At 43.4% G+C, this 72,089-nt stretch overlaps 1 pseudogene; it reads right to left on the bottom strand.

Annotated features, from left to right (window-relative positions):
• Positions 1 to 20,590: 20,590 nt before the first annotated feature.
• LOC132481989 (nuclear RNA export factor 2-like) lies at positions 20,591 to 27,374 on the bottom strand (annotated as a pseudogene).
• Between the last annotated feature and the right edge of the window lie 44,715 nt (positions 27,375 to 72,089).

Raw genomic sequence — 72,089 nt, 5'->3', positions numbered from 1 at the left:
AAATGGAAAAAAAGGTTTAAAATGGCAGTAAGTTCATACTTATCAATAATTACTTTAAATATCAGTGGACTAAATGGTCCCATCAAAAGACAGAGTGGCTGAATGGATTTAAAAAAAAACCCAAGAACCTACAATATGCTGCCTATAAGAGACTCACTTCAGGGCACAAGACACAGACAGATTGAAAGTGAGGAGATGGAAAGCTATTTCATGCAAATGGAAACAACAAGAAAGCGGGGTGAGCAATACACATATCAGACAAAATAGACTTAAAGTCCATAAAGACAAAGAAGGACATTATATAACGATAAAGGGATCAATAAAGAAGAGGATATTACACTTGCTAGCGTATATACACCCAATATAGGAGCACCTAAATATATAAAGCAAATAGTTACAGACATAAAGGGAGAAATTAACAGGAATACTCTAATACTAGGAGACTTTAACACCTCACTGACATCAATGGACACATCTTCCAGACAGAAAATCAATATGGCAACAGAGGCCCTAAATGATACAATAGACCACTTGGACTTAATTTATATCTACAGGACACTACATCCCCCAAATAAACAGAATACACATTCTTTTCAAGCGTGCAAGGCACGTTCTGTAGGAGAGGCCACATACTAGGACAGAAAACAAACCTCAACACATTTAAGAGGATAAAATGACTTCAAGCATCATTTATTCCCACAGTATTATAAAACTAGAAATCAACCACAGAAAGAAAAATAGGAAAAGAACGAATACATGGAGACTGAACAACATGCTACCAGAAAACTAGTGGGTCTATGATGAAATCAAAGAAGAAATCAGGAAATACCTCAAGACAAATGACAATGAAAACACAACCTTCCAAAATCTATGTGATGCAGCAAAAGCAATTCTCAGAGGGAAGTACAAAGTGATTCAGGCCTTCCTCAAGGAACAAGAAAAATCTCAAATAAACAAAAAGAGAAAAAGAATTCGAAAAAGAAGAACGACAAAATTCCCAAAGTCAGTTCTTTGGGAGAGATCAGCGGGAAATAATTAAAATAGAGGTAAAAATAGAAAAGATCAATAAAACCAAGGGCTAGATTTTTGAAAAGACAAACAAAATCGACAAACTTCTAGCCAGGCTCACCAAGAAAAAAAGAGAAAGGGCCCAAATAAACAAAATAAGCATTGAAACAGAAGCAACAACTAATACCAGAAAAATACAAAAAAAAATAAACTCACAAAAACCAAAACACATAAGAGAATATTGTGAACAGTTATATGCCAGAAAATTAGACAACCAAGAAGAAATGGACAAGTTTCTAGAAATAAACAGCCTGCCAAATTTGAGTCAAGAAGAAACAGATAATTTGAACAGACCCATCACTAGAAGTGAAATAGAATCTGTAATTAAAACAAAACAAAAAAACCTCCCTGCAAACAAAAGTCCAGTACCAGACAGCTTCACCAGTGAATTCTACCAAACATACATATAACTTATATCTATACTTCTCAAATTCTCCCAAAAGATTGAAGAGGAGGAAACAGTCCCAAATTCATTCTATGAAGCCACCATCACCCTGATACCAAAAGCAGACAAAAACACTACCAAGAAAGATAATTACAGGCCAATGTCTGTGAAGAATATAGATGCAAAAATCCTCAACCACATATTAGCAAACCGAATCCAACGCTCCATTAAAAAGGATCATACACCGTGATCCAATTGGATTCATTCCAGTTGCTCTGATAGCCTTATGGGAGTTCCCCTGTATGTTATTTGTTGCTTTTCCCTTGCTGCTTTTAATATTCTCTCTTTATCTTTAATTTTTGCCATTCTAACTACAGTGTGTCTTGGTGTGGTCTCCTTTGGCTTGACCCTGTTTGGGACTCTCTGTGCTTACTAAACCTGGATATCTCTTTTCTTTCCCAGGTTAGGGATGTTTTCAGCTATCGTGTCTTCACATATGTTCTCTGCCCCATTCTCTTTCTCTTTCTCTTCTCCTTCTCAGACCCCTATAATGCAAATGTTAGTACACTTGCTGTTGTCCCAGAAGTCTCTTAAACTGCCCTATTTCTGTTTCTCTTTTTTCTTTTTTCTATTCTGCTTCAGTTATTTCTACTACTCCATCTTCCAGCTTGCTCGTCCATTCCTCTGCATCATTTCATTTACTGTTGATTCCATGTAGTGCATTTTTCATTTCCGATAGTGTTCTTCTCTGTGTGGTTCTTCCTCATATTTTCGAAATCTTTGTTAAAAACTTCTCACTCTCTTCATCCAATCTTCTCCTGAGTTTTTTGAACATCTTTATGATCATTACGCTGAACTCTTTATTTATTTATTTATTTATTTATTTGCGTTACACGGGCCTCTCACTTTTGTGGCCTCTCCCATTGCGGAACACGGGCTCCAGATGCACGGGCTCAGTGGCCAGGACTCACGGGCCCAGCTGCTCCGCGGCATGTTGGATTTTCCTAGAAAGGGGCACAAACCTGTGTCCCCTGCATTGGCAGGCGGACACTCAACTACTGCGCCACCAAGGAAGCCCTACCCTGAACTCTTTATCAGGTAGATCGCCTATCTGCACTTCACTTTGTTCTTCTTCTGGGGTTTTATCGTGTTCCTTTGTTTGCAATAGATTCCTCTGTTGCCTCATTTTGTCCAGTTTGCTATTTTATTTCTCTGTATCTCTAGGTTGGTTCCATTTCCCCACTGTACAGAAGTGGCTTTTTGTAGGAGACGTCCTGTGTGTCCCAGCCGAACTCTCACCTCTGGTCACCAGAGCTATATGCTCTAAGGGTTTCCCTGTTAGGGCTGTGTGTATACTTCTGCTGTGACCGGCACACTACTGTGGGTGGTGTGGTAGGTGTGGCTGGCCCCTGATCCAGTGGGATGCCAGGCCCTGCCTTGTGCAGGGGCTGGTGACCACTGGCGAGTGAGGCTGGTTCATGAGGCTACTGGCTGCAGTGCCTCAAGAAGTCCCGGGATTAGCGCTGGCCCACTGGTGGGTGGTTCTAGGCTCTGCAGAAGGTGGTGTTGGGGTTAGAAGTCCTGTATCTAGTGTCAGCCTGCTGGTGGGCAGGGCCAGTTCCACATGGCTGGCTGCCGGGTTTGGGGGTGTCCAAAAGCTAGTGTTGGCCCACTGTTGAGTGGGGCTGGATCCCAGGGCAGTTGGCTGTGGGGACCAAGGTGTCTTGGAACTGGGGTTGGCCTGCTGGTGGGTGGGGCTGTGGCCCAGAGAGTCCTGGAGGTAGTGTTGTCTCGCTGGTGGGCACAGCCAGGGTCCTGGGTCTCTGACTGCTGGGCCTCGGAGTCCTGAAGCTAGTGTCAGTTTGCTGGTGTGTGGGGCCAGTTCCTGACATAGCTGGGTATGGGGTCTGGGGTGTCCCAAGGCTGGCTTCATCCCACTGTTGAGTGGGGCCAGATCCAGGAGCAGCTGGTTGAGGGGCCCAATGTGTCCCAGAGCTGGTGCCAGGCTGTTGGTGTATGGGCTGGTTCCTGGTATGCCAGGAGGCAGGGCTGTGGTGGTTCTTGGGCTAGTGTTCCCAGAGGAATATTCCTTTCTACATATTTACAAATATGTACACTAACAGAAGATGTTCTTTAATGTTATTACATTTTTATAAGAGTGAATGTCTTCTAAAAGCTTGAAGCTCTTTTTTTTTTTTTTTGCGGTACGTGGGCCTCTCACTGTTGTGGCCTCTCCTGTTGTGGAGCACAGGCTTTGGACGTGCAGGCTCAGCGGCCATGACTGACGGACCCAGCCGCTCTGCGACATGTGGGATCTTCCTGGACCGGGGCACGATCCCGTGCCCCTGCACCGGCAGGCGGAATCTCAACCACTGTGCCACCAGGGAAGCCCAGCTTGAAGCGTTTAAAGATATTCCATATTGAAATTTAATGGTGCTCTTTAAAGAAAATTGTTGCTGATCATAAATGTTGACAATTTTCTTGCTTCTCATCTTTCATATCTTTATGAACTCTGTATTGTATGTTTACAGAATGGTAATACTTGATAAAAGTGTAACTATACAGAATCCATTCCCTTCTAGTCAAACTATCCTGACACAATAATATCAAGTTACGGTAGTAAAGAAAAAGCTTTGCCAAAAATTTGAGAAAGAAAATGAGATTTAAGTATGCTACCATGGATGCCTTTGTGGTTCTTCCTAAACTTACTGCAGGGATGAGACCTCTAGTGCTTTGTAACTACCCATTCACTAATTCAATGTAGGTATTTCCTGAGTAGAAGTATTTGTTACCTGGAAAGACATAGTAGTTGAAAACCATTTGAGCTTGAGTACTGTGGGTATTATGCTCATATTGATAATTGTGCTTTCAAATGGGGCCTGAAGGTGACATTTTTGTTTACCTATGCAATACACATTCCTCATCTTCCTAACTGGTCTCAGATTTTCATTAGTGCATTTCCTCCCTCATACAGTCTCATGTTTGGGGGGAATTTGACTGCTAGTTCCAAGGGTGAGACCAGAGTTACTCTAGATCTCACGCAATAATCCTATGTCCCTAGCCACAGTCATTGGTTCAAGATTGGGCCTGAGTCTTTATATCTTTGAGCCACTGGATCAACTAACCTAAAGTCTCCTCTACCTCTGGGCTATCAGTTATATAAGCAAGTATATTTCCTTATGGTATACACAAAAGTGGATTTTACTTTCTGTTACTTGTAACTTTGTTACTTACTGCTATATCTGTTTTGAAGATATGTTATTAGGTGAATGTAAGTTCAGAATTTGTAATCTTAATACATTTTCTTTTATGGTTTGATAGCAGCCTTCTTTGTTGCAATTGCTTGATGTCTATTTTGCCTGATAGTAATACAAATTAACCACATTCCTTTCAGTTTTACTGATCATTGGTATTTTTTACCATCACTTTATTTTCATCCTTTCTGACAGTCTACTCTACCTGCTTCGTAACCTACTGAAACACGTTCATAATGCCTGTATTAGACTGCTCAGACTGCCACACAAAAATACCACAGATAAGTGGCTTAACAACTGAAATTTGTTTCTCACAGTTCTGGAGGCTGGAAGTACAAGATCAAGGTGTGAGTCGGGTGATTTCTTCTAAGGCCTCTCTCCTTGGCTTGAAGAGGGCCATCTTCTTGCTTCTTTTTCACATGGTTGTCCCTCTGTGTATACACACTTCTGCTGTCTCTCTGTGTGTCCTAAACTCCTCTTCTTATAGGCACACCAGTCAGATGGGATTAAGGTATCCCCTAACAGCCTTAAATTAACTTAATCACCTTTTAAAGGCCCTATCTCCAAATCCAGACACATTCTGAGGCACTGGTGATTAGGGCTTCAGGATATGAATTTTGGAAGAACACACTTCAGTCAATAACAAAACCTAATGTTAAGATGACGTTATCATAGAAAACAAGAGAGCAGAGGCAGGAGCAATGATGCGGAGCAGGCAGGAGGATGGCATGTTAGGCTTTCATTTTCCTGTAGCTTCTCCAGTTCCTAAAATCCTCTAATGGCCAATGAATCCCAGGCCTTTGACTGGGAAACTTGCATTGCTACTACCTCAGCCTGGACCTGAGGACGGGAACGAGTCATCCACACTAGTTAAGAGCTCACAGCTTAAAATCTAACACTTTCCTATTATCAGTAGATCTGCTGTTTTCTTCCAAGATACTTGACCCTTCTTAACCTCAGCTTATTAATTAGCCACAGAGACAAAATAATTAGTCATACAACTCCAACTGTGAGAATTACATGAAATTGAGATCTACTTCTGCACATAATCAGGGCTGTTTGCTGGGTGGAAAGCTGTTTCCTCAGCCATTTATGCACAGCATGTTCAGGCTCATTCTATTCTAACAGCTCTATATTCTAGGTCATGCCACAGCATTATCTATGAGACATGCAGAAGAGGAAGAGTTGCATCTGTGCACTGGGCTTAGACCTTTTGGGGCCCCAATTATCTCACCAAATACCTCCCTTACTATTTAGCAACCAGAGCCACTTGCAGTTCTCTATTTCGCCTCCTAATCTTCAGGAAGACAGAGACGTTGTCTGAATTTTTTCATGGTCCTATCTTCCCTTCTTAGCACAGAGCTTGACATGCGCTAGGTGCATGAATGAATGAATAGGTGGGTGAATGATAGTTATATTCCAGACATACATGTTCCTTCTCTGACAGTTAGTAGCCCCTGGCAGGCCAGAGCCTTAGCCTTATAGCTAAGTCCAGTGGTTAGGACTCGGTGCTCTCACTGCAAGGGGCCCAGGTTCGATCCCCGGTTGGGGAATTAGGATCCTGCAAGCCGTGCAGAACAGCGGAAAAAAAAAAAAGATTGATGCATTCTGTTGAACGTAAATTATAACTCAGTGAAGTAGGTTTTTATTATGTCGTTGTATCCCTTCCAGATTCTAGACCTGCATCATGCTCATATGTGGAATCAACCTGTATTTTCAGATTGAACTGTATAGTTGGGGTTTTCGTTTGTTTTCTTGCATGCTTGTTCTTTTGTTTTATTTTGTTTGTTTTTTGTTTTTTTTTGTTTTTGCCACAGCCAAGAATATTCTCAGGATCTCCTGACTTATACATCCAACCACATGCTCCCCACCCAGATTTTTCATAGGCTCCACAAACGACATGGTCAAAACAGAACTGTCAGTTTCCTGGCATTGCACCGAAGCTGGTCCTCCATTCATTTCCCCATCGAAGAAAACCGCCCTAACCCAGCTGCCAAAATCCACATTCCAAGAGACACGCTTACTTCCTCTCTATCCCTTACCACAAACGTGGACTTCATCAACAAGTTCAGTACTTCCAAGATACATGTCATTTCAAACCCCATCTCACCCCTTCCATTGCTACGACTGTGGTCTACGAGACTGTAACCTCTCACTCTCATGCATGTTGTAGACTCCTAATCTTGTCTCTTGATCTTACAGTTGCTCTAGTTCAGTCTGTCCTCCAAGGAACATTTAGAATGAACTTTAATAAAGTAGATTATAATAATAATTTCCCTTCCTTTCAGAAAGCACCCATCATAATAAGATCAAAAGCCAGAGTCCTTACCATGGCTCACAGGACCTTCTGTTATTGGGCCCCTCCTACCATTCTCACCTCATTTTCTAACGTTGTCCTCCCAATACACACTGGCATACAAGCTGTTCCCTAAAACTGCCAAGCTTGCCCATATCTTAGGGCCTTTCATCTTGCTCTTCCCTCTGTCTCGAGGGCTCAGCTCCGATATCTTCCCACTGCTGACTGTGTACTTCTTGTTATTTGAATATTAAATCTAAGTTACACCTTCAGAAAATCCTTCCTTGCCTTCCCCACCCTAGTCATTCTCTGTCACATTTTCCCATATTATTTTCTTAATGGCTTTTAAATCTTGAGTGAATGAACCCCTGTAGAATGTGAGCTCCATGAGAGCCATGACCCTGTCTGTCAGGTTCTCTGATTTATCTTCAGTGCCTATTACAGTGCTTCACATATCATTGGTAACCAATAAATATTTGTTGAATGAATGAATGAGTGAGTGAATGACGTAGATTAAGCACGCTAAGTTGTGAGGACTGAGGCATAGTCTGGGACATGGGATTTGGGCGGATGGGAGAGTGAGCTCAGGTGTCTCTGAAGCAGCAGTTTTGTTTGAACCCATGAAAACTGTGGTTGGAAAACTGGGTAGAAAGGACATGATAATTGAGGTAGTGCTTCTAGCTGCCTTGGGTATGAAAGTGTAGCATATGTTCTATACCAATTCTCCTTCTTTCTTAATAAAAGAATCCCACATTTATTTGGTACAGTAATGTTTCCAGTAAAAGAACATATTTATAGCCTGCTTTGCAGGCAAGAATGGTCATATGACCAACTCCTACCTAATGAGGTGATGGCAGAAGTGTTGTATAGTAGTTCCAGGAAGGTAGCTAAAAAGGAGACGAATTTCTCAGACCAAGGTATTTCTCATACCATCTGTTGTGGACTGAACTGTGTCCTACTCAAATTCATATGTTGAAGCTTTAACCACCAGTACCTCAGAATGTGGCTGTGTTTGAAGATAGGGTCTTTAAAGAAGTGATTAAATTAAAATGAGGCCCTTAGGATAGACACTAATCCTATATGATTGGTTTCCTTATAAGAGGAGTTTAGGACACATAAAGAGATACCAGGGTGTGTATGCACAGAGGGACAACCATGTGAAGAAGGACTAAGAAGGAGGCCATTTGCAAGCCAAGGAGAGAGTCTCAGAAGAAACCAAACCTGTGGACACCTGGATCTTGAACTTCCAACCTTTAAAATGTGAGAAATAAATTTGTGTTGTTTAAGCTACTCAGCCTGTGGTATCTTGTTACGGCAGCCATAGCAAACTAATACACCATCAGATAAGGTTTTCAATTTTCACAGCTCATTAGAATCAACTGAGGTGAACCTTGAAGATACTGATGACTGGGCTTATCCCTAGACGCTCTGATTCAGTTGGTTGAATCTGAGCATTACAGGGGATCCTAATGGATATCCAGAGTTGAAAACCACATGTCTAGGAGAATAGTTTTTTGCACTCCATTGAGCAGGCTGAGAGTGATGAATCTAGCATCATTTAGAAGGCATCCCCCCATATCTCCCTCCTTCCACTGTTCTTCCTCTCCCCCATATCCCCCTTCTTTTTCTGACCTATCCAGATCTCCACAGATGGACCCAGAGATGCCCCCACCTCTTAATCCTGTTCCATATCCAAGTTCAGTCCTAATTTGAGGAACATTTAATAGCTTCAGCCCCACTTCTGCCCTCCCTGTCAAGAAAAGGGAGTCTCGAGGGGCCTCACATTCTCTTACTCTGCCTGTTAGCCAGAGCCAGGGCAGCTCTCTAGAGGTAACTTCTTGCCTCTTAATCCAATTATAAAATGGATGAAAGACATGAACAGAGGGCAAATAGGCTTAGGAAAAGCTATTCAACATCTTTAGCCGCCATGCAAATGCAAATTAAAGTACAATGAAATGTTAAACCCACCTATCTGAATGGCTGAAAAAAACAGTGGCAAAACCAAATGCAGGCAACACTGGATAAACTGAGTCACTCATACATTGCCAAAGGGAATGCAAAATGGTACAGGCCATCTGGAAAACAATTTGGCAGCTTTTTCCAAACGATACATGCAATTACCATACGATACAGCAGTTGCACTCTGGGCAATTTACCCAGAGCCATGAAAATTTATGTTTACACAAAAACCTTTACATGAAGTTCATCACAGTTTTACTCACAATACTTAAAAAGTGGAAATAGCCCAGATGTCTTTCAATGGGGGAATGGCTAAACAAAGTGTGGTACATTCACAACATGGAATCCTATTCAGCAATAAAAAGGAACAGACGATAGACACACTTTACAACTTGGATGGATCTCAGGAGAGTTATGCTGAGTGAAAGAAATCCATTCCTACAGGTAATGTACTATAGGATTCCATTTCTATGACATTTAGGAAATTATAATAGTGTTTGACAGAGTTTAGGGATGTGGGATCAGGAAGAAGGTGGGTGTGGCTATAAAGGCTAACATGAGGGAAACGTGTGGTGATGAAACAGTTTTTGATCTTGTTTGTGGTGATAGTTAGAACACCTGCATAGCTGGTAAAAGTGCATGGAATCATATGTATGAGTATTATGCACAGGCGTTCTAACACACAAATGAGTGCCTGTAGAACGGCAAAATCTGTCTTTAAAACTTTGAACTCAAGGCATACCAGAGAGAGATTTGCTTCCTTCATAAAGATATGTATATTCTCATTAGGAGAAAGAATGAAAAACGCATTTCCACAGTGCCTGCCTTAGCCCTAAGGCTGAGCCAGGCCCTGCTACTGAGTCTTGACTTTTAAAGAGCCCTTGAAGTCCCACAATATGCCATATACTTTGGGCAGGTTTTCTCAGTTTCTCCTTGGGATGGCTGTGTGACAAAAGGATCCTGAGGCCCATTTCACAGACAACAAAGCTGAGGCTCATAGAACTGACAGCACCTCTTCAGATAAGTGGCAGGATTCAAATGAAGTTACATCCCTTGCCCTAAGAAGAGGACACAGAGCAGCCTCCCTTTGAGAAAATGGGCTTCCAAGGCTTGAGAAGTGAGCATCTTACAGTCCCCTGACATTGTGGCCCCATGGGTACTCACCCAAAAATCCCTCTTGACGATGAAGATGATAGTGCACATATGTGTGCACATACATTCTTCACGTTATAAACATTCATTACATTCAATTTTATAGAAGAACAAAGTAGATTTTACAATTGAATTGACACTGTGTGTATGTGTGTGTGTGTGTTTCTATATGTCCTATGGCTTGTACACTCCACGTCACAATCTTTATCTTCATATCAGACCAGAGCTTGATTCCTATCTCAGATTTAGATATGGCAGAAAAATGGTAGATACAGAGAAATTGCCACCAGCAAGTGAACAATTCCGGAAAACACTGGCTAAAACCATTAACCCAGAGCCCAAACTTCGTCCTCACTCTCCTTTGCCAAGCTCCCTGGTCAGAGCCTCAGAGCAGCAATCCTGGATCTGGCCAGCAGGTGGCTTCCACCTCCATTTTTCTTTTACAAAGAAAATGAGCGCTTGACGCCAAGAATAAGAAGATCTTGGGATGTTTTGTTTACTAAGACACTAATTATGTTTGTGAAATTTATATGTATTACTAGAGCAGTCCCATCTGCTGTTGACCCGAAAAGAACATCGAGTTCATTGAGGTATCTCCTTCCCTCCTAAGTGTAGTTTGAAGTGTCCACACTGCAGATGGGGTGACCCTCCCAGAGAGTAGGGTGTTCACCCTCCAGCCCCACCCAGCCCGTAGAGTCTGTCCAGAACTTTTCCCACTCCGTGTCTGTCATACCCTGTCCATGACACTGGACACAGCCGCCAAGACCCCGCTCTGGAGCCCCATTCTCTCTTCCACCTCCCACCAGTCCTGCAAAGCCCTTCAACAGCCGACCATTGCCAACACGCTACTGCCACCTGCTATTTCGTCTTCGTATTCAAGACCCGGAGTATATGTTTTTACCCTCTGCTTTTACACCTAACAGGTTTTTCAGACAAAACTAGAAACATTCTATACATAGGTTCATGGGCTGGGTTTTGAGGAAGAGGATGGAATTTTTTTGCTCTTTGAATTAAAGTCTTTGTGGAGAAGTTTGACCATCGAGGTACGAAGGTGCCAACTCGTGACAGTGGACTGAACTGAAGCATGAACATCGCTGAGCCAGAAGGTGGGAAGGAAAGGCCTAAATCCAGAGAGCTTTCTGGAAGCCTGGGTGGAAAAGGGGCACACTCCGGGTACAGGAATACTGAGGTATCTAGACAGAAAGTGCAGCTTCTTTCTATGCTGAATGGAAAGCTCTATGTGATTTCAACAGAAAGACCATTTTTATTTTTTATGTTTTAACAGAAAGAGTTTTTTTAAGGACCTCTGGATAAAGGGTTATACACCTATATAAGCAAATCTGGATCCCTGTCATTTATTTTTTATTTTTTATTTTTTTTAACAATTTTTTTTATTTTTTACTTTATAACAAATTTGATCAGTTATACATATACATATGTTCCCATAGCCCCTCCCTTTTGCGTCTCCCTCCCACCCTCCCTATCCCACCCCTCCAGGCGGTCACAAAGCACCGAGCTGATCTCCCTGTGCTATGCGGCTGCTTCCCACTAGCTATCTACCTTACGTTTGGTAGTGTATATATGTCCATGCCGCTCTTTCACTTTGTCACAGCTTACCCTTCCCCCTCCCTTATGATCACTGTAACCCACCTTGGCACTTATTGTGACCATATTTCCATGTAAATGAATTTCTGTGATAACATTTTAAGTTACTTGACAATAAAATTTCACTTATTTTTTTATATTGACCTGTTGTTGCATCATATGGATGCTCCAGAAATCACTTTTCTAGTACTAGTGATGTAAATATAGTTCCTTTACCACGTTTTCTGCTACAAACTATAGTGTGCTTAACATTCTTGTTCATATACATGCAGATATCTTAGTAAGCATTTTTATAAGTTCCTGAAGTGTTCTTTCAAAACAATGAAAAAACTATTTTATTTGAACAAACTCTATTTTATATTTCTAACAATAGTATATGAAAATTCCTGTTTCTGCACACTTTAGAAATAATGTGAATTACTGCTAATCTGATAGGCCACAAATCCTTTCTCCTTGTCGTCACTATAACTCGTTTTTGCTGCCTGACTAGAATTCCATCCTATGGATGTGACATAATGGAGTCTCACAACCTCGTGTCATTTGGAATTCAGTGTTCCTTATATTCCCCATTGTCAAGGCTGTGTGGATGGCATTTAACTGTGCTGAAGGGCACAGCTCAGGATTCATGTGGCTATTTGCACATGAGCTGAATGTGTCCTCTTTGAGCACACACTGCACTCTCTGGGGAGAGTCCTAGGATTCAAAACGCAGCCTGGTCGATGCATGAATATATATGGTGTGAGTGTGTCAGTGTATGGGTGCATGTGTGTGTGTGTGTGCACACTGACAACCACATTTCCTTCTGTTTCGTTCAGCCCCTTTATGGCCTTGCTTCTCATTCGTTCTCCCTTCCTAAATCCAGGTTCACGAAGGAAGGTAGGGAATTATCAGGATGGCAATCCTTATAACCAACTCCTATCACCATCCTTTACTACGTCCATCCTGCATGTAATTTGCTTGGTATGGTGGTACAAAAGAAGACCAGGGCAACATCATATTTTACTTTTATTTTTAATTTCTTTTATTTTAAACAGCTTTCTTTGGGTAAAATTTACAGGCAATAACGTTCACACATTTTAAGGGTACAGGGTGATGATTTTTAGTAAATGCACGCAACCATCACCATAACTGAATTTTAGGCATTTCTGTAGTTCCCAAAACTTCCATAATGCTTGAAAACACTGAAGCCCCGTACCCATATTTAGTACCAGGCAAGCACTGATTTGTCCCCTGTCTCTATGGATTTGCCTATTTTGAACATTCCCTATAAATTGAATCATATAGTATTTGGTCTTTTATGTTTGACTCTGTTCACTTAGCATAATGGTATCAAGGATTATATATGTTGTACATGTATCAGTGCTTCATTCATTTCATGGCTGAATAATAGTTTGTTGTATAGCTAGACCAAATTTTACTTGTGCATTTATCAACTGATAGGCATTTGAGTTGTTTCCACTTTTTGGCTGTTATGAGTAATGGTACTATGAATATTTTTCCCCGAGTTTTTATGTAGACGTGTTTTTATTTCTCTTCAGTATGTAACTAGAAGTGGAACTGCTGGGCCATACGGCGCCTCAACACGTGAGACAACATTACAATTTCAGATGATTTCATTCTGTAATTGGAAATACCTTGAGAAAAAAAAAAGAGACAGGTGAGACAGAATCTAGTGAGGCGACCCTAATAAACATGGTTATCCTGCTGTAGACCTATTTGTAAAATCCCTTTCAATGATGCAAAAGTATGAGACATGTGGGGGACATTTTTAACTTCATTTGAAAGCCTACTGTCTACAGCACACACTTCCCCATTATCTGACTTGGTCTCCATGGAAGGTGTTTTACCATTCTAGATTTCAGGTAACTGACAGTATCAGTTTGCAATGTAATCCTTGTCTGTAGACAAGCAACTTAATTGTATCCTGGCTAGGGAAACCTCTGTCTCCATTTGACCATGCATTTCAACACTCATGATGTATAAATGTGACAAAAAGGTGGTTGTTGACTTGGGCAAGATCAATTTCAGTGGAGGAGTGGAGGGACGTCCCCATTAGATGAGAGATGAAGACTGGGTTGGAGGGGAGGTCGGGGGATGTGAATTGAGTATCAAGAGTTCATTGTAGATCTTTGGTTGAAGACTGCAGAATATATATGTAAAGAGGTCAGTAACCAGAGATGTGGACAGAGGTCCACAGCATTAAATGATGTTCTATAATCACCATTTATCAGAAACTTGAGCAGCTTGAAATCTTAATGAGAAGGATCTATCTCTTTCTAGATTTAACATCTGAATTTACCACACCAGCCTTCCCACACTTTATTTCCTTGTTTCCTTCCATTCAGGAGAAGCCTAAAACTTACTGAAGGGCTAGTGCAGAGTTTCTTCGTAATGTCTGTTAAACGTAAGAACAGATGAATAGGTGGATGCACGATGTGTCAAAGATGTGCTTAGAATTTAAGGATTTTTATCCCTGAGTGCGGAGCTCCTCGTGCAGATGACTGAACCCATGGTGGTGGATGGCTGAGAGGATGCAGCTTCTCAGGACTCTGCAACTGACAGCTGCAAGATGGGAGCCCTCAACTTCAGTGTTCAGAAGCACATTTAGGCAGACTGCCACACCTTATGTCCTGGAGGGATCCATCCCTGACCTGAGCAGGTGAGTTCACAGACAGGCTTGCCTTGCATCTGGGGGAACGAGACTATTGTCTGCTCAGAAGCTTGCTGTGGTCCAACTCTTGTGCCATTTCTAAAGACTCCAGAACGAGCAGATCCAGCTCCTCTCTAAACTTGAACTCAACATATATCACAAAGAGATATTCTCAGTCTCTTTCTAGGGTTACACATTGTCCTTAGGAGCCCCCAGAGGACACACACACACACACACACACACACACACACACACACACGCACACACAGCCTAGAGCCTTCATGCAGGCAGTAGCCCTAGGAGAACTTGCTGGCTTATAAGGCCGTCACACATGGTTTGTTAGGTTGCAGAGGTCACTGGAACTTTTTGCGTTAATAACTAATGCAAATGATGATTAGCAGAATAGTCTGCATACTAGGGATACTTTTAAATAACCTTACTATCCAATTAAATCTGATGACAATAAGAGAATTTCTATGTTCCTGTTTTTCAAGTGTAACAATAAACTACTGAGAATTTCCAGTGTGGGTGTGCCTGTGGGGTCTCCTACAAAGTCTGATATTGCTGGTGGGGATTTCACTTAGTACAACTTTTTCACAGGTTGATTTATAAATATGCATTAATGAATCCAGGAAGTTTTGACCTTCTTGCATTTGGAGCCTGTTCCTTCAATTATTCATCCTCAGCATAACACCTGTCCCTCTATTATACTGTGCATATTCCTTATGTTGTCTGGGAATTCACTTTCAAACACTAATGACCTAATCACATTCAGTTGTCTCCACAGAGTAGGAAAATGAAGTACAACTTGCATAAATACAAGCAGGACTATCAGCCTGGCATCGGAAGTGAAGATAGATTTCAGAAGTGACACAGGTCAGCAGGAAAGCAAGACTTATTTGAATACGGTGTCATGTGCGGCTGAGCATCATGCAGCCAGCACTTGGACATACAGGGTGTCAGTCTCTGCTTTTCCTCTTAAGAGAAGGATGACCCCCAGCCAAGTAGCGTAACCTCTGTACATTACTGTTTCTCTTGCTACAACATGATGTAAAGATATGTTATTCTCTGCCTTCCAGGAATGTTGTGGAAAATGCATGAGAGAGAAAAATGCATGCATTCACAATAGATAAGCCCCTATGATTTTCTGGGTCAGAGGTCCTGCCCTAATATATAACTTTTCAGTTCCAACCATCCAAAGACTATTCACAAATGGCCGTTCAAGTACAAAGTAATGCAAGGACTTAAGCCTATTGAATTCATTCAACACAGAGTATGATAATATCTGAAGTGTAGATTGGAAAGTAATTACGTAGAAATAATAGCTTCTTCCATCCCATCTAAGGTCTCAAAAGTGCTTTCCCAGATGGTATCTCATTAGCCTCTACATCTGAGAGGTTTTATCCAAAAAAATGGCCAGCATTGGGGAAACGATTTAGCCAAGAACCTATGATGTGCCTGAACCCCAGTGATTTACTGTAGTGTTCTTCTGCAAAGCCCATTCTTGCTGGGTTACAGTACATGTTATTCTTTTTTATTATTATTGAAGTATAGTTGATTTACAATGTTGTTTCAATTTCTGCTGTACAGCAAAGTGATTCAGTTACACATATATATTCCTTTGGACTTTCTTTTCCATTATGGTTTATTAGAGGATATTGAATATAGTTTCCTGTGCTATACAGTAGGTCCTTGTCGTTTATCCATTCTATGTATAATACTTTACATCGGATAATTCCAATCTCCCAATTCGTCCCTTCACCATCCCATCTCCCACTTGGCAACCACAAGTGTGTTCTCTGTCTGTGAGTCTGTTTCTGTTTCATAGATAAGTTCGTTTGAGTACACATGCTATTCTTAAGAAATTAACATAATTATTAAAAGTGGAATGGGAAAGGATATGAAATAATGTGAAATGGACCAATGGTTTTCTTTCACACACCCACTGGAAATGCTGGAGTCAGGTTTCCTTTCTCCTAAATTATCTGAGAAATGATTCCAGCACAGAGGAATGACACTGAAGCGAATACGTAATGATAACTTATACATTTCCCTTCCATTTAATATTTCCACATTACTGTCTTATAATCATGTGGTTTGGATTGTATCAAGGGAATCTCCTTTAAAGTACAGTCAGGTATGAAATAAGACTATTCATCCCTATTCAGTACTATATGTATCATCTGCCCGATTGACCTTTTGCTCCTCACAGTAATTGTCTAATATGGATAGAATTGTTTCCGTTTTACAAGTGAGGAAAGGCAAATTCAGAGATACTGTGATGCAGCTATTATAAAATTTCCCAACTGCTTTTCACATCCCTTTTTTTTTTGCAGCCTCTAATGATCGTTGCCTAGAGCTACATTTCATAAAAGGTTGCAAAAGCATGATGTACACATTCTTTAATTGCTTCTGCATGTATCGGCGGAAATTCTTTTATAAAAGAATTCTTCCCTCAACAACTATGTGTAGGTATAACATGCACAGGAAAGGCAAGGTGTATATACAGTTCATTGGCAATATTTCCACTTTCAAACATTAGGTGTTTCCCTAGGACTCTCAAAGGTGAGCACTGAGTTGGTTTTGTTGGCTTTTTTTTTAGAGTTGTCATAGATATCTCCATATTTGACGTGTTTTAGTGCATGATAGTCATTAATGTTTGTTCTATCTTTGGCCAATGGGAGGCCCTGAGGTTATGAGCCTTTTTTTTTTTTTTTTCCGGTACGCGGGCCTCTCACTGTTGTGGCCTCTCCCGTTGCGAAGCACAGGCTCCGGACGCGCAGGATCAGCGGCCATGGCTCAGGGGCCCAGCCGCTCCGCGGCATGTGGGATCTTCCCGGACCGGGGCAGGAACCCGTGTCCCCTGCATCGGCAGGCGGACTCTCAACCACTGTTCCACCAGGGTAGCCCCAGAAGCAATTTCTTATTGAGCCCAAGGAAGAAGAGTTAGCACAGAAGAGCAAAGAATAGGCACAGTTCAGCTAGACAGAAGTCATCAAACATATGTCCAGTTCCAGAGCCATCCACTGACCACAGGACCTGGGTTGAATCTCTTCCCCTGTGTCGGCCTGAGTCCTAACATAGAAGTACACTCGATATAGAAACAGGGGTTAGGGGTGGGGCGTTTTTGGTCAGAAGACCAGGATTTGATACTGGGAACCATTACTGTCTGGTTGACTTACCTCGAGCAAGTAATTTATCTAATATGTGTGCTATACTTGTTGCTATCTTTTATTACTATTGTGGGTTTATTCTTTCAGTTTTATGAGTATTATTATTTTCCCTACCACTCAGCCAAGTGTTAATGGTAGGAGTGGTGATTAGCACAAAGTTAGGGACGAACCCAACTGAGGGTGGAGAATAGAGGAAGTGAAGACAGAGAATGGAGGTGAAGTAAGCAGACAAGGCCTGGGCTCTCTCTGGGTGCCAGGCCCTGGTCCCACCCTTTCATGACCCAGGGAAGCTTCTTACCCAACAGCACTCCTGCTTCTCAGCTGCAGACAGTGGTGACCTGGGGGCTGCCAGGGAAGTGCCCAGATGAAGGACTATAGCCTTATTAGCTCCCTCCACACCGAAGACCACCAGAGCTGCCTCTCCATTGCCATCTCCCTGCTCTTTGCTTCTGGGTATCGGAAAAGGTACCACGTGGAAACTTCCACACCTGACCCTTGAAGGGCTTTCCTCATACAAAAGATACTCTACCTTCCTCAGTCCTCAAAGGTTGTCCTGCACAACTTACATTCCCACCAACAGTGCAAGAGGGTTATGACCCAGCAATCCCACTACTGGGCATATACCTTGAGAAAACCATAATTCAAAAAGAGTCAGGTACCACAATGTTCATTGCAACACTATTTACAATAGCCAGGACATGGAAGCAACCTAAGTGGCCACTGACACATGAATGGATAAAGAAGACGTGACACATATATACAATGGAATATTTACTCAGCCATAAAAAGAAATGAAATTGAGTTATTTGTAGTGAGGTGGATGGACCTAGAGTCTCTCATACAGAGTGAAGTAAGTCAGAAAGAGAAAAACAAATACCATATGCTAACACATGTATATGGAATGTAAAAACCAAAAACGGTTCTGAAGAACCTAGGGGCAGGACAGGAATAAAGACGCAGATGTAGAGAATGGACTTGAGGACATGGGGAAGGGAAGGGTAAGCTGGGACGAAGTGAGAGAATGGCATGGACTTATATATACTACCAAATGTAAAACAGACAGCTAGTGGGAAGCAGCCGCATAGCACAGGGAGATCAGCTCGGTGCTTGGTGACCACCTAGAGGGGTGGGATAGGCAGGGTGGGAGGGAGACGCAAGAGGGAGGCGATATGGGGATAAAAATACACATATACCGCATTCACCTTGTTATACAGCAGAAACTAACACAACGATGTAAAGCAATTATACTCCAATATAGATGTTAAAAAAATAATTGTCCTGCACACTAAGGAATGCGGATTCTGAGGTAAAGAAGGAAGTGCCTGCCTCTCAGAGGTATGTCATCTCCACGTTTTTACCTGACATATTGTACTTTTATCACTAATGACTTTATACATTTCCTATACACAGCCCATCGATACGCACACACAAAGACACACACACACACACACGGAGATATGCTGTCAATTCCATTTGGTTCTACTTTATCTCCCCCATGAAACTGAGCACAATGAATGCTTTTCCAAGTTAATGAAAGCATGTGCACATGTATGTGTACTATCCTATTCCTCAATAGGGGTTTTGAGGGAGTACCCCTTGGGCCTGTTATATCAGGGGGGAACAAATTGACCATTTCCCCAGCCCTAGAAGCCCATTGTCTAAAAGGGAGGCTGCTCCACTGTCCTCTAGAGAGGGTGAGGGATGGAACCTCATTCCCAAACTCCCACTTACCTGGATAGGTGACAGAAGCTATATGAGGAGGAGCTTTGTCATGTGTGAAATGGGACTCATCTTTAACACAGAGCTGTCCTGAGGGGTGAATGAGAAAACCTGGGGCTAAGGCAGGCATTGTGGAAAGGTGTTTCTCATTGTTTCTCCTAATGAGAACATAGATATCTTTATGAAGGAAGCAAATCTCTCTCTGGTACGCCTTGAGTTCAAAGTTTTAAAGACAGAAGGATCTCTAGCTTCTTGGGAGACTCAGAAGCTCCTAAGAGCTGCCCAACATCGTGCCTCTGAGCAGACCCTAACCCAGTTCCCCATGCTGGGAAGACAGGCTTGCCTTTGATTCACCTGGTGAGCTCAGTGAGAGATGGCACCAGGGCAGCAAGCTGTGGTGTTTGCCCAACTGCTGCTCCTGGACTGCTCCGCCTGTTAATACGTTTATGGGAAAAGTCTAGACCTGTCTCCCATTCAGCAGTGCAGGGGTCCTCAGATCACGTGTCATCCAGCCACGTCACACCACAGTTTCAACCATCCGCTGCCTCCCTGTGAGACCAAAACCTAAAAAGTACTACCATTTCATTGAAATACAATTGTCCCTTCTTTCTTTCACTAATAACTAAATATATATCGGGCTTAAAATTTATACTATTCCATTTGAGGTGTCTCATTAGCTCTGTGGTAGAAATAAGATAAGAAGGAAAATTAATATATGGGCAAATTTAAGAGTGGAAAATGAGCTGAGATGGCTCCTTCCCATTAGCTGTTAACTTGCTCAAGCTTCAAGGCACTGAAGATTAAATAATCCCTCTTTGGACCCCTCTTCCCCATTCAGCCACAAGCCCCTCTTTCTCTTTGTCTCTGTCTCTCTATTTCCTTCTCTCTCTCTCTCATGATGAGATCTCATTTTCTGTAGATAAATATAGAAATATATAAACGTGCATAATAAATATGTAAACACCTACATAAGCAAACTTACAGGAAGATATGATGAAGATGAAAACATTCAACGGTTACCTCTGGGTAGTATGTTTTGGGCTAACGATTTTTCCCCCCTCCACATGTACTGTGACATATACAGTGGAATGAACCTCATGCACACTCCTGAACACCCAACTCTCTGTTAATACAGAAGCAGCATCCATGAAATTAATAAAAATAATACAAGGCTGCTCAAAATAACTAGGTAGCTTTATATGTACCACGAATGAAATGTTCAGATTAAAAATGACTGAAATAAACAAGGAAAACAAATTACCTTTAAGTTCCCATTAATCCCTCCTCTACTCGTCCCAGCTCCCTCCTATCCCCATGCAAACCCAGCACTCACTTCTGAGACCACTAGAGGTTCATCTCAGATGGCGTGGAGGATGCCTGCATGATGTCCTGCTGCAGCTGGGAGAGGGTGTGCATGGAGCTGGAGGTGGGTGTAGGCACTGGGATGCAGAACACCTCTGGGTCTCACTGGGGTTGGCATCCCTCACAAACAGCTCGTCATTCACGATGCACAGACTGAAGGAAAAATGGGCCCTCAGACAACTGATGGATGGACACCCTCCCCCCCAATACTGACTCTGCTCCCAGTGGCACTCAGCAACCAGATTCCTTCCACGTCCCTCCTGTGTCTGTCTCCCGGGTTCCTTGACTGGTACCTCTGCCCCTCCCCACAGAGCCCACATTTGGAGAGACTGTCTACCACCTTCACTCGATTTATAGGTTTATCCCCAACCCATGGGCAATTTCGCATTTACCCTTTACCACAGCCCAAGGGCTGGACGCTCTGATCCCCATTCCCGGAAGAAGACACTGAGTCACACAGAGGTCATGTGACTTGACCAAGGTCACACAGCGACTGAGTGTTGTGTCAAGGAGAGAACCCATAGGCCGATTCCAGAGCCCACGCTCTTCTTAACCAGTAGGCTAGACTGCTCCTGGCATCTCCCTGCTGGCTTTCCACAGTACCGAGTAAACCTAAGGTCTGCACCACCACATTCCCATGCCCCTGAGCCCAGGTGGGGATGGGTATTCCCGCCCACAACAGGGCTCTCACCTGCAGTATCTGGCACGGGTAGCGATGAAAGTCCGGGTGAAGGCACGCACACAGCCCTGACAACTTCCTTCAACAGCAAACAAACAACAATCCCCCTTAGTGTAGCACATGCTGTACATGCTCACACGGCGGTCCCCAGTCAGGGTGTGACTGGACACTCATGCTAAGAGAGCAGTTGTTCACAGGGGCCAGGGTGTCTGGAATGGGGAGGGCAGCTGTAGGAGCAGTCTGAGCCCAGTTACATGGCCCCTGACAACCACTACACAAGTTCACGGGTGCATTCTTCGCAGCTCCCCAAGAGGTGGATACTACTACCGCATTGTGCAAATGAGGATACTGAGAGGTTTAGTCATGGCCCATGTTCTCAGAGTAAGTATCCGGGTAGAGAGCCACCAAACTCCACAGCCTATGTCCCCAACGCCCAGGGTATGCAGGGCAGACAGGCATGGACACAGCTCAGACCTGGATAGTCAGTGGGAAGACTGAGGGCTGGAGAACACAGTGGGGAAGGGGAGGGGAGGGGAGGGGAGGGGAGGGGAGGTGGGAGAGGGCAGGTGGGGAGGGAAGGGGGGAGTGGAGGGAAGGGAAGGGAAGGGAAAGGAAGGGGTCCAGGAAGCTGGGTGGGTCTGGGAGTGAGCCTGGCCACGGGGAGGCAACAATGAGACATCAGGGGTGGGGGTCTACACACACTTGCCTTCCTTGAACACCCCGCTGATGGAGAAGCAGAGCATCGTTTCCTGAAAGGGAAGAGCCCAGGTGCCCAGTCACCACCTCCAACTCCTACCCACCCGTGGCTTCCTGGGCCCGCCCAAGGGAGGAAGCAGGCGCTCACCATCTGGAACCAAATGTCCACTACGAAGGAGCTGAAGTCATGCTGAGTCTTGGGCAACCCACAGAGGGTGTGCACAATGACACGTTTTGTGTGCTTCAGCAGCTGAACCCGCAGGTCTGTGAGGGGAGGGCAAGCGAGCGAAGGTCAGGGGCTGCCACGCCCTGGGCCCTATGATTGACCCCTTCACCACCCTTTCCCACCCAGTCTTCCCATCGCACACTCACGGGGGTCCTTGAGCTTCTTCATATTCCTGCTGTCCTTGAAGTACTCGCACAAGCTGCTTCTAGGAGACAAAGAGCAACAGTGGGTGGTGCGTATTTGCAGGAGCTGGCCTGTGTCTGCTGGGGAGCCACACGGCCCAGGAGCAGAGCCTGTGATGTGATACTCACGGGGCTGGGTCCTCGGGGTGGAAGGGAATGGTCAGGGAGAAGCAGGCCTCCTCGTGATAAGCACCCGCGAGACGCTGTCGGTCTCCATAGTCATGGATCAAGTAGTACCTAAGGGAGGGCAATGAAGACAGTCTATCTCTGTGGTCTGGACCTCAAATGAGACTTGAAAACTCCCCTGAGCAGACCTGTGCTTAGGTGGCCTCACCTCTCATAGCCCTCCACCCCTTGCTCCGCTTGTCAGAGGTACTTACTGCTGTAGGAATTGCAGGACTAGGCTCTTCAGCTCATCAGATCCAAGGAAGATGTGCTGGAATCAAATGGCACTTGAGACTATGCAGTAGATAAAGCCTCCCTGCAACACCCCAAATGTTGTTTGATCCACTTCCTCACCTTGCAGGGCTTTACTATGTAGGGAGTGTCAACGTCAAGGGTAACTGGCGACTGTAACTCCTGGCCATCCTGCAGAAGGGAAGAGGAAGTCAGGAGTGGAGACAAGGGGAGTGGCCCTGGATGATCCGGGAAAAGGATGGGCCCAGGAGGGTGAGGGTCAGAGGTCAGGTGCGAAAGGGCCCTGGATATTCCATGGGAAAGCTTACAGTGGATGTCTTCATCATGAGGTCCTGGAAGTCTCTAGTGTTATATTCAACTTGTGTGTGTGTGTGTGTGTATTTATGGGTATTTTTCCAGCAAGTATATCCATGTCATTTTCAGGAGTCCATGTCCCCCAAAACGGTTAAGGTTCTGATGCTAATATGCGATCTAGGCAAGACCCAAACGGCTTGAGGGCAGGTGCAGAGGCCACCAACATTCGTAAGAGACAATGATTTACGTAGGCACTTACCAGGCGTAACAACTTCGGGAAACATTCTCTGATGGCCCTGTCCAAAACCAAAAATAGAGAAGAGGTGGTTGATAGTTCAAGGTTGCAATGCTTCCTTTCAGTTAACACAATAATACCACAAAGAGAGATCAGTGTGTTCTGGCCAATCCAGCAGCACCCCTTGCCCAGCTCTGCTTCTGATTTTAAGGGTTTTCGGTCCACTTGCCTGTTGAGCACTGAGTATCTGTCATCTTACTGTCTGAAAGGCACTGTCTCCTCATCTCTCTCAGTACCTTCACTTAATATTCCTTCCCTCCCTCCCTCTGCTTCGCCTTGGTAGCTCCCACCCAGACTACTCGGACTCCCTTCTCCAGTGCCACAGGGACCAGCATTTCAAACGCATGCTGCATGGCTTCCTTCTCCTCCCTTCCTTCCTCCAGGGCCCCACTGAAGGCTGTGGGGAGAAGAGGGCATGGAGTGGGAGCCCGGGGCCCTGCCACCTCACCGGGAGTCCAGCACTCTGGCAAGACCCGGACACCCCCCCGGGATGGCCCAGGATGCTGGGCTAGGGAGGTGAGTGAGGTGGGGCTCAGGAGGCAGGGAGGGAGATGGAGGGGATGAGGACAGAAAGGGAGTGAAGGTAGGAGGGGAGAGATGAGAGAGACCTAGGGGCCCAGAGACAAGGGAGAGAGAGAAAACAAAGGGAAGGGAAAGAAGCTCTCCCGTGGTGGGGGTCAGGGAAGAAGAGAGAAGAAAGGGGAAACGGCACACCCATTGCGGCTCTTCACCTGCCCCAGAATCGCCCAGACACACCAGCTAGGAATGGAAAATATGCACATGTTGAACTGGGGGCCCATTGTATGCTGGTTGAAACTTTGTCACCTGTGTGAGCTCAGTCAGACTTGGGCATGGGAAACAGAGCAGCCATGGGGGCAGATCTTCCCAAGAAGGAGAAAAGGGTCAGGTCCCAGCTCAGCATGGGGCTGAGGATCCGTGGCCCCCTCTGATGACCACCGTCTTCTCTCCCGATGACCCCTGCACCTGTCTGAGTTGGTTCTTTATCTGAGGAATCATACCTGTCTCAGGCTGCCCAGGGCTCCTGTGAAGGACCAGGCGGGATGCTGTGACGTGTGCAGGGAGGGATGGCAAGTGCCGCTGAGAGGCCTGTCCTTCTGTCTCCTCTACCACCTCTGCCCTGTGCCATCCACTCCTGCCTCAGGAAGCCCTCTGATCACTGGCGGGGACCCACGTCTGGCCCCCTGACTCAAAGAGCCCTGCTTTTTCCCAAGCTGGACCCCAAGGAGGGTCCAATTCCTGGCACTGGGCCAGCAGAATGGATGTCATGACAGCAGCCACCCATGGCCTCAGCCCTCAGCATGGCGCAGGAAAGCCCCCATGTCAACCTGGGAGAGGAGGGTGGAACGCTTTGGAGGCAGGGGAAGAGGGCCCCTCTCAGAAAGGGGGAGGCACACCCCAGTTCAGCACGAAGAAGGAAGGCTTCGCTCAGCAAGAGGCCCGGGACTGGAGGACCCTTCTCAGTCCAGGGCGCCAGCATCTGGATCAAGGCTGGTCGCTCCTGGTCCTGGTGAGGAGGAGAAGCCATGCTTCCTGTGGCACACTCTTGGGGGGCCTTGGTGCAATATAGCTGGGAGAAGAGAGCTGGAAACAGACCCCAGAGCGCCTGCAGAGGTGAGCAGGTCAGGGGAAGGAAACTCCTCACTGGTGATAGGCACAGAGAGAGCAGAAGGTGGGGCCTGTGATCCTCCCAGAAGACCAGGGCGGCCACCTGCGGCATAGGGGCACTGTCACAGATAGTCTAGGCTCCCATGGGTGAAGGTCACCAAGAAGGGTGACAGGGTGTTCACACTGACCTTACATAGGTGGACTGGTCTGCGAAGGTGCTACACAATGGGTTCCCTTGCAGCCACAGCTCTTCAAGCTTCAGCCCTTGCATCTTGCTCAACTCCCACACAGACTTCAGCTGAGAAATATGGGGTGGAAGTGGGAAATGGAATCCCATGAAAGGGGACATCCAAATCCCTGCACCCCCAGACCCCTCCCTCCCCGACAGGTCCCTTCACCTGCCTCCTGTCATCACTCTGATGGCCACTAAAAGGCCCCCTCTGCTCTCAACCCAACTTTGACCTGGCTCCCTCTTCTCACCTCATTTTCAGACAGGTTCAGCGTTTTGACCGTAGAGGCCACCTGTATAATGTCAGACAGGCCATCCAGCTGGTACAGCTTGTTGCTGCTCAAGTTCAAGGACAACAGCTTTGGGGCAAGAAGAGGTAGAATGAAGTTTACTATCGAGGACCTTGGAGACAAATCTGCCCTGCACCCCAGCTCTTGCACCCCCTACCCTAATACCAGCACTGGGCCTACAGCCTCACCTCAGGGAAATTCTTTTCGATGACATGCAGGGTGGCAGCCATGCAGCTTCTTCGATTCAGAATTATATCAATATCATGGCCTACCAAGTCTTCAGGAAGGAGAGGGGAGGGAATCAGGTGGCTGAGTGGTGTCTGGGGCCAGCACCAGCCCCTCCCCACGTTACCATCCCTAAGTCACCCTCCAGGAAGACCCCTCTGCCCTCGCCTGCCCTAGAATTACTGCTGTCAGCCATACCTGGGTCAAAGCGGAGCCTCTGGAGGTCAAGAGCTTGCTTGAAGATATTATATCGTTTGCTCAATGTCAGCTGCAGAGTGAGAGATGGAGACAGCCGCTCTGAGGCTGTGGTGATGGCAGGGAAATCAGGGGTGAGGGGGACGGGGGACTGGAGGAAGGAGAGGTGGGTCTGAGCGTTGGCACACAACACGTCTTGAATCTGCATTACCTTTAGCTGCTCCATTTCTTCTGGCTGCAACTTATCCCGCACAGAGTAGGGAACAGGGGAGGGGCCAACAAAGACAGGTATCTGCAGGAAGAAGACGTGGGGTAAGCACCAGGAACTCTAGTTCCAAAGAAGACAACCAGCCCCTGGCCTGTCCTCCTTCCTCAGGATGAGGTACATGTAACGCCCTCGACACACACCTTTCGTCTCTCCTCGTCACAAATCTTGTAGCTGACATCCATCAATGCACAGGCAGTGCTAGCTTCCTGGACAAAGAACTGAGCCCCAGTTTGCAAAAAGTGGAACTACAGGGATTGAATGCAACAGCAATAGTATCAGAAGCCAACAGACCCTGCTGAACCAGGTCTCTCTCTCTCCCCCTTCCCTGTGCCCACGCGTCTGTCTTCCGCATCCTCTCTTACGTCCACTGGAGTGAAGGGGACACTGCAATGGCTCTGGATTGAGTTCATTAGCCATGTCTTGTCATACTTCATCCCACAAGGAATCTAAGGATGAAAAGAAGGGATGGGAGAGAGGACAGACAGCAGGGAATTTAGGCTGCAGGACGAACCTTTTCCTGTTCTTTTCTGGCCTTCTACTGAGCTTGAAAGGGCTTCTAAAGAAGGGATCACTGGTCCGATTTCTTATGGGTGTGCGTAATATGGATTTCCTAAATACCCTTTCTCTCCAGTCAAACTCTCTTCCTCATAATGAAGGTGACAGAGATGATCTTCCTTTTATAAATTTCCAGGAGATCTTACCCAGTGCAGACATTGCTTGCCCCTCAGACAAGGTCTCCAGAGGCTTGAACCTCCATCTCGCACACTCAGCTTGCCAAACTGAGACCTCCAATGTGGAGTTGCTCCATATCCTTGGCAGTAGTTTCCATCTTTGCTTTGAGACAGGCTCCTCTGTTCTCCTCACAGTCAGCCTGTTCCCTTAACATTGCTTCTCTGAATCTGACCTTAGATGAACAAGACTGTTAACTCTTGGTAATAAAAGGGACAGATTACAAACTGTCCCCAGTGAAATAAACCAGCATGTCTACATGAGCCCAACACAACTCCCCCTGGCTTTTCTCTCCTGCACATTCCATACATTTTTCAGGATACTCACTGTGACCCTGAACCAGCTCCCTGGGGTTCCATCATGTGTGTTCTCCCCCATTTCTCTCTCCACAGGTGTTCTCTTTCTCCACACACTCTTATCCCTGTGGCCTTCACTGTGCCATCTCACTCTCCTCATGTTGTCTCGGATGGTACCGGGAGAGCTGCAGGGGGGATGTGGAGAGAAGGAGGGTGAGGGGCCATAAGTGCTAAGGAAGTCTTCTGTACACCCTCGTCTCTTTGACACCAGCACTACAATTAGCTTTGCTCAACCATTATTTCACTTCGAGCAAGCTTCTGTTTTGCAGTGAGAGAAGAAAAACAAGTCCACGGAGACTGAGAGAGGTGCATAGTCCCAGGGGCTCCTGTGTACAAACCCTGCTGCCTGACCACTTACTGTCTTACTTCGGGGTCCTCCGGGACATCCCTCTTCACCACGTTTCCAGCATCCTCCTGGAGGTGTGAGGGCTGAGGCTCACACCCATCGTGTTCGTAATGAGGGCTCCTCTCACCAGAATTACCTGGGAAAGAACTCCAACCTTTCTTTCTCCCTTGAGGTGGTCTACCACCATCACTGTATTCTGAAAAGAGGAACAAAAATACAAGTTTGCAGACACATCTGTGGTCCACTTACCACGTACCATGTCTTAGGCTAACAGCATGGTAGGGCAGGCAAAGTGCCAACCTGGCCTAAGGGACCAATCCCACAAACCTCAGAAAGGACACTCTTCTGCCTGTCCAGAGAGGACAGCCTTATCCGACAGATGGCACTCTCAGGGGACGAATCGAGGAGGAGCAGGATGAGGAAGAGGAGGACAAGGAGGAGAAAGAGGGAGGAGAAGGAGGAGGGAGGAGAGGACAACGGCGGTGAAACTTTTAAAACAGTGGAGCTGGACTGATAAAGAACCGCGGTGTATGCGTCCATGGGTTAGACTGGACAGCAGTCATATATATACCAGGAAGGCACCCGAATCTTGCCTTCTCTCAGGACTTTCCAGCAACCACACCAATACCTCTCTTGTGCTTGACAAATCCAATGAGCCACCAAACCGATTCCACTAACAACCAGCAAGCTGGCTGGACTTACTTTGCCAGTGCACTAGGAGCTTTAATCTCAGGTGGCACAGAGGTAACAACCTCCTGAACTGTCTCCCTTCCTCCAGCCTTGACCTGAACAATAGGCTGTTTGAAAGAGCCAGAGTGATCTCTCTCTTGGGCCAGCCTGAAATGCCTTTCAGCTCAGCAGGCAACTCTTCCTCACTTCAGCTCTTCTATAACAAGGGTGTGAATGATAACCTGGAATGATGTGTCAACCACCATTTCCAAGTGTTTAGGGATCCGTCTATTTGCTTTCTATTACTGGTTTCTAATTTGATTCCATCGTGGCCAGGGAGCACACTCTGGGAGATCTCAAGTCTTCTTATTTTTTTAAATAATTTTCTTTCTTTATTTATGGCTGCATTGGGATTTCGTTGCTGCACACGGGCTTTCTCTAATTGCGGCTAGCGGGGGCTACTCTTCGTTGTGGTGCATGGACATCTCATTGCAATGGCTTCTCTTGAGCTCTAGGCGCGCGGGCTTCAGTAATTGTGGCACGCGGGCTCAGTAGTTGTGTCTCGAGGGCTCTAGAGCACAGGCTCAGTAGTTGAGGCGCATGGGCTTAGCTGCTCGGCGGCATGTGGGGTCTTCCTCACCAGGGCTCGAACCAGTGTCCCCTGCACTGGCAGGCGGATTCTTAACCACTGCACCACCAGGGAAGTCCCTCAATTATGTTTGAATTTACTGACAATTGTCTGATGGTCAAGGAGATGGTCTAACTTGGTGAATGTTACAGAGACCCCCGGGGAAAAACCTGTACTCTGCTGTTGGTGGGCGGACTGTTCTATTTATGTCATGTAGATCTCCTTAGTTTACTGTGTTATTCAGGTCTTCTATATCCTTGCTGATTTTCTCTCTAGCAATTCTGTCACTTGCTAAGAGGGAGGTGGGTGTCAAAGGCCCCCACTATAATTAAAGATCTGGTTCTTTCTCCTTTCAGCTCCACCAGCTTCTGCTTCGTGTACTTTGAGGCTCTGTTGTTTGGTGAGTACGCATTTAGGATCTTTATGTCTCCCGGGTGTCCTGATCCTTTCATCATTCCGTAAGGCTTTGGCTCTTGTTCATTTTCTTTACTCTGACATCTACTGTACTGCATACTGAAGCTACAGGCACGCTTAGAAAGTGTCCTGGGTACACTTCACCTTGTATTCACTCCCAGAAGTTGTGTTGCTGTTCACCCCTCCGCCCACAAATTCTCCCCTCCCACATGTCTAATTCACCATGGAAAAAGATTTGGAAGTTTTTCGGCCCCTGCAGAAATAAGGTCGTGTCAATTCTCTTCCCCATAGGTGGATTCACTAAGGGTATTTTATTTTTAACACATTCCACTGAAACAGTGAACCAGCAGATAATCATACTAGTGGCTTGTGGGGAGGGAGGATTATGGTAATTACACTGTTAGAAACCAGCTTCCTTTGGGTTGTAATGCTTAAGGTTCTCTAGGTTTGTGTGCTGTGCCTTTTGTACATTAACTATTCCATGTTGTCTCAGGGCACACATATGAGTAAAGATCCGTCCACTGCTGATCACTCCACGATAGAGTGATTACGACCAGGCCTCAGATGAACTCCTCTGGGGAGCTGTTGCTTTCCCCGTGTGGCCCGCTGTCAGGGCAATCCTGCTACTCACAACCTTGGGACTTTCCCTGTGTGGCACTGGAAGTGAAAGTAAACACAGATGGGGCACTTGACCCACAAATGTCACTTGCTCAGTCCCCAAAACTCGGAGGGGGCATGGTGTGCTCTCTTTCTCCCACACTCCACATCCAACTGGTCAGGAAATTCTCTCGGCCCCTCTCTCAAAGTATGTCCAGAAGCCAGCCACTTCTCACCACCTCCATTACCACCACCCTGGCCAAGACACCAACATCTACCTCCTGGACTGGACTGCTGTCCAGCTGGCCCCTCTGCTTTCATCCTGGCTCCCTTACCTGTCTGTTTTCAGCCCAGCAGCAGAGTGCAAGTCACATCATTTCAGTCCTCTGCTCAACACCACATCACAATGGTTTGAAGCCCACCAACATGCTCAAAAGCCAGGAGTTCATAATGACCCTCATCAACAATAACAACAACAAAGAGGAACCTTATTGCTGACCTTTGGAGAATGCCGGGCAACCAACTCGTTTTCAGGGAAATCCAGCAATGAAAGGGAAAAGTTCACATTTTAAAGGGAGCAGTAAGGGCATGTGGTCTACATACGGTGTATAGGAAGAGTCAGAGTCATTTGCAAGAACCCACATTCCTTCCGAAATAACGTTGACGAGGGGAAAGGGTAAAAGGAGCTAGCTGACAGCTACTGCAGTCCCCTGGCTGACCAACTGCATCAGGTGCCTGAACAGGGCTAGAGACCTCCCTCAGCAAGGTGATTCAGACACAAGCAGTCTCAGACATCGCCTTGTCAAGTATTTGATAGAATAATCCAGTGAAACCATGTGGTCCTGGGATTTACTTTGCTGGGATATATTTGTTAACTGATTAAATCTCCTTACTCATTAATCGATCTGTTCATATTATGTATTTCTTTATGATTCAGTCTTGCTAGATTGTCTGTTTGGGGGACTTTATCCATTTCTTCTAGATTTTCCAATTTGTTGGCATACAATTATTCACAGTATTCGCTAATAATCCTTTTAATTTCTGTAGTATCAGTTGTAATGTCCCTCTTTCATTTCTGAATTTAATTATTTGAGTGTCCTCTATTTTCTGTTTCTTAGTGAGTCTAACTTAGGGTTTCTTAATTTTGTGTAGCTTTAACAAAAACCCAACTCTTAGTTTCATTTACTTTTCTTCTATTGTTGTTGGTTTTTTTCTCTATTTCATTTATCTCTGCTCTTATATATCTCCTTCCTTCTGCTAGCTTTGGCTTTAGTTTCTTCTTCTGTTTCTAATTTCTTGAGGTGTAAAATTAGGTTGTTGATTTGAGATCTTTTGTCTTTTCAATGTACACATTTAAAGCTATAAACTTCCTTCTTAACATACCTTTGCTGCATCCCTTAAGTTTTGGTATGATGGACTTTCCTTTTAATTTGTCTCAAAGTAGTTTCGAATTTCCTTTGTGACTTCTTCTTTGACCCATTCATTCTTTATGAGTGTGTATGGGGATTCCAGAGAAAATGAAAACTAGAACACCCATATGACCCAACAATCCCACTTCTTGGTATATATCCAAAAGAACTGAAAGTAGAATCTTGAGGAGATACTTGCACATCTATGTTCATAGCAGCACTATTCACAACAGCTAAGAAGTAGAAACAATTAAAATGTCCATCGATGGATAAAAGGATGAACAAATTGTGGTATATATATATATATATATATATATATATATACACACACATACACACACACACACACACACACACAATGGAATATTATGCAGCCTTTTAAAGGAAGGCAATTCTGTCATATGCTACAGCATGGATGAACCTTGAGAACATTACGCTAAATGAAATAAGCCAGTCACTAGGAGACAAATACTGTATGATTCCACTTACATAAGGTTTCTAGGGACTTCCCTGGTGGTCCAGTGGGTAAGACTCCATGCTCGCATTGCAGGGGGCCCATGTTCAATCCCTGGTCGGGGAACTAGATCCTGCAAGCATGCTGCAACTGAGAGTCTGCATGCCAAGGCTAAGAAGCCTGCATGCCACAACTGAGTCCACATGCCGCAACTAAGAAGTCTGCATGCCGCAACTAGAGATCCAGCATGCTGCAACAAAGAGCCGGCACAGCCAAAATAATAAATAAATAGATATATATTTTTAAAGTTGGGAAAACTATCGTAAACAGAGTCCATGGGTTTAATCAAAATAAGGTATCTAAAGTAGTCAGATTCATAGAAACAGACAGTAGAATGGGGTTACCAGGGACTGGGAGGAAGGGACAAAGGGGAATTGCTGTTTAATGTATAGAGTTTCAGAATTGAAAGATGAAAAAGTTCTGAAGATTGGTTTCACAGCAATGTGAATCAACTTAACTGTACTGAACTGAACACTTAAAACTGGTTATGATGGTAAATTTTATGTCATGTATTTTTACCATAGTTTGTAAACCTGCATATTAGAGTGTGATTACTCAAAAGGAAATATTAAGAAAAGTTTTTGTTTGGATATGTAAATAAAAACGTAAAGAAGTCAACGTAAAGGAACACGTGAGAATGTCAACTGTGCTTATTAGTAGGTGTTTGGAATGCACAAGAGGTGTACTTTCACGTGCATGCTTTACTTGCATAAAAGGCTGGGTCAGGTTTTGCCATGGGCTTGGGGGGAAGCACTATTACTATTGACTCATTCCATAGCATAACAGGAAAATTTACTGATAATCAGATCCACCTGTCTTCTCTCTGATTATTAAGCTACATCACTTTGGACAATTCACCCAACTTCTCCTGATCTCAAATTACTTACATGTAAAAATCAGGGATTAGAGCTAACCACCACCTCAATCAAGATACAAGGCATACAGCCATAAAAAGAAATGTAATTGAGCTATTTGTAATGAGGTGGATAGACCTAGAGTCTGTCATACAGGGTGAAGTAAGTCAGAAAGAGAAAGACAAATACCATATGCTAACACATATACATGGAGCTTAAGAAAAAAAATTTCATGAAGACCCTAGGGGTAAAACAGGAATAAAGGCACAAAATTACTTGAGAATGGACCTGAGGATATGGGGAGGGGGAAGGGTAAGCTGTTGCAAAGCAAGAGAGAGGCATGGACATATATACACTACCAAACGTAAGGTAGATAGCTAGTGGGAAGCAGCCGCATAGCACAGGGAGTTCAGCTCGGTGCGGTGCCTTGTGACCACCTAGAGGGGTGGGATACGGAGGGTGGGTGGGAGGGAGATGCAAGATGGAAGGGATATGGGAACAGATGTTTATGTATAACTGATTCACTTTGTTATAAAGCAGAAACTAACACACCATTGTGAAGCAATTATGCTCCAATTTTAAAAAAAAAGATATAAAGCATATATCACACTCCAAACGGTTCCTGGTTAATCTTTCCACCTCCCAGCTCCATATAAACCTTGATCTGCTCACAGTCCCTATATATTTGTTTTGCCTGCTGTAGAATTTCTTGTAAATGGAATCATACATGCTGCACACCTTTGTGTCTGGCTTTTTAAAGTCAGCATCATGTTTTTGAAATCCATTTATGTTCCTGCCTATTCTATTCCTGAGTAATGTCCCACAGTATGGGTTGTAGTTCTCCACCTCGTTTACACAGTAGAGCCACTTGGGGAGTTTGAGAATATCACCAGCTCCAAGCTATACCCACAATAATTAAAGCAGAACTGGGTTGAGACCCAGGCACCCTCATTTTGTAAATTCTCCACGTGACTGAAGTGTGCAACCACAGTTGAAAGCTACTGTATTAAAGTATCAGCTTTTGGTTTATGCTTGCCAGAGACCGTAGCAATGGATGCCACCTCATTTTGCTGGCTTTCCACTCTGCTGTTTTAGGGACCTAGTGATTCCATTAGCTTAAATTAGAGACTGGCAGACTACAGCCCATGGGCCAAACCTGGCCTGGGGCCTGTTTCTCTAGGGCCTGCAAGGTAAGAATGGTTTTTACATATTTCAATGGTTAAAACAATAATATTTCTTGACATGTGAAAATTATTTGAAATCCACACGCCAAGGTCCATACGCAGAGTTTTAGTGGAACACAGCCATACTTGTCTGTGGAGGCTTCCGCTCTACAACAGCAGAGCTGAGTAGTTACGAAAGAGACAAAATGGCCCACAAAGCCTCAAATATTTGTCACCTGGCCCTTTCCAGGGAGTTTGTTGAGCTCTGGCTTAGAGCAAGTGTCCTTAAAGCAAATGCACAGTAACTGTGGTAAATGGCTGACGGTCCCTTTGGCTAAGCCTGGGAAGAAGATTTACTACAGTAACTTGCGACTTCACCGTAGGGTCCTTCCTCAGTAGTCCACTCATTCATGGTGTTCTGGGTCAAGTGTGGGAATTGAGTAAAGGACTACCATTTGCCATCAAGAGAGGTCAAGTCACCAGACCTAGAGCTTGATTTATTTATTTTTATGTTCTTATATTTTATTACAAATCTTTGTTTATATTTTATTTATTTTTACACTGATCAAATGCAACTTTGGAGTATGTTCAGATATTTCAGATCCAAGGGATCTATTGATCAATTAGCCACCTTCAGAGGTTGCTACAGGTCAAACCAGTGTGACTACCCTTCCATCCTTGCTGTTTATTAAGTAAACAGCACTCACCTTGAGGCAGGAGATTAAGTGCTCCTACTGGGCCTGCAACTCCAGAACCCCAACATCCCCACTCAAGTGAGGGTGACCATGTCAATGGCAGAATCTCCCATCTCATCTGTGGCCTACACAAGTCAGCCACTTCAGAACACTTCAAAGATGAAGATGCCCTCCACACTAATGTGTTTCTCAGTGCTGTGGGGGAAAGGAGTGTCCTCTGGGTCCCAAACAGCAGCTGCCTGGCCCACCAACACACTGACTTCAAAGGCATTTCAATTCAAGTGACCAGAGGTACAGCTGGTAATGCTTGAAACTGAGTCCCCCTAAAACCGAGTTCCCTTGCCAAGTTTATGATTAACTTCTTTATCCAAAACTTTATTCTCTCTCTTGTCCCCCTCATGATCCCCTCAGGATTGAGGAGTATCTAAGAAAATGGGGGACTGACACTGAACAGAACCCTTCAGGGCCCTCCTGGGTACAAAAGCCCCACTGTGTTCCTTGTTTCTTGTCGGTAGAAAAAGGCTTTGGCCCCCTAGGCCTTCCCTGAGTTCCAAAGAACAGACTCAAGCACTTACTAGTTAGGGAAGTGAGGAAATGCAGAAACAAAGGAAAAGCAGTCAAAGAAACAAAACTGAGCTATTTGTAGAGAGGTGGATGGACCTAGAGTCTGTCATACAGCATGAAGTAAGTCAGAAAGAGAAAAAGAAATACTGTATGCTAACACATATATAGGGAATCTAAAAAAAATTGGTCATGAAGGACCGAGGGGCAAGACGGGAATAAAGACAACGACCTACTAGAGAATGGACTTGAGGATACGGGGACGGGGAAGGGTAAGCTGGGATGAAGTGAGAGAGTGGCATGGACATGTATACACTACCAAACAGAAAATAGATAGCTAGTGGGAAGCATCTGCATACCACAGGGAGATCAGCTCAGTTCCTGGTGACCACCTAGAGGGGTGGGATAGGGAGGGTGGGAGGGAGTAAGATGCAAGAGGGAAGAGATATGGGGACATATGTATATGTATAACTGATTCACTTTGTTAGAAACAGAAACTAACACACCATTGTAAAGCAATTATACTCCAATAATGATGTTAAAAAAAAGAAAGAAAGAAAAGTAGTCAAGAAACAATAGTGCAGTGATAAAGCAGAGTCCTAGTTTCTCTGCAAGGGATAACAACTTCATACATATCTTTGAGCTGTTACGCAGAAACTAAGATCCCCTTCCCAGGTGCAGGATGGTGACTGCATGCTGACCACAGCACACTGAACCCAGACAGGTTAGAACCAGAATGCTGATGATTAAGATCCCTGAAACAGCACCCTGTTTCCTCACCAACAAACAATCAGAGGAAAGTCATGCACTTCCCTGAAAGTCAGCAGGGGGTTAGAGTCTTCTGAACACAAGCAGCCAGTTCTCCTTGCTTGGCACCCAGAAAACAAACACTGTACTTTCCTTCACCGACAACCCAGCGTCAGTAGATTGGCTTTGCTGTGCAGCAGGCGAGTGGACCCAACTTATGTCCAGTCTCGCAACTGCAACTCTTTCACCATTGTGTGCCATGGAACACTATGATTCATCCTCTGTTACCAACTGGGTCCTTACTATCTTCAGATCCACCTAGACCGGATAACATATCCCCGATCCCCACTGCCTTCAGGGCCCTTTGCTTGCAAACAATTTTGGTGTCAAGTACTCTATTAATCAAAGTCCCCACTTCCTTATGCCAGATATTCATTCTGGTTATTTTATAAAAATAAGACATCTTTAATAAAACATATCACACAGCTTACAAAAATTCTGTGAGGGCCAGAAAAGTGGGCTTGGATGCTGCACAGCCAGGGGAAGCCCCCTCACGCTGTGGGACTGGTATAGCTGAAACACCCCTGCTGCCTATGAGCTAACCAACATGTATGACAGAGACTGAATTCCAGGCACTCTGCTGTGGCTGCCCATAAAAAGCAGAGATATCTCCTATCATATGTAGCTGATCCTGCTTGTGGCTCCCACATTACTCAGTTCTACCTCCAAGATTCACTATGGTGCATAGGCTTGATACACAGAGGTCTTCTTTGGGACCCCAGACAAAAGGGGGTCTAGGAAACACACACACACACACACACACACACACAAACACACATACTAATGTAGGTCTCCATTCTTGTTTTTAGCTTTCCAGTAATCTACAGTACAAGAAAACATGTAAGAGTGTTTATGAGTGTTGGAATAGTTGCCAGGTGAGCCAACTTGAGGTATATTCCACAGGACTAATATTTTTGCTATCGTAAATGGTATATTCACTTTGAAAATATTATTTTCTATTTTGTGCAATTATTTTGTGTATATTAGTCTTTCATCCAGTAAACTGGTTAATCACTATTATTATAATTTTCCATAGATCCTCTTGAGTTTTATATGAAGACAATTATACTCACAGTTTTGTTCCTTTTCACTTTTGCACATGTATTAATTAATGTATGTATGTATTTTGGCTTACTGCAATGCCTAGGAGACTCAGTAAGATGTTGAACAGAAGTGATTATATGAATCATCTTTGCCTCTTCTGATTTAGAATGGAATGCTTTTAATGTCTCATTATTACGTACAGTGTTTGTTATAGATTTCTTAAAGCACACATTATCATTTTCAAGAAATATCTTTCTATTCCCAATTAGCTAAGAGTTATTTTTGTTGTTGTTTAAACTTGATTGGTTGTTGAATTTTATTGCATGCATGTTTTTCTGGAATCTTTGTGACAATCATCCTTTTCTTGCTCCTTTATACTATTAATGTGTTGAACTACGTTATGACTCTCCTAATGTTAAACCAACATTGCAAGTTTGGTATAAACACAACTTTGCCCTGCTGTATTATCTGTTTTAGCCATTGCTGGATTAAGTTTGCCTTTATCTTATTTGTAGTTTTTGCATTTTTATAACTAATTAAGATTGACCAGAAATTTTGCCTTCTCATGCATGCAATGTCAAGAATAAGCTTAATATTTTGTTTCCCCAATATAATGTTCTTTTTTCTAAAACTTTCCCATTTAGTATTAATTTTCAAATTATCAGCATATCTTTTTCATAATATTACCTTTTAAATCTTTACTGTAAATACAAGCAAGACACCTTCTTCAAAAGTGGCTTATCTGTGCCTTCTAATTCTCTTGACTCATATTGCCAAAGGTTTCCTTATTTTTTATACTTTCAAAGCACTAACATCTAGCATTTTTATTCAACTCTTCCATGTCTGTTATCAATTTCATTAATTTTTGCTCTTATTTTTATTATTTTTTTCTTGCCAATACGGAAATGTATGAGATAATTTTTACCAAGTATATGACAAATCCACAGTCTTTTCATCTACCATCACGTTTTCTTTTATAATCTCTGTCCTCGAATACCATGGATATCCAAATATCCAGTACATTTCATTACTTGGAAAAGACCTGTGGCTTACTGATGAGGGGGGTTTAACTAAATCCATTGTTGAAATATCAGATGATTAAGGGAGATGGAACTGCAGTACTGAAGCAAAGGAACTTCTATGATAAGTACATATGAACTTCACTGAAGAGGACAGCATACAATATAGAAAGGAGTAGGAACAGAAAGAACACGGACTTTGAAATCATATATCCAGAATGTGCGCTGTCCCTTACTGCGTATGTGATTTTAGGCGAGTATTTTACCTCTCTGAGCCTCAATTCCATCATGCAGTAGTGCTGTTTGCCATGTGTTTCCATTTGTCCCTGTTCCGGGGACCTGGAAGAGCTGTACTTCTTCACCTCCTTGGTTTGGGCAGGGCTGTGTATGTGACTGGTTCTGGCTAATGGGTTGTGAGTGACATGTGCTATTTCTGGGCCAGAACATATGGTTGTTGGATTGAGACCTTGCAGGGTCCGCTTCTCCTCAGGCACAGGGACTGACAATTTCCTAGATGATGGCTGCTCTGTCAGTTTGAGTCTCCAAGTCATTCCAGTAAGAATGGCTCAGACCCCCAAAGTCCACCATCCTGTGAGGGGCATGTGCCTGCCATGGACATGTAGTCGAAGTGAGGAATAAGCCCCTGAGATAAGTCCCTGAGGACTGTCTATTACCACAGCATAATCTAGCCTATCTTGATTCTTGGATCTTATCTGTAAATTAAAATAACATCCTCTCAGGATTTTTCTGAGGATTAAATGAGAAAACTGGTATGACAAGGTTTCCACAGTCCTTGATGTATAACAGGAACTCAAAAATGGCAGCTATAATGATTAAATAATAATAACAAACTAGTTTTGAAAAAGTGTGGAAAATTGCTATAAAAGGAGAGCTATTTCATCCACTCATCGTTACGGTAAGTTGTATCATCTTTTCAAGAGTGGGGCATTTTAATTTATTTTTCAGACTTCCTAATGACTAGCACTTATGCACTTATTTCTTGCCATCATGATAACAGAAACATAAATTGAGGTTGTATGTAAAGAATGAAAAAGTGGAAAGATTAAGCAAAAGAGAGAATGACTAATGACATAAGATAAAATGAGTTAGCAATAAGTAGTTTCTCAATGAGAAGAACAGATTATAATTATTAGTAAGCATACATTCTACTTAGTAAACAAAGGTACAAGGTAATAATGTGGCAGAAGAGATTTAGTTTGAACAGGCTTTCCCAAAATGTTTTCTGAGGAACACTAGTACTTCCAGTGGACTGTCGGAAAATGTTCCATCCCCATATAGCTTGAGGAAACTACCTGCTACAGACTGACTGTTTATGTACCAACCTAGGCTCCAAGGTGACAGTATTTGCAGGTCGAGTCTTTGGTAGGTGATTAGGTCATGAGGGAGGTGCTGTGATGTATGGGATTAGTGCCTTTATAAAAGAGGACCCAGAGAGCTCCCTTGCCCTTTCTGCCATGTGAGGATACAGCGTGAAGACAGCCCTTTATGAACCAGGAAGCAGACTCTCACCAGACACTCAACCTGCTCGTGCCTTGATTTTGGACTTCACAGACTCCAGAACCGTGAAAAATAAATTCTTGTAAGTTACAAGCCACCCGGTCCATGGTGTTCTACTACAGCAGCCTGAACAAGCTAAGACACTACCCTTCTCTTTGAGATTCAAGTGGCATATGATCTTAAAAATATGACATATAGAAATCCTTTATACCTTCATTCTTGTATGTCCCATATTTCTTCAATGGATAAAAGCATTTTGGTTGTTGCTGTCTCTCAGACATAGTGTGTTGTAGAACAAACCTGAAAGTGCTGAAATGAGAGGAAAGAAATGGCTATTATATAATTTAAAAAATATATCACCCCTTTAACCGTCTCTCAAACAATCTTTAAATCCCTCACAAATGTGAACACCTTATTTTACTTGCTGCATTTTACTCATTAAGTACCATCTACGTGATTTTTATGATATGTATCATCTATAATTTTACTTCATATGGTTTTCTTAAATAAATTCACTGTTTTTTCCCACATGAAGGAAAGGGGAGAACTTTCAAGGAATGTAACAAGGAATGGTTAGAAAATCAAGAGGAAAATCAGAAGCCAGTTGTGGCTGGCTGGACTAATTTAAGCCGTTTAGAGAGTCCAAGCAGAAAAAGATTATGGCATCCCACCCCACACACACTTTGAAAAACTACTGGTCGGCAAAGCATATACAGAAAACAAATTCTGAACCTTAACGTGCTGGCTACTTTCACACTTTTACTGAAAAAAATATCAAATTAAAAAAAGTCTCTCTCCTTGCCTCTCTCCACACAACAAATTAAGAGACAGAAACTCAGATCAGATATGAAATCATCGATACGAACTGGCATCTAGGAGTTCTCTGCTGTTCCTAATAACAAACGTGGTCAGCAGAGCGCAGAGGACACCATCACATGGCAGGTAGTGAATACGGATACGAAACAGAGATAAGCAAGAGTAGGGCTTTAATGTGGGGGTTGGGAAGGAAGGGGGAAGGGAGGGGTCCACCCAGTTTCCCGAGCCTAGCTGCCGAGAGCAGCCCATGAACGCCTGCCGCCCGCTGTCCCGCCGATTCTGAGTGAACCTCTAGTACTGGAGGGCGCCCCTCCTACCCGACTACCGCCTACCGTGTCAGAATATGAAAGTCGGTGGAAAGGATGGCATCAGAGCCAGAGCCTCATCAAGTTCCCCCTCAGCCAGGACAAGTACCTTAATTCTAAAGGTCTTCTTCACCTCTCGGTCTGACTCCTCAGAAGGCTAAGCCGAGCTACCCACCGTTCGGCAGGCTCTCCGCACGCTATAACGGCGCCTCCCGAGGTCACGACCTTACGGCGTCACGTGACTGCGGGACCTACGTAACGTAACGTGCCGCTGTGGGGCCCTACCTGACTTCCAGGGGCTTGGCTGGCGGAGGCCACAGAGTAGAAGGATGCATGTGACGTCAGGATTCAGGAGCCCTCAATCGTGAAGTGTGACCGAGAGAACTGATCCTCAGGAGACCACAGCATGTCCCATGATCGTAGAATATACACGACCAACACCCGAAGGGTAGGTGCGGTGTTCACATGACAGCAGGCGCTTTGCCTGCCATGTGATGGTAGCGGCCACATCCCTGTTGACTCAGGGATCTGAAGATTCTGGTTGGCAGCAATCTTCACAAGATAGAGATGGCTGAGCCTGATATGTGACCAAGGGGGATATGTGACCAACCATAGCATCCATATGACTCTCAGAAGCAGGTCACCTTTGTGACTTGGAGTGCTGAGGCTTCCACATGCCCCTAGCTCGTGAGGGCCACATGACAGGATGAATCCACATGATGGGCAGGGTTTAGGAGTCTGCCATGCTCTAGCGCCTTGAAAAGCTGGATCTACCACATGATCATAGTGGCAATAGGTCCAGAGAGACTACACGAGCTCACGGTTTAAGGGCTCATGGTGCTGACATGGCCAGTAGGTCTGGGCCTGCCACATAACTGTCTGGGCCTGCCACGTGATGGCCGCATCCGCGTGACCATGGCCTTAGGAGCCCACGGTGCTCAAAAGCTGGGTCAGCCTCCTGAGTGTAGGATAGTGACAGTAGGGTTCTCCCGGCTGCGTGTTTCAGGAGGCCGTTCTCTTCACGAGAGCTGGAGATCTGAGATTGCCCACATTCCTGGGCTTCCCGTTGATGGTGGTGCCTCCGGATGATCTTCCTCAGAACACAAGCTGGCTTCACCTGCCCCAACCCCTTTTTAATGTGCTAATGTGCTTCTTTCGTGTGCTAATTTTTTTTCCCGAATAACACGTGAAATTTAACACATAAATTAACACATAGCAATGGACTAGGTCCTCCCTAAATCCATAAACATTGCCATATTTTAGGGACTACTTGAAAAACCTAAGCAGTGGGTACAGGTAAGCTCTGTTGCCGTAATTTCATGCAAGTCTAAGAGAAATTAAAGCAAAGCCAGTAAGTGCATTTTAGCTGTTAATTTGAATAAAAATGTATATAATAATTACTATGTGTCATGCACTTTAAAACGTCAACTCCTTTAATAATGGCAATCCTATAAACTAGGTACTATGATTATTATTCGAGTTTTCACAGATGAGAAAGTGGAAGCACAGATGTGTTAAGTCACTTGCCTAAGAGGTAACTGAACCAATAGGTGCCAAACCAGGGTTTACTCCCAGGCACCCTGGCTCCAGACTTTGTGTTTGGATCACCCACAAGAGTCTCCAAAGAAAATGAAGAATAATTCAGTCTTCCTTATTCAGACTAACCTGAAAGCCATCCGCAGTTACTGAAAAGTTGAGATCATAGAGGACCTCTTTAAAGTGCCATTTAAATAATTTCCAGTACTGCCAGTAATTAGAACTAATCGAAGCTGAAGCCAGTTAAGGCCCTCAGATTAATTTTAAGGTATAAATATAAACTTATCTTTAATAAGTGAAGTATACGTGTATATAAAAGGTTGTATAAAATGTTAGACGTTAGTTGAAAACGTTTCCTTCTTTTATTTTTAAACACTCTAAAGAGAAATATTTCAGACTTTATGGCTGTTTATGGAATTCCAAAAGTTAAAAGTGAGCAGAATCTGAATTAGATATTACTGCACTTATATTTTGTTTGCATCTTCCTAGAAAGGACAGAGAAAGGGAAAGGAGAATACACAATATAGTTCTGTTTTTTTTTTAATTGCAGTTTTACAAACACCTCTTTTGCTGATTTGTGTGGAAAACTGAAGATCTGTGTGTATATCCAAAAGAGGTTTGATGTGATCTTGCCCGTTTGCTGGCTTAGGCAAACTTAATGCTATACAAGCAGTGGGATTATTTTGCTGGCACCCTGCAACGTGGCATGGCTACATAAATAACCTGAAGAAAATACAACAGACCAAATTTTGCACCATGGTTAAATTTGAATATACTACCAAGGATAACAGACTGTTTGTAGTTCTAAGCCTATTGAATGAAGTAGTGATCTTTTGGAGTGACTCTGTTTGGGCACATTGGTGTTACTTAGATAATTTTGGTAAATTATTTATGGGACACATGTAAATGCAAGGAATGAAAATGGAGCCACGTGTTTACAATAGAGCCTGTTATGAAAACTCAAGATGGATTTAGGAAGCATCTGTATACAATCACTGGATGGAATCCGCCATCAAGACCTGATGTCTGTACCAACTGTAGCTTCTGTGATGGACAAATCCACTAAAGGTGATTGAGGTCAACTTCTTTCACCAAAAGGCAAACGCTGGAGTTCTAATTATAACTTTTCTTGGGAAGGGTCAGATATTCTCCTGTCAGAACTAATGGTCCTATCATTTATTCTTGCCCTGCGATGATTACCAGGAGCTATTTTAGGATTAAAAAATATATTTAGTTACACCAGTGGGTGCCTGTCAGCTCTTTCTTACATACATTGGGGAAGGGACGCTAAGGCTATGGATAAACACCTGTATGAACACAGCTTATGTGAGCTAGGCCGTTTAGGCACTGCACGTATATCAGGCGCTGTGTCTGTTTAGGTGAGGCAGGCTGATAAGCTATTCTTCTTGAATGTTGTTTGGCAAGGTTTACTGGGAACAGCTTTTACTTCTTCTATATTTCTGTTTTGGGGTGGACGTTTTGGAGGTCAGTGCTAGTGGCTTTGTTTAACACAGAGAAATGGGAAAGGAGAATAGCAGACATTTGTGATGCTGCTAAATTAAACACAAATACTCAAATGCTTTTGGTTCAAACACAAATATGTACAACTCAAGTAGAGGTCCTAAGTGAATTTACTTTCACAAAGTAAAATTGACTTAATCTGGTACCATTATCCAAGAGAACTTATCAGATATTGCTGTACTTTTATAGAAATGGTAATCGAAACATGTTTTTCTTTGTTCCTTTAAGAAGCTCGTTAATTAACTAGAATTGACTTTACTGTCAGTGTCAAGCAATGGGAAAGAAGAGAAACAATTGTAGATAATGCTCCCTGTCAGAGTACTCAGTGTGCTCCCTTCCCCCAGCCCAGTGTAAATTTTAACAGCTCTAGGTGACGAGCTCATTCTTGGGGACTACCACAGCGTTGAAACAGAAAATTACATCCACAGTGAAAACTTCTTTTGAGGCCAAAGGATGATAAGGGGCGAGAAGGCAGGGATCCCTTTCACGGTTTTTGCTCATAAACTATGTCATTTGTGATGGTATGATTCTCTGGTACAGTCTGAAAATCCCTTCCGGGTGAAGACCATTTAAAAATTAAATAAGTGTGTTTCCAGGCTTTAAAAATTATTAGACAGGGAGAATTGAAGTGGTCCTAGCTTGGCTCTTATTATCCACTCATTGTAACTATTTTTTTTGCCACACCCCCCAAATAATTCTAACTATAGTCTTTGAAAGTATTGTGATATGTGTTTTTACGTAAACAGCCACATTGTTTTCTTGTTACGATATCACACTGCCATCTACTGCTGGTTGATATGTTCCCATATGATATAAATGAGTGACATTTGCCAGCTTTCTTTAGGATAGAAGCAGGCTTTGAGGACTAAGTCATATCAATGAACTCTGCATTTTCATCACATCACCAGATGATGTTTTAATTATCTAATTCATGTAGCCTGTTTGGGTCCAAAGATCATCTAAAATGTACATGATGCTCTACCTTTTTCCCCCCACAAAATCTGGAAAAACCTGCCATATCATGGGCCCTCTAAAAACTGAGAGGCACTTGCAATTGGTAACTATCTCTGGATTCTGAAATTCTACTTTAGTCTAGTGTATCTGTTTTTATATGGGACACGTTGATGCAATTCAAAGTCTCCCAAATAGGGAGGAGTATCAAGATGGTGCAGTAGAAGTATGTGGAGCTCACCTCTCCCCACAAACACATTAAAAATACCCCTACATGTGAGGCAGTTCTCACAGAAAACCAACTGGAAACTGGCAGAAGATCTCCTACACAACCAAAGCTGCAAGGAATATCTCTACATATCCAGGAAGGACAGAAAAAAATTTTAAAGACATGAGGACGGTCCTGGCACCGCTGGGAGAGATCTGTAAAGGAGGAGAGGTACACATTGGCAGACCATTGCCCCCGGGAGCCCCTTTGCCTGCTGGAAAAGCCGCTGGGAGAGATGGAGGGGCTGGAAAAGCCTAAATTCTGCTCACAAGGAGTGCATGCATGCTGGCTTTCTAACAATCAGGGCAGAGAGAGACAGGCACTGGCGCTGCTGCCTTGCTGCACTTCCCAATCCAAAGCACACACAAGGTGGTGGGGCCACAGATGCACACAGCAGCTGAGCATTGAATCTTAGGTAGACAGGTCCAGGGAGAGGACTTGATCTAGATGTGTGGAGACAGCCCGGAGGACCTGGGGTATGATCTGGGCCAAACCAAGGAGCCCATTGTCAGCCTGCACATAGTGGGGGCAGGTCCTGCCACAGTGCCCATTGTCAGTGTGCACACAGTGGGGGCAGGTCTGGCCATGGTGGACTTTGCCAGCACGTGCTCCAGATGGCGCCATGGAAAGGCAGAGCAGCTGGGCACTGCATCTCGGTTGGATGGGCGCTGGGCAGGAGTATGCAGTTGTTCATTTCACGGTGGGAGCACACTGGCCCCGCTCACTCTACACCATAGCTTGGTGCCATATCTGGAGCTGACAGGTCCTGGGAGAGGTCTGACACAGAGGCAGCCCAGGTTCCAGGCAGCGGCACAACCACCTCAATTCCTGCTGCCACAGGTCCCCGGCCCCCAGCACCAGCCTACTGCACACCACAGCCCAGCACTAGGTCTGGGGTGAACACAACAGAGAAAGAGATGCAACCATGGGCGGCTTCTGGGCAGAGCCATGGATGCCTGCACTGGAGGCACATAGGTTTGTGGTGACCACACGGGCCTCATTACCTTCAGTGGTCACCTCCTTTGCATCAGGGCTTGTGCTCAGGGGCAGTGGAACCTGACTGAACCTGACCTCAGTGCTTCTACTCTAACAGCTGGGAAGCAGACCCCAGCCCCAACAGGGCTGTGACAGCCGTAGAGCAAAGAGGAGGCCCGAGCCAACAAGCAATGCAGGCTCTGGTCAATACAAATTCAAACACACCCCGTATCAAGGGAACAAGGGCCAGCCCACTTTAAGGAAATACGTGGCAAGCACCCACACCATAACCAGCCCTTGCACCTTAAATATTGAACTCATGCCGTCTACACCGGGATCCTCCAACCTAAAAAACCCCTTCACGAACACAGTAGATTCATGCCTGCCCTAAATTCAGAAACGAAGAAAGTTAAGTAGAATGAAAAACAGAGGAACCCATCCCAATGAAAAGAACAAGAGAAATCCCCTGAAGGGACAAATAATGAAAGAGACCTCACCAGTCTACTAGACCCCAGATTCAGAAAGGAGGTAAGAAAAAGGCTAAAGAAATTAAGGAAGATTATTGATAGAAATGCAGATCACTGCAACAAAGAAGTAGAAACTATAAAGAGAAATCAATCAAAACTAGACAATTCAATTGCTGAGATAAAAAGCAAACTAAAAGCAATAAATAGCAGACTAACCAAAGCAGAAGAATAAATAAGTGATCTGGAAGATAGAATAATGGAAATCACCACATCAGAACAGCAAACAGAAAGATAAATTTTAAAAATGAAGAAAACATATGACATCTATAGGATAATATAAAGCATGCATAATATAAATAATCATATGCATAATGTGCACAGTCATATTCATAATAGGGGTACCAGAAGAAGAGAAGAGAGGCAAGGGGATAGAAAATGTATTTGAAGAAATTATCGCTGAAAACTTCCCAAACCTAAAGAAGAAAACCGATATCCAGATACAGGAAGCACAGAGGGTCCCACACAAGAAGAACCCAAATAGAGTGACAGCAAGACATAGCATAATTAAAATGGCAAAAGTGAAAGATATAGAGAACTACAAAGTCAAATGGAAAAAAAGGTTTAAAATGGCAGTAAGTTCATACTTATCAATAATTACTTTAAATATCAGTGGACTAAATGGTCCCATCAAAAGACAGAGTGGCTGAATGGATTTAAAAAAAAAACCCAAGAACCTACAATATGCTGCCTATAAGAGACTCACTTCAGGGCACAAGACACAGACTGATTGAAAGTGAGGAGATGGAAAGCTATTTCATGCAAATGGAAACAACAAGAAAGCGGGGTGAGCAATACACATATCAGACAAAATAGACTTAAAGTCCATAAAGACAAAGAAGGACATTATATAACGATATAGGGATCAATAAAGAAGAGGATATTACACTTGCTAGCGTATATACACCCAATATAGGAGCACCTAAATATATAAAGCAAATAGTTACAGACATAAAGGGAGAAATTAACAGGAATACTCTAATACTAGGAGACTTTAACACCTCACTGACATCAATGGACACATCTTCCAGACAGAAAATCAATATGGCAACAGAGGCCCTAAATGATACAATAGACCACTTGGACTTAATTTATATCTACAGGACACTACATCCCCCAAATAAACAGAATACACATTCTTTTCAAGCGTGCAAGGCACGTTCTGTAGGAGAGGCCACATACTAGGACAGAAAACAAACCTCAACACATTTAAGAGGATAAAATGACTTCAAGCATCGTTTATTCCCACAATATTATAAAACTAGAAATCAACCACAGAAAGAAAAATGGGAAAAGAATGAATACATGGAGACTGAACAACATGCTACCAGAAAACCAGTGGGTCTATGATGAAATCAAAGAAGAAATCAGGAAATACCTCAAGACAAATGACAATGAAAACACAACCTTCCAAAATCTATGTGATGCAGCAAAAGCAGTTCTCAGAGGGAAGTACAAAGTGATTCAGGCCTTCCTCAAGGAACAAGAAAAAATCTCAAATAAACAAAAAGAGAAAAAGAATTAGAAAAAGAAGAACCAAAAAATTCCCAAAGTCAGTTCTTTGGGAAAGATCAGAGGGCAAGAATTAAAATAGAGATAAAAATAGAAAAGATCAATAAAACCAAAGGCTAGATTTTTGAAAAGACAAACAAAATCGACCAACTTCTAGCCAGGCTCACCAAGAAGAAAAGAGAAAGGGCCCAAATAAACAAAATAAGAAATGAAACAGAAGCAACAATTAATACCAGAAAAATACAAAAAAAAAATAAACCCACAAAAACCAAAACACATAAGAGAATCCTATGAACAGTTATATGCCGACAAAGTAGACAACCAAGAAGAAATGGACAAGTTCCTAGAAATAAACAGCCTGCCAAATTTGAGTCAAGAAGAAACAGATAATTTGAACAGACCCATCACTAGAAGTGAAATAGAATCTGTAATTAAAACAAAACAAAAAAACCTCCCTGCAAACAAAAGTCCAGTACCAGACAGCTTCACCAGTGAATTCTACCAAACATACATATAACTTATATCTATACTTCTCAAATTCTCCCAAAAGATTGAAGAGGAGGAAACAGTCCCAAATTCATTCTATGAAGCCACCATCACCCTGATACCAAAAGCAAACAAAGACACTACCAAGAAAGATAATTACAGGCCAATGTCTGTGAAGAATATAGATGCAAAAATCCGCAACCACATATTAGCAAACCGAATCCAACGCTCCATTAAAAAGGATCATACACCGTGATCCAGTTGGATTCATTCCAGTTGCTCTGATAGCCTTATGGGAGTTCCCCTGTATGTTATTTGTTGCTTTTCCCTTGCTGCTTTTAATATTCTCTCTTTATCTTTAATTTTTGCCATTCTAACTACAGTGTGTCTTGGTGTGGTCTCCTTTGGCTTGACCCTGTTTGGGACTCTCTGTGCTTACTAAACCTGGATATCTCTTTGCTTTCCCAGGTTAGGGATGTTTTCAGCTATCGTGTCTTCACATATGTTCTCTGCCCCATTCTCTTTCTCTTTCTCTTCTCCTTCTCAGACCCCTATAATGCAAATGTTAGTACACTTGCTGTTGTCCCAGAAGTCTCTTAAACTGCCCTATTTCTGTTTCTCTTTTTTCTTTTTCTATTCTGCTTCAGTTATTTCTACTACTCCATCTTCCAGCTTGCTCGTCCATTCCTCTGCATCATTTCATTTACTGTTGATTCCATGTAGTGCATTTTTCATTTCCGATAGTGTTCTTCTCTGTGTGGTTCTTCCTCATATTTTCGAAATCTTTGTTAAAAACTTCTCACTCTCTTCATCCAATCTTCTCCTGAGTTTTTTGAACATCTTTATGATCATTACGCTGAACTCTTTATTTATTTATTTGCGTTACACGGGCCTCTCACTTTTGTGGCCTCTCCCATTGCGGAACACGGGCTCCGGATGCACGGGCTCAGTGGCCAGGACTCACGGGCCCAGCTGCTCCGCGGCATGTTGGATTTTCCTAGAAAGGGGCACAAACCTGTGTCCCCTGCATTGGCAGGCGGACACTCAACTACTGCGCCACCAAGGAAGCCCTACCCTGAACTCTTTATCAGGTAGATCGCCTATCTGCACTTCACTTTGTTCTTCTTCTGGGGTTTTATCGTGTTCCTTTGTTTGCAATAGATTCCTCTGTTGCCTCATTTTGTCCAGTTTGCTATTTTATTTCTCTGTATCTCTAGGTTGGTTCCATTTCCCCACTGTACAGAAGTGGCTTTTTGTAGGAGACGTCCTGTGTGTCCCAGCCGAACTCTCACCTCTGGTCACCAGAGCTATATGCTCTAAGGGTTTCCCTGTTAGGGCTGTGTGTATCCTTCTGCTGTGACCGGCACACTACTGTGGGTGGTGTGGTAGGTGTGGCTGGCCCCTGATCCAGTGGGATGCCAGGCCCTGCCTTGTGCAGGGGCTGGTGACCACTGGCGAGTGAGGCTGGTTCATGAGGCTACTGGCTGCAGTGCCTCAAGAAGTCCCGGGATTAGCGCTGGCCCACTGGTGGGTGGTTCTAGGCTCTGCAGAAGGTGGTGTTGGGGTTAGAAGTCCTGTATCTAGTGTCAGCCTGCTGGTGGGCAGGGCCAGTTCCACATGGCTGGCTGCCGGGTTTGGGGGTGTCCAAAAGCTAGTGTTGGCCCACTGTTGAGTGGGGCTGGATCCCAGGGCAGTTGGCTGTGGGGACCAAGGTGTCTTGGAACTGGGGTTGGCCTGCTGGTGGGTGGGGCTGTGGCCCAGAGAGTCCTGGAGGTAGTGTTGTCTCGCTGGAGGGCACAGCCAGGGTCCTGGGTCTCTGACTGCTGGGCCTCGGAGTCCTGAAGCTAGTGTCAGTTTGTTGGTGTGTGGGGCCAGTTCCTGACATAGCTGGGTATGGGGTCTCTGGTGTCCCAAGGCTGGCTTCATCCCACTGGTGAGTGGGGCCAGATCCAGGAGCAGCTGGTTAAGGGGTCCAATGTGTCCCAGAGCTGGTGCCAGGCTGTTGGTGTATGGGCTGGTTCCTGGTATGCCAGGAGGCAGGGCTGTGGTGGTTCTTGGGCTAGTGTTCCCAGAGGAATATTCCTTTCTACATATTTACAAATATGTACACTAACAGAAGATGTTCTTTAATGTTATTACATTTTTATAAGAGTGAATATCTTCTAAAAGCTTGAAGCTCTTTTTTTTTTTTTTTTTTTTTTTTGCGGTACGTGGGCCTCTCACTGTTGTGGCCTCTCCTGTTGTGGAGCACAGGCTTTGGACGCGCAGGCTCAGCGGCCATGACTGACGGACCAAGCCGCTCTGCGACATGTGGGATCTTCCTGGACCGGGGCACGATCCCGTGCCCCTGCACCGGCAGGCGGAATCTCAACCACTGTGCCACCAGGGAAGCCCAGCTTGAAGCGTTTAAAGATATTCCATATTGAAATTTAATGGTGCTCTTTAAAGAAAATTGTTGCTGATCATAAATGTTGACAATTTTCTTGCTTCTCATCTTTCATATCTTTATGAACTCTGTATTGTATGTTTACAGAATGGTAATACTTGATAAAAGTGTAACTATACAGAATCCATTCCCTTCTAGTCAAACTATCCTGACACAATAATATCAAGTTACGGTAGTAAAGAAAAAGCTTTGCCAAAAATTTGAGAAAGAAAATGAGATTTAAGTATGCTACCATGGATGCCTTTGTGGTTCTTCCTAAACTTACTGCAGGGATGAGACCTCTAGTGCTTTGTAACTACCCATTCACTAATTCAATGTAGGTATTTCCTGAGTAGAAGTATTTGTTACCTGGAAAGACATAGTAGTTGAAAACCGTTTGAGCTTGAGTACTGTGGGTATTATGCTCATATTGATAATTGTGCTTTCAAATGGGGCCTGAAGGTGACATTTTTGTTTACCTATGCAATACACATTCCTCATCTTCCTAACTGGTCTCAGATTTTCATTAGTGCATTTCCTCCCTCATACAGTCTCATGTTTGGGGGGAATTTGACTGCTAGTTCCAAGGGTGAGACCAGAGTTACTCTAGATCTCACGCAATAATCCTATGTCCCTAGCCACAGTCATTGGTTCAAGATTGGGCCTGAGTCTTTATATCTTTGAGCCACTGGATCAACTAACCTAAAGTCTCCTCTACCTCTGGGCTCTCAGTTATATAAGCAAGTATATTTCCTTATGGTATACACAAAAGTGGATTTTACTTTCTGTTACTTGTAACTTTGTTACTGCTATATCTGTTTTGAAGATATGTTATTAGGTGAATGTAAGTTCAGAATTTGTAATCTTAATACATTTTCTTTTATGGTTTGATAGCAGCCTTCTTTGTTGCAATTGCTTGATGTCTATTTTGCCTGATAGTAATACAAATTAACCACATTCCTTTCAGTTTTACTGATCATTGGTATTTTTTACCATCACTTTATTTTCATCCTTTCTGACAGTCTACTCTACCTGCTTCGTAACCTACTGAAACACGTTCATAATGCCTGTATTAGACTGTTCAGACTGCCACACAAAAATACCACAGATAAGTGGCTTAACAACAGAAATTTGTTTCTCACAGTTCTGGAGGCTGGAAGTACAAGATCAAGGTGTGAGTCGGGTGATTTCTTCTAAGGCCTCTCTCCTTGGCTTGAAGAGGGCCATCTTCTTGCTTCTTTTTCACATGGTTGTCCCTCTGTGTATACACACTTCTGCTGTCTCTCTGTGTGTCCTGAACTCCTCTTCTTGTAAGCACACCAGTCAGATGGGATTAAGGTATCCCCTAACAGCCTTAAATTAACTTAATCACCTTTTAAAGGCCCTATCTCCAAATCCAGACACATTCTGAGGCACTGGTGATTAGGGCTTCAGGATATGAATTTTGGAAGAACACACTTCAGTCAATAACAAAACCTAATGTTAAGATGACGTTATCATAGAAAACAAGAGAGCAGAGGCAGGAGCAATGATGCGGAGCAGGCAGGAGGATGGCATGTTAGGCTTTCATTTTCCTGTAGCTTCTCCAGTTCCTAAAATCCTCTAATGGCCAATGAATCCCAGGCCTTTGACTGGGAAACTTGCATTGCTACTACCTCAGCCTGGACCTAAAGGACGGGAACGAGTCATCCACACTAGTTAAGAGCTCACAGCTTAAAATCTAACACTTTCCTATTATCAGTAGATCTGCTGTTTTCTTCCAAGATACTTGACCCTTCTTAACCTCAGCTTATTAATTAGCCACAGAGACAAAATAATTAGTCATACAACTCCAACTGTGAGAATTACATGAAATTGAGATCTACTTCTGCACATAATCAGGGCTGTTTGCTGGGTGGAAGGTTTGGAAAGCTGTTTCCTCAGCCATTTATGCACAGCATGTTCAGGCTCATTCTATTCTAACAGCTCTATATTCTAGGTCATGCCACAGCATTATCTATGAGACATGCAGAAGGGGAAGAGTTGCATCAGTGCACTGGGCTTAGACCTTTTGGGGGCCCAATTATCTCACCAAATACCTCCCTTACTATTTAGCAACCAGAGCCACTTGCAGTTCTCTATTTTGCCTCCTAATCTTCAGGAAGACAGAGACGTTGTCTGAATTTTTTCATGGTCCTATCTTCCCTTCTTAGCACAGAGCTTGACATGCGCTAGGTGCATGAATGAATGAATAGGTGGGTGAATGATAGTTATATTCCAGACATACATGTTCCTTCTCTGACAGTTAGTAGCCCCTGGCAGGCCAGAGCCTTAGCCTTATAGCTAAGTCCAGTGGTTAGGACTCGGTGCTCTCACTGCAAGGGGCCCAGGTTCAATCCCCAGTTGGGGAATTAGGATCCTGCAAGCCGTGCAGAACAGCGGAAAAAAAAAAATTGATGCATTCTGTTGAACGTAAATTATAACTCAGTGAAGTAGGTTTTTATTATGTCGTTGTATCCCTTCCAGATTCTAGACCTGCATCATACTCATATGTGGAATCAACCTGTATTTTCAGATTGAACTGTATAGTTGGGGTTTTCGTTTGTTTTCTTGCATGCTTGTTCTTTTGTTTTATTTTGTTTGTTTTTTGTTTTTTTTTGTTTTTGCCACAGCCAAGAATATTCTCAGGATCTCCTGACTTATACATCCAACCACATGCTCCCCACCCAGATTTTTCATAGGCTCCGCAAACGACATGGTCAAAACAGAACTGTCAGTTTCCTGGCATTGCAACAAAGCTGGTCCTCCATTCATTTCCCCATCGAAGAAAACCGCCCTAACCCAGCTGCCAAAATCCACATTCCAAGAGACACGCTTACTTCCTCTCTATCCCTTACCACAAACGTGGACTTCATCAACAAGTTCAGTACTTCCAAGATACATGTCATTTCAAACCCCATCTCACCCCTTCCATTGCTACGACTGTGGTCTACGAGACTGTAACCTCTCACTCTCATGCATGTCGTAGACTCCTAATCTTGTCTCTTGATCTTACAGTTGCTCTAGTTCAGTCTGTCCTCCAAGGAACATTTAGAATAAGCTTTAATAAAGTAGATTATAATAATAACTTCCCTTCCTTTCAGAAAGCACCCATCATAATAAGATCAAAAGCCAGAGTCCTTACCATGGCTCACAGGACCTTCTGTTATTGGGCCCCTCCTACCATTCTCACCTCATTTTCTAACGTTGTCCTCCCAATACACACTGGCATACAAGCTGTTCCCTAAAACTGCCAAGCTTGCCCATATCTTAGGGCCTTTCGTCTTGCTCTTCCCTCTGCCTCGAGGGCTCAGCTCCGATATCTTCCCACTGCTGACTGTGTACTTCTTGTTATTTGAATATTAAATCTAAGTTACACCTTCAGAAAATCCTTCCTTGCCTTCCCCACCCTAGTCATTCTCTGTCACATTTTCCCATATTATTTTCTTAATGGCTTTTAAATCTTGAGTGAATGAACCCCTGTAGAATGTGAGCTCCATGAGAGCCATGACCCTGTCTGTCAGGTTCTCTGATTTATCTTCAGTGCCTATTACAGTGCTTCACATATCATTGGTAACCAATAAATATTTGTTGAATGAATGAATGAGTGAGTGAATGACGTAGATTAAGCACGCTAAGTTGTGAGGACTCAGGCATAGTCTGGGACATGGGATTTGGGAGGATGGGAGAGTGAGCTCAGGTGTCTCTGAAGCAGCAGTTTTGTTTGAACCCATGAAAACTGTGGTTGGAAAACTGGGTAGAAAGGACATGATAATTGAGGTAGTGCTTCTAGCTGCCTTGGGTATGAAAGTGTAGCATATGTTCTATACCAATTCTCCTTCTTTCTTAATAAAAGTATCCCACATTTATTTGGTACAGTAATGTTTCCAGTAAAAGAACATATTTATAGCCTGCTTTGCAGGCAAGAATGGTCATATGACCAACTCCTACCTAATGAGGTGATGGCAGAAGTGTTGTATAGTAGTTCCAGGAAGGTAGCTAAAAGGGAGACGAATTTCTCACACCAAGGTATTTCTCATACCATTTGTTGTGGACTGAACTGTGTCCTACTCAAATTCATATGTTGAAGCTTTAACCACCAGTACCTCAGAATGTGGCTGTGTTTGAAGATAGGGTCTTTAAAGAAGTGATTAAATTAAAATGAGGCCCTTAGGATAGACACTAATCCTATATGATTGGTTTCCTTATAAGAGGAGTTTAGGACACATAAAGAGATACCAGGGTGTGTATGCACAGAGGGACAACCATGTGAAGAAGGACTAAGAAGGAGGCCATTTGCAAGCCAAGGAGAGAGTCTCAGAAGAAACCAAACCTGTGGACACCTGGATCTTGAACTTCCAACCTTTAAAATGTGAGAAATAAATTTGTGTTGTTTAAGCTACTCAGCCTGTGGTATCTTGTTATGGCAGCCATAGCAAACTAATACACCATCAGATAAGGTTTTCAATTCTGACAGCTCATTAGAATCAACTGAGGTGAACCTTGAAGATACTGCTGACTGGGCTTATCCCTAGAGGCTCTGATTCTGTTGGTTGAATCTGAGCATTACAGGGGATCCTAATGGATATCCAGAGTTGAAAACCACATGTCTAGGAGAATAGTTTTGTGCACTCCATTGAGCAGGCTGAGAGTGATGTATCTAGCATCATTTAGAAGGCATCCCCCCGTATCTCCCTCCTTCCACTGTTTTTCCTCCACCCCATATCCCCCTTCATTTTCTACCCTATCCAGATCTCCACAGATGGACCCAGAGATGCCCCCACCTCTTAATCCTGTTCGATATCCAAGTTCTGTCCTAATTTGAGGAACATTTAATAGCTTCAGCCCCACTTCTGCCCTCCCTGTCAAGAAAAGTGAGTCTCGAGGGGCCTCACATTCTCTTACTCTGCCTGCTAGCCAGAGCCAGGGCAGCTCTCTAGAGGTAACTTCTTGCCTCTTAATCCAATTATAAAATGGATGAAAGACATGAACAGAGGGCAAATAGGCTTAGGAAAAGCTATTCAACATCTTTAGCCATCATGCAAATGCAAATTAAAAGCACAATGAAATGTTAAACCCACCTATCCGAATGGCTGAAAAAAACAGTGACAAAACCAAATGCAGGCAACACTGGATAAACTGAGTCACTCATACATTGCCAAAGGGAATGCAAAATGGTACAGGCCATCTGGAAAACAATTTGGAAGGTTTTTCCAAACGAAACATGCAATTACCATACGAAACAGCAGTTGCACTCTGGGCAATTTACCCAGAGAAATGAAAATCTATGTTTACACAAAAACCTTTACATGAAGTTCATCACAGTTTTACTCACCATAGTTAAAAAGTGGAAATAGCCCCGATGTCTTTCAACAGGGGAATGGCTAAACAAACTGTGGTACATTCACACCATGGAATCCTATTCAGCAATAAAAAGGAACAGACGATAGACACACTTTACAACTTGGATGGATGACAGGAGAGTTATGCTGAGTGAAAGAAATCCATTGCTAAAGGTAAAGTACTATAGGATTCTATTTCTATGACATTTAGGAAATTATAATAGTGTTTGACAGAGTTTAGGGATGTGGGATCAGGAAGAAGGTGGGTGTGGCTATAAAGGCTAACATGAGGGAAACGTGGTGATGAAACAGTTTTTTATCTTGTTTGTGGTGATAGATAGAACACCTACACAGCTGGTAAAAGTGCATGGAATTATGTATATAAGGATTATGCACAGACGTTCTAACACACAGGTGAGTGCATGTAAATTGGCAAAACCTGTCTTTAAAACTTTGAACTCAAGGCATACCAGAGAGAGATTTGCTTCCTTCATAAAGATATGTATATTCTCATTAGGAGAAAGAATGAAAAACACCTTTCCACAGTGTCTGCCTTAGCCCTAAGGCTCAGCCAGCCCCTGCTACTGAGCCTTGACTTTGAAAGAGCCCTTGACGTCCCACAATATGCCATATACTTAGGGCAGGTTTTCTCAGTTTCTCCTTGGGATGGCTGTGTGACAAAAGGATCCTGAGTCCCATTTCACAGACTACAAAGCTGAGGCTCATAGAACTGACAGCACCTCTTCAGATAAGTGGCAGGATTCAAATGAAGTTACATCCCTTGCCCTAAGGAAAGGACACAGAGCAGCCTCCCTTTGAGAAAATGGGCTTCCAAGGCTTGAGAAGTGAGCCTCTTACACTCCCCTGATATTGTGGCCCCATGGGTACTCACCCAAAAACCCCTCTTGACGATGAAGATGATAGTGCACATATGTGTGCACATACATTCTTCATGTTATACACATTCATTACATTCAATTTTATAGAAGAACAAGGTAGATTTTAAAGTTGAATTGACGGTGTGTGTATGTGTGTGTGTGTATTTCTATATGTCCTATGGCTTGCACACTCTACAATCTTTATCTTCATATCAGACCAGAGCTTGATTCCTATCTCAGATTTAGATATGGCAGAAAAATGGTAGATACAGAGAAATTGCCACCAGCAAGTGAACAGTTCTGAAAAACACTGGCTAAAACCATTAACCCAGAGCCCAAACTTCATCCTCACTCTCCTTTGCCAAGCTCCCTGGTCGGAGTCTCAGAACTGCAATCATAGATCTGGCCAGCAGGTGGCTTCCACCTCCATTTTTCTTTTACAAAGAAAATGAGAGCCTGACGCCAAGAACAAGAAGATCTTGGAATGTTTTGTTTACTAAGACACTAATTATGTTTGTGAAACTTACATGTATTACTAGAGCAGTCCCATCTGCTGTTGACCCGAAAAGAACATCGAGTTCATTGAGGTATCTCCTTCCCTCCTAGGTGTAGTTTGAAGTGTCCACACTGCAGATGGGGGGTCCCTCCCAGAGAGTAGGGTGTTCACCCTCCAGCCCCACCCAGCCCGTAGAGTCTGTCCAGAACTTTTCCCACTCCGTGTCTGTCATACCCTGTCCATGACACTGTACACAGCCGCCAAGACCCCGCTCTGGAGCCCCATTCTCTCTTCCACCTCCCACCAGTCCTGCAAAGCCCTTCAACAGCCGACCATTGCCAACACGCTACTGCCACCTGCTATTTCGTCTTCGTATTCAAGACCCGGAGTATATGTTTTTACCCTCTGCTTTTACACCTAACAGGTTTTTCAGACAAAACTAGAATCATTCTATACATAGGTTCATGGGCTGGGTTTTGAGGAAGAGGATGGTATTTTTTTGCTCTCTGAATGAACATCTTTGTGGAGAAGTTTGACCATCGAGGTACGATGGTGCCACCTCGTGACAGTGGACTGAACTTCAGCGTGAACAACGCTGAGCCAGAAGGTGGGAGGGAAAGTCCTAAATCCAGAGAGCTTTCTGGAAGTCTGGGTTGAAAAGGGACACACTCCGGGTACAGGAATACTGAGGTATCTAGACAGAAAGTGCAGCCTCTTTCTATGCTGAGTGGAAAGCTCTATGTGATTTCAACAGAAAGACCATTTTTATTTTTATGTTTTAACAGAAAGATTTTTTTTAAGGCCTCTGGACAAAGGGGTATACACCTATTTAAGCAAATCTGGATCCCTGTCATTTATGATCATTGTAACCCACCTTGGCACTTATTGTGACCATATTTCTATGTAAATGAATTTCTGTGATAACATTTTAAGTTACTTGACAATAAATTTTCACTTATTTTTTTATATTGACCTGTTGTTGCATCATATGGATGCTCCAGAAATCACTTTTCCAGTACTAGTGATGTAAATATAGTTCCTTTACCACGTTTTCTGCTACAAACTATAGTGTGCTTAACATTCTTGTTCATATACATGCAGATATCTTAGTAAGCATTTTTATAAGTTCCTGAAGTGTTCTTTCAAAACAATGAAAAAACTATTTTATTTGAACAAACTCTATTTTATATTTCTAACAATACTATATGAAAATTCCTGTTTCTGCACACTTTAGAAATAATGTGAATCGCTGCTTATCTGATATGCAACAAATCCTCTCTCCTTGTCGTCACTATAACTCGTTTTTGCTGCCTGACTAGAATTCCATCCTATGGATGTGACATAATGGAGTCTCACAACCTCGTGTCATTTGGAATTCAGTGTTCCTTATATTCCCCATTGTCAAGGCTGTGTGGATGGCATTTAACTGTGCTGAAGGGCACAGCTCAGGATTCATGTGGCTATTTGCACATGAGCTGAATGTGTCCTCTTTGAGCACACACTGCACTCTCTGGGGAGAGTCCTAGGATTCAAAACGCAGCCTGGTCGATGCATGAATATATATGGTGTGAGTGTGTCAGTGTATGGGTGCATGTGTGTGTGTGTGTGCACACTGAAAACCACATTTCCTTCTGTTTCGTTCAGCCCCTTTATGGCCTTGCTTCTCATTCGTTCTCCCTTCCTAAATCCAGGCCCAGGAATGAAGGTAGGGAATTATCAGGAGGGCAATCCTTATAACCAACTCCTATCACCATCCTTAACTACGCCCGTCCTGAATGTAATTTGCTTGTTATGGTGGTACAAAAGAAGACCAGGCCAACATCATATTTTATTTTTATTTTTTATTTTTTTAAAATTTTAAACAGCTTTCTTTGGGTAAAATTTACAGGCAATAACGTTCACACATTTTAAGGGTACAGGGTGATGATTTTAAGTAAATGCATGCAACCATCACCATAACTGAATTTTAGGCATTTCTGTAGTTCCCAAAGCTTCCATAATGCTTGAAAACACTGAAGCCCCATACCCATACTTAGTACCAGGCAAGCACAGCAAGATTTGCTGTCTGTCCCTATGGATTTGCCTATTTTGAACATTCCCTATAAATTGAATCATATAGTATTTGGTCTTTTATGTTTGACTTTGTTTACTTAGCATAATGGTATCAAGGATCATATATATTGTACATGTATCAGTGCTTCATTCATTTCATGGCTGAATAATAGTTTGTTGTATGGCTATGCCAAATTTTACTTGTGCATTTATCAACTGATAGGCATTTGAGTCGTTTCCACTTTTTGGCTGTTATGAGTAATTGTACTATGAATATTTTTCTCCGAGTTTTTATGTAGACGTGTTTTTATTTCTCTTCAGTATGTAACTAGAAGTGGAACTGCTGGGCCATACGGCGCCTCAACACGTGAGACAACATTACAATTTCAGATGATTTCATTCTGTAATTGGAAATACCTTGAGAAAAAAAAAAGAGACAGGTGAGACAGAATCTAGTGAGGCGACCCTAATAAACATGGTTATCCTGCTGTAGACCTATTTGTAAAATCCCTTTCAATGATGCAAAAGTATGAGACATGTGGGGGACATTTTTAACTTCATTTGAAAGCCTACTGTCTACAGCACACACTTGCCCATTATCTGACTTGGTCTCCATGGAAGGTGTTTTACCATTCTAGATTTCAGGTAACTGACAGTATCAGTTTGCAATGTAATCCTTGTCTGTAGACAAGCAACTTAATTGTATCCTGGCTAGGGAAACCTCTGTCTCCATTTGACCATGCATTTCAACACTCATGATGTATAAATGTGACAAAAAGGTGGTTGTTGACTTGGGCAAGATCAATTTCAGTGGAGGAGTGGAGGGACGTCCCCATTAGATGAGAGATGAAGACTGAGTTGGAGGGGAGGTCGGGGGATGTGAATTGAGTATCAAGAGTTCATTGTAGATCTTTGGTTGAAGACTGCAGAATATATATGTAAAGAGGTCAGTAACCAGAGATGTGGACAGAGGTCCACAGCATTAAATGATGTTCTATAATCACCATTTATCAGAAACTTGAGCAGCTTGAAATCTTAATGAGAAGGATCTATCTCTTTCTAGATTTAACATCTGAATTTACCACACCAGCCTTCCCACACTTTATTTCCTTGTTTCCTTCCATTCAGGAGAAGCCTAAAACTTACTGAAGGGCTAGTGCAGAGTTTCTTCGTAATGTCTGTTAAACGTAAGAACAGATGAATAGGTGGATGCACGATGTGTCAAAGATGTGCTTAGAATTTAAGGATTTTTATCCCTGAGTGCGGAGCTCCTCGTGCAGATGACTGAACCCATGGTGGTGGATGGCTGAGAGGATGCAGCTTCTCAGGACTCTGCAACTGACAGCTGCAAGATGGGAGCCCTCAACTTCAGTGTTCAGAAGCACATTTAGGCAGACTGCCACACCTTATGTCCTGGAGGGATCCATCCCTGACCTGAGCAGGTGAGTTCACAGACAGGCTTGCCTTGCATCTGGGGGAATGAGACTATTGTCTGCTCAGAAGCTTGCTGTGGTCCAACTCTTGTGCCATTTCTAAAGACTCCAGAACGAGCAGATCCAGCTCCTCTCTAAACTTGAACTCAACATATATCACAAAGAGATATTCTCAGTCTCTTTCTAGGGTTACACATTGTCCTTAGGAGCCCCCAGAGGACACACACACACACACACACACACACACACACACGCACACACAGCCTAGAGCCTTCATGCAGGCAGTAGCCCTAGGAGAACTTGCTGGCTTATAAGGCCGTCACACATGGTTTGTTAGGTTGCAGAGGTCACTGGAACTTTTTGCGTTAATAACTAATGCAAATGATGATTAGCAGAATAGTCTGCATACTAGGGATACTTTTAAATAACCTTACTATCCAATTAAATCTGATGACAATAAGAGAATTTCTATGTTCCTGTTTTTCAAGTGTAACAATAAACTACTGAGAATTTCCAGTGTGGGTGTGCCTGTGGGGTCTCCTACAAAGTCTGATATTGCTGGTGGGGATTTCATTTAGTACGACTTTTTCACAGGTTGATTTATCAATATGCATTAATGAATCCAGGAAGTTTTGACCTTCTTGCATTTGGAGCCTGTTCCTTCAATTATTCATCCTCAGCATAACACCTGTCCCTCTATTATACTGTGCGTATTCCTTATGTTGTCTGGGAATTCACTTTCAAACACTAATGACCTAATCACATTCAGTTGTCTCCACAGAATAGGAAAATGAAGTACAACTTGCATAAATACAAGCAGGACTATCAGCCTGGCATCGGAAGTGAAGATAGATTTCAGAAGTGACACAGGTCAGCAGGAAAGCAAGACTTATTTGAATACGGTGTCATGTGCGGCTGAGCATCATGCAGTCTGCACTTGGACATACAGGGTGTCAGTCTCTGCTTTTCCTCTTAAGAGAAGGATGACCCCCAGCCAAGTAGCGTAACCTCTGTACATTACTGTTTCTCCAGCTACAACATGATGTAAAGAGATGTTATTCTCTACCTTCCATGAATGTTGTGGAAAATGCATGAGAGAGAAAAATGCATGCATTCACAATAGATAAGTCCCTATGATTTTCTGGGTCAGAGGTCCTGCCCTAATATATAACTTTTCAGTTCCAACCACCCTAAGACTCTTCACAAATGGCCATTCAAGTACAAAGTAATGCAAGGACTTATGCCTATTGAATTCATTCAACACAGAGTATGATAATATCTGAAGTGTAGATTGGAAAGTAATTACGTAGAAATAATAGCTTCTTCCATCCCATCTAAGGTCTCAAAAGTGCTTTCCCAGATGGTATCTCATTAGCCTCTACATCTGAGAGGTTTTATCCAAAAAAATGGCCAGCATGGGGGAACGATTTACCCAAGAACCTATGATGTGCCTGAACCCCAGTGATTTACTGTAGTGTTCTTCTGCAAAGCCCATTCTTGCTGGGTTACAGTACATGTTATTCTTTTTTATTATTATTGAAGTATAGTTGATTTACAATGTTGTGTCAATTTCTGCTGTACAGCAAAGTGATTCAGTTACACATATGTATTCCTTTTGACATTTTTTTCCATTATGGTTTATTAGAGGATATTGAATAGAGTTTCCTGTGCTATACAGTAGGACCTTGTCGTTTATCCATTCTATGTATAATAGTTTGCATCGGATAATTCCAAACTCCCAATTCGTCCCTTCACCACCCCCTCTCCCCCTTGGCAACCACAAGTGTGTTCTCTGTCTGTGAGTCTGTTTCTGTTTCATAGATAAGTTCGTTTGAGTACACATGCTATTCTTAAGAAATTAACATAATTATTAAAAGTGGAATGGGAAAGGATATGAAATAATGTGAAATGGACCAATGGTTTTCTTTCACACACCCAATGGAAATGTTGGAGTCAGGTTTCCTTTCTTCTAAATTATCTGAGAAATGACACCAGCATAGGGAAATGACACTGAAGTGAATACGTAATGAAAACTTATACATTTCCCTTCCATTTAATATTTCCACATTATTGTCTTATAATCATGCGGTTTGGATTGTATCAAGGGAATGTCCTTTAAAGCATGGTCAGGTATGAAATAAGACTGTTCTTCCCTATTCAGTACTATATGTATCATCTGCCTGATTGACCTTTTGCTCCTCACAGTAATTGTCTAATATGGATAGAATTGTTTCCATTTTACAAGTGAGGAAAGGCAAATTCAGAGATACTGTGACGCAGCTATTATAAAATTTCCCACCTGCTTTTCACATCCCTTTTTTTTTGCAGCCTCTAATGATCATTGCCTAGAGCTACATTTCATAAAAGGTTGCAAAAGCATGATGTACACATTCTTTAATTGCTTCTGCATGTATCGGTGGAAATTCTTTTATAAAAGAATTCTTCCCTCAACAACTATGCATAGGTATAACATGCACAGGAAAGGCAAGGTGTATATACAGTTCATTGGCAATATTTCCACTTTCAAAAATCAGGTGTTTCCCTAGGACTCTCAAAGGTGAGCAGTGAGTTGGTGTTGTTGGCTTTTTTTTTTTTTAGAGTTGTCATAGATGTTTCTATATTTGACGTGTTTTAGTGCATGATAGTCATTAATGTTTTTGATGTTCAAATTGTTCTATCTTTGGCCAATGGGATGCCCTGAGGTTATGAGTCTTTTTGATATAATTTCTGGTATGAGACTTCAGTCCAGACTCACCTGGTACAATCCTCACCTAGACCAAAAATCAGGCATTTCTCCAAGGAAGCCTGGTTCCTTTTAGTGGGAAATTCAGGCTACGGACTACAGTTGCTGATTACTGCTGTGTTGGTCGTTGTTTCTTGCCCTTTCAGTGCATAGAGCCAGTAAACATAGGTTTCATATTTAAGAGAATCTATGTCATTGGCTTGCATCCTGGGCTGCTCTTCTGTCCCCTTATAGGTACGCATTTTAATCATCTTTGTATTAACTGTACAGTTCTTAACATATAAGAAAATATAACATACATTTGTTTTCTCCCCTTTCCTACGTAAAAGTTGTCATATTCTACACCAGTGCTATCCAACAGAAACTTCTGTGGAGATGGGAATGTTCTGTATCTGTGCTGTTCAACACAGCAGTCATTAACTACCTGAGTTTTATTCAGGAATTGAACATTTAGCACCTAAAACATGGCAACTCTGACTGAGTAACTGATTTTTTAATTTCATGTAATTTTTATTTAATTTAATTTAAATAGCTACTTGAGGCTAGTGGCCGCCATATTGGACAGCAGCAACTCCACACACTTTTCTGCATTTGCCTTTTATCACTGAACAGTATATCCTGGAGATGACTCCACAGCAGTACATAGAAGGAGTCTTCATTGCTTTTTATAGCTGCACAGTCCTCTCAGATGTAGTTGGAGCACAGTTTATTCAACCAGCCTCTTACTGGGGGATATGTCTTGTTTCTTGCCTTCTTGCCTTCCGCTCTATGAACTGTTCTGGCAGGACTGGCTTTGTGTTTATGTCTTTTTGTCTTTTTACATTGTTACTTTGGGATAGATTCTTAGGAGAGACATTGCTGGTTCCAAGGGTAAGTACCCTGGTAATTTCATAACACCATATCAAATCCCCTGGCTAGAAGTTACACCACGTTACATTACCACCAGCAATGTACGTGATTGCTTATTTCTTCAGAGACTGTGTAAATGATGAGAAGAGGCATCTCGGCTTTTTCGTTTGTCTGTTTCTTTCTTTGCATCTCTTAATCCAGAGTTAGGTTTCACACTTTTTAACATGTTTAAGGAACATTTTACAGGGAAATCCATTTTGTATCTAGTGCCCTTTCTCCTTCAGAATGTTCTAATTTGCCTTTGCTTTTTCATAATCTTCCTACTACAAGGTAGATAACCTTTGTCATTGATGTAATTTGTATGTTTCCCAATTTGTAATTTTTCAGTTTAATTTGCTTATGGGATGCTTTCTGCCTTACAATTTTTAATGAAATCAGGTGTACTATGGTTTTCCCTTATTGCTTCTGTATTTGAAGCCAAATTTAGAAAACGTTTCTTCACTACCAGCTTTTAGAGGAATTTATTATGGGTATATGTTTGTGGACAGGAGAGAGAGAAAGGGATCATATTTGAGCGTCAGGTGTAAGAGGAACCCAGAAAAGAAGTGACCATCATGTGAGAAATATGTGAAAACCATTTCACTAAGTCAAGAGAATTAGGCATTTGGACCAGAGTCTTGGTCCTGTGTTTGTCTTGATAGCTCGGTCTCTACTCTTTTCTGTCTCTTGTGGGTATGGATCCAGGCTCCCCCTGACTGGCAGAGAAGGTCTTCATGAAGCAGGAGCTCCATGTCACCTGAAATGGACCTGTCAGATGACTAAATGGATAGAACCACCCTCTTAGGGATAAAACCTACAAAAGCAGTTCCAAAATGTACCACTCTGACAGAGCACTAAGAGAAAGTAAAACCTCCAGCTGGAGCCTGTGAGGAGAAGCAAAACTGAAAGCAACACTATTCACCTCATCCTTGACTCTCTGAGTGATGTCCCGTCAGGAGAAGGAAATAGCCTATTCGTCCTATGCAAAAAGACAGGGGTTTGAGTTACAGGGTGCCACAGTTTTCCAAGTTATAGCGTCTCCCAGTAAGCTACATCATTTCCTGTTTCCATGCTGGTTTCCAGGACTCAGGGCCAATCTTGGACTAATCTTACTTAGAATGGAGCCTGAGGTCATGGGGTTCCATGGGGTGGGCACTAACATCCATCTTGTTTCCTGGGGGCTTTTCCAGTTATGCGGGTCTGGAGATGAAGAGAGGGAGGTTGGGATGCAGATAAGGAATTGGACTGACAGTTCCTGCCACATAGTACATGCACAGTACACATCAATAAATGAATGAGAAGCAGGGTAGAAACTACACATACGCCCTTTTAGTCTTTCTATAAACATCTGAATGTTTCAAAGTAAGTTAAGATCACACTGTACTTGGTTTGTTTCCAATAGACTTTGAGGAAACTTTTCTGTTTTAAAAATATATATTTTCCATTGAGGGGAAAAAGAAAAATGTGTAGAAAATGGAGAGCGATGCCACCTGGTGACCAGAGTCAGAACTGCAGGTGTAAAAGTCTGAACTGGGGGCTTGGTAAAGGATAGGGGATGGAAAGGTCTGTGGTGTTGGTGGGGAGGGGAGTGAATTTCATCCTAAAGGCAAGATTTCTAGACTTCACACTGGCAGCGATCCTTCTGTATTCATGCCCATGCTGGGATCTTCAAGCCCTGGGACTGGAAATCTGGCCCCTAAGTGAACTGAGTAGAAGGCTGCATGAGTTAGTATATGAATAATTGGTGTAAAGAAATTTGAGACAAAGAGAAATATACAAATACACACACACATACAAAAAACTGTCAAATCAATTGTTTGGATCGGCTTCCGAAGCCATGAATTTATGCATAGCGTATTGGTAATCAGTTTGCAATCTTTTGTATTTTCAACATTTTATTCAATGTTTCCATTCTGTTCACCCCTCCACCCACAAATTCTCCCCCCCAACATATCTAATTCACCATGGGAAAAGATTTGGAAGTTTTGGGGCACCTGCAGAAATGAGATCGTGTTAATTCTGTTTCCCATAGGTGGATTCACTAAGGTTATTTTATTTTTAACACATTCCACTGAAACAGTAAACCAGCAGATAATCATACTAGTGGCTTGTGGGGAGGGAGGATTATGGTAATTACACTGTTAGAAACCAACTTCCTTTGGGTTGTAATGCTTAAGGTTCTCTAGGTTTGTGTGCTGTGCCTTTTGTACATTAACTATTCCATGTTGTCTCAGGGCATGCTTATAGTAAAGATCCGTCCACTGCTGATCACTCCACGATGGAGTGATTACGACCAGGCCTCAGATGAACTCCACTGGGAAGGGGTTGCTTTTCCCTTGTGGCCCGCTGTCAGGTCAATCCTGCTACTCACAACCTTGGGACTTTCCCTGTGTGGCACTGGACGTGAAACTAAACACAGATAGGGCACTTGACCCACAAATGTCACTTGCTCAGTCCCCAAACCTCGGAGGGGGCATGGTGTGCTCTCTTTCTCCCACACTCCACATCCAACTGGTCAGGAAATTCTCTCGGCCCCTCTCTCAAAATATGTCCAGAAGCCAGCCACTTCTCACCACCTCCATGACCCCCACCCTGGCCAAGATACCAACATCTACCTCCTGGACTGGACTGCTGTCCAGCTGGCCCCTCTGCTTTCATCCTGGCTCCCTTACCTGTCTGTTTTCAGCCCAGCAGCAGAGCGCAAGTCACATCATTTCAGTCCTCTGCTCAACACCACATCACAATGGTTTGAAGCCCACCAACATGCTCAAAAGCCAGGAGTTCATAATGACCCTCATCAACAATAACAACAACAAAGAGGAACCTTATTGCTGACCTTTGGAGAATGCCTGGCAACCAACTCGTTTTCAGGAAAATCCAGCAATGAAAGGGAAAAGTTCACATTTTAAAGGGAGCAGTAAGGACATGTGGCCTACGTACGGTGTATAGGAAGAGTCAGAGTCATTTGCAAGAACCCACATTCCTTCCGAAATAACGCTGCCGAGGGGAAAGCGTAAAAGGAGCTAGCTGACAGCTACTGCAGTCCCCTGGCTGACCAACTGCATCAGGTGCCTGAACAGGGCTAGAGACCTCCCTCAGCAAGGTGATTCAGACATTGGAATCTCAGGCATTGCCTTGTTTTGGAACTCTTCCAGGAGAGTGGGTATATGATCAAAAGCCACAGAGGGGTCATCACACACACCCGCGCGCGCCCAAACGCACACTCACACGCACACGCATACATTCACTTACTGAACATTTGCAACTCAGTCTGATTCCTGTCTCACAGTCGCGCTGCCAGAATCAAAGGTGATCACAGGAGTATCATAAAGCAACTAGTGCCTCCCGCTCAGGCTGCCTGGGTTGCCCCTCAGGCTTCACCACTTATGAGCTGATCCTCCCACGAAGAAATAGTCATTAGTATCCTTTATGACATCATGTGTATTCATATGGTGACTTTCTGTGTCGTTTTGGAATTCTGCCTACATCATGGCTATGCCACTGAGTACATGGCAACAGCATCCCTGCTATGGTAGTGAGAGAACATGGTGAGAAGTAAGCCAACGCTTGCCCAGCAGCAACCACTTGCCCAACAGCAACCAACTTGCTCAGTGTTGGGCAGACTCACTAGATTTCTTTGACCTCTTCACAAATACCCCATGACGATTGTATCCACGGTCCCTTCTCAGGCTCACAGGGGTTAGATACAATAAACTTTCCAAGATTCTCAGCCAAGTATGTGGCAAAAGGGGGATTGTGTCCTCACCTATCAGTCTCCCTCCACATCCTAAGTGTTCCTCCAGCTACTGCACTGGTTCTCCTTTAATGGTGAGCTTTCAGGTCTCGGGGACAGATTTCTGTGAGCAGACCTGGGATGATGTTTTGTGACCAGGTACTAGTCGCTCCTGCTTGGGTGGGTCCAGGTACCTCAGACCAAGTGGAGATATCTGTCTTGAAGTAGAGGAGAAATCTCTCTAGATCACAGGGTTTGCAGATTAGAAATCCCTTTGGACTGGCAATGCCTGGCATAGAATAACAACTAATTAACATCTGGTAAATGAATGTGTGTAATGGCGACTTGGGATCATCAACAAAGCCACATTTGAGAATCCGCAGATCTCAACCATTTCCACCCACATCTATTTATTTCAGACAAAAAAAAAAAGGGGCCTCCCTGGTGGCGCAGTGGTTAAGAGTCCGCCTGCCGATGCAGGGGATACGGGTTCGTGCCCCGGTCTGGGAGGATCCCATATGCCGCGGAGCGGCTGGGCCCGTGAGCCATGGCCGCTGGGCCTGCGCATCCGGAGCCTGTGCTCCGCAACGGGAGAGGCCACAACAGTGAGAGGCCCACATACCGCAAAAAGAAAAAAAAAAAAAAAAAAAAAGTAAAACTGGGCTGCAAAACTGTTTCATAACCTGCTTGTAAAACTAGCATGTGTTGATTCTTGCTTTGGCAAAATTAATATTTTTCATTCATGTACAGTTAGAAATAGAGCTAAACCCCTCCCCATTGACTAACACTAATACTACAGCTTTTCTCATCACAGGAAGGGAGGCTTTTGCAAACAGTGGGGACACAGAAACAAGGAGAAACTTTCCTTGAATCCAGCAGACACAACTTCTTCCAGGATGTCTGGTGGGTGGGGGAAGAAAGTTCCAGACCCACAGGCATGACTGTGGGTGCTCAGCTTTGTGACAGACAGTAAGCATGGCTTACTTCTCAGAGGAAGAGAAAAGTGTGAGTGTGCATGGGTGTGTGTTAATATTTTGCATTATTAGCTTTTATAACTGGGTTACAGATACATATATTCCAAATCATGCTGGTAAATGCACTGCCCCCCAAACTGGATCCTACTCTACATTTTCTGGATCCCACTGTATTACATATGACCAGTTTTTGCTCCTTGGTCTTAGTCTTAATATGATCTTTAATGATTTTTCCATATTGGTGTTTGACTGATTTCTTTAAATTATGCAAGTACTGTGATAGAGTTCTGTGTACCAGAAAAAAAAAAAAAAGGAACAATACCCATGGGTTGACCAGGGTTATAGAGCAACCCCCATGGTGGAGGTCAAAGAACCCAGTGGAGCACAGCTTGGGCTTCAGGGTAGGTCCAGGACTTGAGTCCCGGCTCTCCAGCTTCCTAGAAGATCCACACCAATATTTTTCAATGTAAGACATAGTTTTCTAAGGACGTGTGATGATAGTTACAGCAACATGCATTTCCGCTAACAGTGTATGACAGCCTAATTGCCTACAGTACGCTTAAACCATTCAGAAGTCATTCTTATACTTTGACCCAGACATTTCCCTTTTTGAATTTATCACACAAAATATTTCCTGCGTAAATATATACCTACAGCTACACGGCTGTGCTTTACCGGCTCTTTGGCACAGAAGGACGATGGGACCAGAGTGGCTGCTATTGTCAGAAGAGGGGTAGAAACAATTGTCATTGGAATCAAGCACAGGTGGAAAAGAAGGGACGTGAGTACCTGACATACAGAGTGTAAAGGCCAAGGGATGGATGTAGGGGCCGGAAAAATGAGGGTGAGCACTGGGAAGAGAATGAAACACAAATGAAAAAGCCTCTAAGGAGTGAATTCATCCTGGCCATATGCACACACCCGCTGGAAACCTTCCTTTCTTTCCATGTGTAGCTTGTCTGTCTCTGTTACTTCACCTTCAGTTGGAACACCAGAGAAAGAGTTCCCACACAGTCTGTGAAAGGAGAGACAGTACAGGGCAACAGCGTGCAGCGATAGGCCTCTCAGACAGAAGGCTGGAGATCAGGGCACCTTGGTCCCACACCCCACACTCATCACTGCCTACCCGACTTTGTGAGTCCCATCCCAGTGCTCGTTTCAGTCTGAACACAGAGTCACACATGAATGATTATGGGCAAAAGATTTGAGGTCAGATCGATCAGAGTTGGAATACTGGTGCTAAATTGTATGGTCCAAGGCAAGTAACTTTAACCTTACGGTGACTCAGTTCCACCGCCCCCCCTCCCCCGCCAAAGTGAAGACAGTAATAGTTTCTACCTCATGAGGTAATTGTGAGAATTGAGTTGCTATATGGAAATACATGGAAAGCCCCTGGAGAAGTGCCTGTGACCTAATGAGCACTACAAATAAGTTAGCTATTCCTAGGTCGGGTACTTAATACAGTATCTGGTGTTCAGTAAGGGATGAATATCTATTAGTAGCATTTGTTGTTATGAAAAGGAAAATGGATGGTTGTACGGGGGCAGGATGCAGTGTCAGCTACTAATGTATCTTATAAAGTGGCAATAGTAAAACCGGGCAGCCCCAGTGGGAAGCAACCTGACATACTGTTTAAGGGGAACAAAATTAAAAGTTCAGAGCCTGAAACAGGCATGTGGAAGGATTAATTGGGGGGGGGGCTGAAGTTCCCATTTCCAAACGCTGCTCAAAAAAAGAAAAAGCATCATTGCTCAGGAAACAGTTTGGGTTTAAGTGGTAGATTACAAAAAGCAAGACAAAATATTCCTGACAAAGCATGATACAATGTGAAAAAAAAAGTCAGGATATAAAACTGTATATTACAGTATGGTTCCTCAGAAGATATTAATGAATGTTAAAGTTTTTATGGTTCCTCAGAAGAAGATATTAATGAATGCTTATGTTTTTATGTGTAATAATTAACATTAAGAAGTCAAGGCAAAGGAACGCGTGAGAGTGTCAACTATGTTTATAAATGGGTGATTGGAATGCACAATTGTTATTCGTTCAGATCTAGGCTTTGCTTGTATAAAAGGCTGTTTGTGTCAGGGTCAGCGTCTTCCCAGGTGCTTAGGGTGAAGCACTATACCTGTTGGATCCTTACGCAGCATAAAAAGGACAATTTATCATTGATAAGCAGATATGAGTATCTCCTCGCTGATTAATAAGCTGCAACACTTTACATGACTCACCCAACATTTCCTGATGCCCAGTTCCTTACATGTGAAAATCAGGGGTTAGGGCTAACCGCCAGCTTAATCAATATATAGAGCACATACCACACTCCCTAAAGGCTCCCAGTTAATCTCCTCTTCTTCCTCTGGTCCCATGCAAACTTTGATCTGCTTTCCATTTCCATATATTAGCTTTTCCTGCTCTAGAGTTTCGTATAGATGGAATCACTCATCCTGTACTCCTTTGTTTCTGGCTTCTTGAACTTAGCATAATTTTTTTTTTCTTGAGATCCACCCGTGTTCTTGCCTTTTTATTGCTGGGTAATATACCATTGTATTGATTTGTTTACCTTTCATGTTGTTTTAATGAAGTTTCAGGAGGAAGTGAAACTCCACCCTTGTGTTCAATCAGCCATCTTCCTGGTCAGTGTT

The sequence above is a fragment of the Mesoplodon densirostris genome, chromosome X (assembly GCF_025265405.1).
Source record: "Mesoplodon densirostris isolate mMesDen1 chromosome X, mMesDen1 primary haplotype, whole genome shotgun sequence".
Lineage (NCBI taxonomy): Eukaryota > Metazoa > Chordata > Mammalia > Artiodactyla > Ziphiidae > Mesoplodon > Mesoplodon densirostris.
This window is presented reverse-complemented; position numbering and strand designations above follow the sequence as displayed.